The sequence below is a fragment of the Cibotium barometz genome, chromosome 62 (genome assembly GCF_041138505.1).
Source record: "Cibotium barometz isolate CiBa-2024 chromosome 62, ASM4113850v1, whole genome shotgun sequence".
Taxonomy (NCBI): Eukaryota; Viridiplantae; Streptophyta; class Polypodiopsida; order Cyatheales; family Cibotiaceae; genus Cibotium; species Cibotium barometz.
The window spans coordinates 32,640,496-32,712,584 of record NC_141107.1 but is presented as its reverse complement, the minus strand read 5'-3'; the positions used below and the strand labels follow the sequence as shown (position 1 = coordinate 32,712,584).

The following is a 72,089-nucleotide window of genomic DNA, read 5'->3' as shown; positions in this document are numbered from 1 at the left end:
AGTGGTGAGACATCATGTGGCACATACTTGGGATGTGAAGGAGGGAGAAGTCGATGATGTTTGTCACACACCACCTTCTTTAGTGTAGAGGGTCTTTCCAAAATAAGTGATAGTACACAAATCGGAAATGCATAAAGTCTAGAGGTTGCCAAACCTATTTTAAAATTGAGATGATTGAGAGGTAGAGTAAGACAAGTTTAAAGTTTAAAGTAATAAAGTGCAAGTATATACCTAAGCACTTTGAGAACCTGAGATAGTCATGCATTGTCCAAAGCAAACTCCTTTCACCTCCATATCACAACTATTCATTGGCCTTGATACATCATGTACTTTGATACCATGCCTATTTATTGGCCTTGAGATATCATTCACTTTGATACCTTGCCATAGTGTCTCAAGCTCCTCAATCAAAGGCTCGAGGCACACATCCATATTTGCCACCTTATACTTGCCTGGTACAAGGAGAGCAAGCATGATATGACCTTTCTTGATTGCCACTCATGGAGGAAGGTTGTAATTCACTAATACAATAGGCCAAGTAGACCATGATGTGGACTTGAAGCCAAATGGGTTAACACCATCCATGCCCAAGCCAAGACATAAGTGATGGGGCTCATCTCTAAACTCTATCCATTGATGCTCCACATGTTACGTCCACGCCGATGAATTAGCTACGATCCTCATAATGCCATCGGTTGAGCGATGAGTTGCATGCCATGTCATGAGTTCTGAAACCCCCTTACATTTAAACATGTGTTGGATGCGAGGAATGATAGAAAATTTTCTCAACACCTTTCGGAGAATTTTGTCTCCTTGTAAATCATCTCTCTCCACATTGTAGACATTGTGTTTCATCTTTATTAACCCCTCTACATAGCATGAAATCATTGGTACATGCATGTATTTTTGTATAATCCATACCTAGCATAGAGAGCAATTCATGAGACCCATCTCATAAGTTTGGCAATAGATTTTTAGGGGGGAGAATCTTCTTGAGAAGCCTACAACATGACATAAGAAATCATATATCAAAATATCTACAAGGAGAGTATATAAAACAAGAGACATTTTCTATTTAAGAGAATATATTGATTGGATCTTACATAAGAAGGCTTGTGTCACTCCATCCATAATTTGTTTTCAAGTTTAATAGCTCCACGTTTGCTCAGATTGTAGAGTACAAACATCCCTCATATACAAAGAGATGCTTGTCTCTCTATGCAAGGTTTGATCCTCTTTTGACATTGGAGCTTGATCTCTACCATCTATAACCTCCCATTCAAATAAATCATTCACCATGTCTTCCATGATGAGATCCTCTTCCTCCTCATGTGGCAATGGTCGAGGCACCTCATTCATTGGCTCTATGCAATGATTCTCAACCATGCTTTCCCTATGAAGACTTGCCTCCTTTCGCAATCTACCCAATGTCATGGAATGGTGTGGCATATTGTGTAACACTCTCCTATGGTTCTCCTCCATGTCATCATCTGCACTTGGTCATACCAATGCCTCATAAAGCCCATATGTATGGATATAATCAATTGTTATACAACATTTTCGTATATATTAGCTCTTGCTTCGATCACATATATATCATATCTTTTCTCTCAACCATGCTTTGGAACCCACATCCATCCCTTGATCACTATCAGAAATCAGCAAAAGCAGACCACAAGTGAATATATATTTGCATAAAAATACATATGCTATCTAGAACTGCCAAGTGGAAAGTGGCCTAGGGTAGCACTGAAATTTCGCTGCTCATCAAGGAAATAATGTTGCGCCCAGTGGCAAAATATCGTTGCTCAGCTAAAGAATTAGCACCAAAATTTTACTACTTTTTAGCAATAGCAGCAGGTGACCTACAAACTCGTACTCCCATCTAAATCGTTGTCGTTGCACGATTCTTTTTACCTACCCCCTTTGTTGCACATGGCCAAGATGATAGTGGATTGATGGCAATAGCTCTTCCTCCCACCCAAGTGCTTTCCATCCCTTCCACCTCTCCCTCCATCAAAGCTCAACCTCTTTCAACATATGTGCTATTCTCTCCCTCTCCTATGCTCTTAAGCTTTCATGGAAAGCTTCATCCCTTTCTCCTTTACTCTCAAGCTTTCATGGAAAGCTTCATCCATGCTTTGAGATGAGCTTTTCTCTTTCTTCCCCTCTCTTTCCTTTATCTTTCTCCTCTCTATTTTTCCTTGCCCTAACCCTAGCTTCTACATAGATGTGCCAATATAGAGCTTTAATGTAGAGCTCTCCATCAAAATCTCTATTAGGCTTTCTATTTAGAAGCAAGGCTTAGGGTTTTATAAACCACAAGCTTTCTATTAAGTTTGTATTAGGGTTAGGGCTAAAGAGACTCACCTTGTTTTTCTCCTCTTCCCCTTCTTCTCTTTCACTTCTCCTCTTGCTTTCTCATATGTTAAAATGTAGTATAGTTTCTAACTTTTGTTTTATTTTGTTAGTATTTTGTAGGCTTATTCAAGTCAACAACCCACAACCCTAGCTTCTTGAGGTAAGAGCTCATTCCTTTCTATTATGCTTTTAGGGTTTTTTTGGGGTTAACTCTAAGAATGCATAGAGCTCTCAATGCATGCATAGAACATGTGTACAGCTCTCAATCCTCTCAATGCATGCATATAACATGCATAGAGCTCTCAATGCTCTCAATATACTAATCACTTTGTTTAATTTTATATTTTATAATCACTTTATTTAATCTTATATTTAATCTACTAATCACTTTGTTTAATCTTATGCTTTGTACGTCTTGCACTAATACTCTCCTCTTCGGCTTCATAAAAAAGAGGTAAGCCCTCTTTTTCTTTTAATCGTTTATGCTTTTCTCTATGTTTAATGCACCCTTGGGTGTGGGGTTTAGGTTTAGTTTAGGCTTGTATAAATCTCTATATATAGGTTTGCAAGCTTATGCATAAGCTTTCAAGCTTTATGCATAGGCTCTACGTGCACAAAGCCTATGCATAGAGATCACATGAAGCTTTATGTATAGGCTCTACGCATGAAGATTTATGCATAGGCTTGCATAAAGCTTATGCATAGGCTTACAAGCATTATGCATAGGCTCTATGCATAAAGCCTATGCATAGAGCTTGCATGAAGCTTTATGCATAGAGCTTGCAGTAAGCTTTATGTATAGGTGTCATGTAAGCTTTATTAAATGTGCTACTAAAATAACTTTGCTTAATTTTACATTTTACAAGCCTTGCACTAATCCTCTCCTTTGGCTTCACAAAAAAGAGGTAAGCCCTCTTTTTCTTGTAATCCTCGATGCAAGATGTACATTTATTGCACCCTTGCAAGCTTTATGCTTAGGCTCTATGCCTAGCCTCTATGCATAGCATGTATGTATAAGCTTATGCATAAGAGCCAATGTATAAGCTCTATGCGTAGACTCTATGCATAGCATGTATACGAGTTTTATGCATAAGCTTTATACATAAAGCCTTTATGTATACCTATTTATGAATGTTTTATGTTGCTCAGCAATTTACTCTTATGCATGTATTTGGCTTGGGTTATATGTATAGGCAATGTCAATTGACCCATCATCTCACAGGACCTAGATGTCGTGAACTTGTTCAATATCATTAACTAATGGACTCAGTTTTCCAAACACATGTATGTTTTGACATCCCTTTTTACATACACAAATTCTATCCTTTTATGCAATTTGTAAGTCAATTTGTTTAATATTATATGCAAGCCAACATACCTTCAAGCCAATTGACTCCATATGGATAGTTGTCTCCATGGGGACAGTCCACTCCATTGATAGGCACAGGTCAGAGTGGTGCAGGCCCATTACGCTATGATTGTGTGATGAGCCTACACCGCCAATGTCGACTAGACCCACCCCCACTCTCTCACATCCATCTTCACACACGACGTCATAAGGAGTTTGGGGAGTCTAGTAGACGTAGTAGCCGGGGGAGGGGGGTTCATCATTCTCTCATTTTGAGCCACACTCTAGGAGAACCATAAAGAATTGGTAAAGATGTCGGGTATATTTTCCTACCTTCTGGCCTCAACAACAAGCTAGCTCTAAGATGAAGCCTACGTAACTATGCTTCAACCTAGACGATACATACCAAAAAATTCAGTGTGCCAGGAAAAAGGCCATGCATAAGAAATCTTTACAACTAGATGCAAAGAGAAAGTGGCCAAATCAAAGACCAAAGTAGTTGAAAAGCCGCAAAAGTAATCAATATAGGTTTTGTCGTGGCCTAGGAGTTCGATCGATCAAGCACAGGTAAGAAATTTGATGGAATTCCTGTTAACAATTAGACTCATGATATGCCACTTCTAGGAAGAAGAACAATTATAGTGTTGCAAGGAATCAGAGAAAGGCAAAACCTACAAAGGGCTATAGATCTTGCCAAAGCCTTGTCATTCTCAGTGCATTAACATCACCATCCAAGAGAAGAAGAACAATTATAGTGTTGCAAGGAATCAGAGAAAGGCAAAACCTACAAAGGGCTATAGCTCTTGCCACAGCCTTGTCATTCTCAATCCATTAACATGACCATCCAAGAGAAGAAGAGCATGATTTTGCTCATTCTAAGGCACCTATTTTCTCTTGAGGTGTCCGTTTGTGTCAATTGAAAGGTTAAAGATGGATTCAGAGCTAACTGGTGCCCTTGGATCTCGGATCTTAGCGGCCCCTAGTTCTAATCCCTTATATTTTCTTCTTGTGTGCCTATTGGTGGTGTTATAGAGGCCATCAACTAGAAACCTCACAACATCCTTGAGAGAGTGGCACGAAAAGAAGCTTATAGTTTTCTTGATGGAATTTCAGGATATAATCAGGTCATGATTATATCTTGAGGACCAACATAAGATATCCTTTTGCTACTCAACAGTGGGGCATTTTTACTTACAGAGTTATGCCTTATTGCCTTACCAATTCTCCAACAACATTCCAAACACTAATGAGTACAACATTTAAAGAACTTCTTAGAAAATGTTTAGAAGTGTTAAATTCCTCTCGGAAAGAATGCTTAGACTATCTGCAAAAAATATTTGAGTTGTGCAGGTTGTATCACATCTTTCTAAACCCAAAGGAGTGTCAGTTCATGGTGCGCCACATAGAGTAGTTCTTGGACACATTATTTCCAATAATGGTATATCCACTAATGAGAGTAAAATCAAGGTTATCATAGAGCTTCCATGACCCCTTCAAATTTTGGATATTATCAAGGATTTATCTTGATGTGCGCATACCTCACCCGAAAACTATACAATTTCTTGTTATCTATAAATGGACTGAAGAATGTGAAGAGGCATTCCAAAAGTTGAAGATGGCATTGTCTTCAGCTCCAATACTTAGACCACCAAGATGGGAAGTGGTTTTTCATGTACACATTGATGTGTGTGCTTTTGCCATTGGCTGTATCTGTATCTTAGCCCAACACGAGGAAAAACATATGGATTTTCTTGTGTGCTATGAAAGTAGACAACTCAACAATGTAGAGAAAAAATACACAACAACAAAATGAGAAGGATTAGCCATGGTATATGCAGTGAAGAAGTTTAGACATTATCTTTAGCCAATAATTTCATGTATTTTGTTGACCATCAAGCACTTTATCTTTGGTGAACAAGCCTCGTGCTACTGGGATAATCACTTGACGGTTGCTAATTCTTATGGAATTTAATTTTATAATGATAGTTAGAAAAGTCTCCCAGCATGTTCTAGTTGATCATTTATCCGGAGTTCCAAATGGAGAACTTCCCATAGGAGTGGAGGATGATTTGCTTGATGCATGCCTATTTCACTTAAGCATGATACTAGACTAGAGCCATGAAATAGCTCATTTCTTGTCCACCATTGGCTTACGAATGGATGAAGACATCACTCCTCTTGACCGAGCTCGTAAGAGTTGATCAAGGTAGCATCTCCATATACACTTATAGCTGACAATTTGTATCGACAAGGCAAAGATGACATCTTGAGGCTATGTATTCATGAGGACCATTACATTGAAATTCTAGAAGAAGCCCATGCAGACATTTGTGGTGGAGGACACTTTGCTGCAAAAATCACCTTTACATAAAATTTTGCAAGCTAGGATGTGGTGGCCTACCCTTTTCAGTGATGAATTTGCTAAGAGATGTGATGTATGTCAAAGATTTTTGGTGACTCAGAACTAAGATCGCATGCCCTTAACCTTTATCATGTCCTTATAGCCATTCACCAAGTAGGGCATTGATTTTGTAGGACCTATAAGTCTAGCAGCTCGTTATATGCAAGCTCGCTACATCATTGTAGCGATTTGCTAGTACACCAAATCAGTAGAATCTAGGGCTACTTTGCAAGCTGATGCTAGGTAAACTGCTAAGATATTGTACATAAATGTTATCACATGATTTGGCCACCCTCTAGAAATTATAAGTGATAGAGGAACCCATTTCATAAATGAGGTAGTGACATTCTTGTTGGACGAGTTCATGGCGATCCATAGGAAATCATTACCTTATTATCCATAGGCAAATGGGTAAGTTGAAAGCACCAATAAGGTCCTTTGTTCAATCATGACCAAGGCTGTAGACGCATCACGCTCAGGCTGGGAACTTAAACTTTTTGTGACTCTTTGGGCTTATTGAATGGCTTACAAGATAGCTACTGGCACAACACCTTTTCGCTTAGTATATGTTCTTGATGCTATAACTCCAACAATTGAATTGCTAATCCCCACCTTGCAGGTAGTAAAGGATGCAAATCTTATAGGTCATGGCCTTTCAAAGAAATTATTGGTTGAATTGGAGAAGCACGACTATATGTGGTGATTGGAATGTGGATAGAGAAATGCTGATGAAAATGTTGGTTTAATGCCAATATTAAAAAATATAAGTTCCACGTGGATGACTTGTTGTTGATGTATAACATCAAGAAGGGAAATAAGAAACTTAAGCTTCAAGGCTTAGGACCTTACAAAATACTTGAATTCTCCAAAAGTGGTTGGAAACGTTAGATGGAATTCCTATGGAGACCTTCGTCCAACAACAAACTCCATCAACATTTTGAACCATTGAGGAACAACTGAAAAGCATACATGCCACCCACACCAAGTGTTGCAAGTTAACATGGCATGAGTTGTGAGAATCAAAGATGAGGAAGAGTGGGAAGTAAAGCTTGCTAGGGCATGGTTACACATGACCATGAGACACACATCCCAGCCACATCCCTCACAAAATTAGAACTACTAGATTGTGGTGCAAGTCACAATCTTATGTCCTATGAAGCTTGGACATCTCTAGGCAAACCCAAACTGACACCTACGATGACTGCTCAAGTGCATATTGATGTGGGCAATTGCTTATTAGTAGATTATGTTAGCATGTGGAAAATGTTATTTTCAATCGTCAACATATTTACTAAAAGGAAATTCTTTGTTACACCTCCTTCAGCACTATCCAAGGAAGTGCTGTTAGGGAAAATTTGAATGGGACATCACCGATGTACCATCGACTAGGATACAAGGATAGCAACTTTGAAGATTTCTAATCAAAAAAATCCACGTCCTTCTTATGGAAGATGAAATAGTCAACTTGCTTGATGAAAACTCCCTCCTTAAATTACCTTGTTCCACACCTCTTATAACGCATAATAAGGGGAAATAGGTCCTAACCGAGTCAACGCCTGTACTTGTTTCTCTTACCACAGAGGTTAATTCCAATAAATGGCCCAACATTCAAAAACCCAACCCACAAAAATGGAGACAACCAATCAAACAACCACAAGCCCAAGCCTCTCAATGATGGCTATGTAAACAAATTTGGAAGCCCAAAAATGTCCCCTAGCTGTAAACATCTGGATAACTAAATCTCTAACACATGGCCATTGTTGTCTGTTGCAACCTCAGCCAACTCACAAAAAAAAACACAACGTCCATGCAAGAATCATGACAATAATAACCATAAAAATAGATGTATGCTACCTATACATACAATCCAAACATAGAGGAAATTGTGACCAAATCTGCATCCCAAAGAACCTCTTAAGAGCCCAAGGATACTACCAAGGCAATCACCATGTTTGTAGTCCATTGTCCTAGCCTTTGGGAACCAAATCCATACCACTCACTGACACAAAGGTGTCCATGACCTTTGTCTACCTGGATCAACACAGCCAATCTATCGACAAATCAATAAGTGTAGCCAAAGTCATACAAAGCTATCTCTACAACCTACACCTATATAAAACATCAAAGGACCCTTTTTAGTAAGAATTTTATTACAACTTGTTAAACTTATGCTTGCATTTCAAAATCCCTCAAATAAAAAACATGATTTTAGTTCCATTCAACTAGTCACACACTAATTACTAAACTTTTGCAAATGGCTGCAAGTTCCACATGCCCCCGAGGGAGGAACCCTCAAGAGGAATATTTAGATCTTCACAAGAAGACCATCTTGGTGACAAGCCGACTGACAGACCTAATGGGCTATCGACTACTCTTCGACAAAATAGTACAAGATTACATTATGTACTATTTTTTCGATTGGTCTCCGACAAAATAGTACAAGATGGAATTATGTATAATTTGGAATATGTCTCTCCAAAGTGCTTCTTTTGGTGCTCAAAGAACCCTTTGTGCAAACCAAATTGAAGGAGCTAGGTCTATGGAGCATGGCACATATTTTGGGAATTGATTTCCATGGTGAGCTTATTGTGCAATTTCTTCATCATGTGCCTCATGCCACTGGGGTCTCCATTGGTCAATGGGTGAAATCACACTTACCATATCTGCCTCACCAAAGCATTAATCTCTTACACATTTCAGCTCCCAGTGGTAGATCTGTTGAAATATACAAGTGAATGGGTGTGTGCAAGAACAAGCCCTTAGAGCAAGAGGTTGTAAAAGAGAATCTATAAATGAGTGAGAAAAGCAGTGAAAAGGTGAGGTATCTACTGGGAGAGAATAATGGGTAGCATGAGAAGATTTAGGATGTGTGGAGATATTCTGAGAAAAGTGAAGAGGTGGAGAGAATCAAGCAAAAGAGGTGGAGTGAATCAAGGAGAGATCAGTGGGATTAGATGCTTGGCATCTTGTGGATGTAAACTCTATAAATTGAGGTATTGGCCTAATGAGTATTAGTTGGTTTTTGAGCATCCATGCCTACATTAAGCTATCAGTTAATTGCTCACTAATCTCAACTTAATTATCATCTAATCTCTTTGTTAATGATGTTGATTGTTGCATTTGATCCACCATAGCTCATCACTTTGCTTGCATTTTAACATGGTATCAAAGCCTAGCTTAGGATCCATCGAATTATAAGCTTATTATCTTGCTAGTCACCTTATAAATTAAGATTAGGAGATAATTAATTTTTTAGTCAATTTTCAACCATTCTCTACACCCCCAGCTAGTGGAGGATCTCCCTCTCGCTCCAGCCTTAACAATAGGCTTCAAGCTTCTAGCCCCACCTAGCCAAGCTACCCACGCACCGGCCCATCAACTCAAATCGTCAAACCACCGCCAGCTGCTCCAGATTTTTACGAATTTGCAAGTGCCTCCTTTCTAAAGAAAATCTCAGATCTACACTTACACAGAAGCAATTGGTCTAATTCCTCTTGACCCCAAGGGTTTTCAAGGGTGCTCTACATGCTGGTGATGTCAAATTTGTGAAATTCCTCAAAGAGAAGTGGCATCAAGCTCTGCATCAAATTTGCAAAGTGACTTTGGTAAAATAAAGATTAAGCATTCAATGTTTGGTCAAATCTTTTGTTTCTTAGCTTGATCCTCTACTAGACTAACTACTATTGATGGCTTTGAAAGCAGTTAAGCTCATTTGAACTCTAATGCCCCAAATCTGGCCTCTCGCATACTCTATTTTTTGTACACAAAACAAGGGATTATTTTACTAATCAGTGATTAATCAACACTAATCACTATATTTTGGTACAATTTGTTGGAATTAGGGTTGCAGGAAAGCACACAAAGCTTGGAGAAGAAGAAGCGAGAATGCACACAACACAAAGTGTATTAGATTGTGTCAATGTACAAAAGATAAGTTAGCCCTAGAAGGATGGGCGTATATACAAGCCGGGGGGAAAAACCTCCTAAAGAGGGAAAAAGTGCCCCAGCGGTCCTAAAAGTGTGTTCACACACATCACTGCCTATATATATATGGCAACACAATTGAGGGTTCAAATTTACCATGGGTATCTGATACAGATCCCTATAACTTTATATTACGATTCGGAGATGGTTTGATACTCCAACCATTCAGTACAAGATCAACTACACTTGGCTTTATGTAATTTTTTGGTGAATTTATGCTGATAAATCTGTTGTAATCATCATCTTGCATTTGTCCCTTGGTTAATGCCTGCAAATCACACTCAAATTCAAGTTATTCATAGCCAATGTTGCATTTGGGAATGTGCATAAGAATGAATGCTATATGCATTATGTATTGGGCACACATGGGTGATTACATCATTGTAAAAATGGGATCAGACACTACCCTTGTCTCTAGAATAAGGCAAGAGGTAACACCTCCCACATAGATTTGGGTTTGCATTGCATAATTAAAAAAATGACACAAGATAAACATCAAAAGCACAAAAGATCTGTCAATACATTGAAATATGTTGCTCACATGGAGCAAGAGCTAAAGGTCAAGCTCGTGGTCCCAGCCATGAAGGAAGAAGAACATCTCTTTTTAAGAGGAGGATCAACACCGAGAAGAAGAGCTAGACGAAGCGTTGAAGGAAGACATGGAGTGTGCTTGTCGCCCTCTTCAGAGGGCCAAAGAGAAGCTGCCACAACAAGAAGACTGAAAGAAGAGCTAGAAGAAGCATTGAAGGAAGACATGGACGCGTGAAGAGAAGCTGCCACAACAAGAAGACTGAAGACAAGAGAAGATGTGAGGCTCCAAGAAGTGAGGAGATATGTGAAAATCTGTAAGGAAGAGAGCGAGAAACCCCACAACCCAATGTAACCTACCCCAACAGAGTAAAACCACCTCTGAGCCACCGATGATGTAGGCCATGTGGCAGATGTATGTGTGAGCACTTTAGTCAAGGTCACACGCACTTGTAGTAAGCCTTGGACACATAGAGAGAGAGTGTGTCAAGGACTATGAGTTTAGGGACTTGAGGCACTAGTCGCCGGGCTACCAAGTAAGAGGGAAACTTGGTATAGGGTCCAGGTGTGCTAGGATTATTCACTTGAGGGGAGGTGTTGAAATATACAAGTGAATGGGTGTGTGCGGGAACAAGCCCTTAGCAAGAGGCTGTAAAGGAGAATCTGTAAATGAGTGAGAAGCAGTGAAAAAGTGAGAGGTATCTACTAGGAGAGAATAAAGGGTAGCATGAGAAGATTTAGGATGTGTGGAGATATTCTGGGAAAAGTGAAGAGGTGGAGAGAATCAAGCAAAAGAGGTGGAGTGAATCAAGGAGAGATTAGTGGGATTAGATGCTTGGCATCCTGTGGATGTAAACTCTATAAATTGAGGCATTGGCCTAATGAGTATTAGCTGGTTTTTAAGTATCCATGCCTACATTAAGCTATCAGTTAATTACTCACTAATCTCATCTTAATCATCATCTAATCTCTTTGTTAATGATGTTGATTTTTGCATTTGATCCACCATAGCTCATCACTTTGCTTGCATTTTAACAAGATCCACTACCTAACCCTCGAGCTTATGGATTTGATAACATCTATCCCATACTTGATGGTGTGGTTACTCTCAAAAATAATGGAGTATTATTTGATGCCATTGCTGATGACATACTTCGCATATCAATTGGAGAGCCATCTCCCTCCTCATCCAGGTATAAGGATTTGAAAGGCAAAATAGGATCCCTAAAAAGCTCTTCTAGGTCATTTTAAATGGAAAAGTTGATGATTGGTCACAAATCATTACTGTGAGGTTTCATACAAGTGTGTTTTGATTCTAAGAAGTGACCGAAGTCAAAACCCTAACTTTGTGTCACATATGCACATCATCTCCTACATCAATATCTACCTTTTGAGCCATAGGAGTCCCATTATCCCTCTTCTTCTTTTTCTTAGACCCCATTCTTTTTTTAGCTTTGGAGAGAGTGCCAAAAGCTACCCAAATGTGATTTGTGCCGTTTTTTCCCTAAGATCTATTAAGAGGTCATAACTAAGAGATCCATGTCCAAGAGGAAAGTCAGATTGTCCAATTTTTCTCCTAGCCGACTTCTTCTTCTTCTTATTTTTCTCCTCTTCTTCAGATTTGTCTTCTTGTTCTTCTTCTTCTTGGCTCCTAGTTTTACGACCCCCTTTTTGCCATTAATGGCATCAATGTTTCCTCTTCTTCTTCTGAGAATGTTTCCTCTAAAAGTGCTAAACTTTTATCCTCTTTTTTCCTCAATTTTGGACACTCAGTGCGATAGTGCCCCTTCTCTTGACATTCATAGCATGTGACACTACTTCTATCCCTAGGTTTATCCTTAACTCGTGGAACCCTAGGTGGCCTTGCGTTTACTAAGTGTAGCTTCAAATTAGCAAATTCAGCCATAAGTTGTGCAATGTTATGATCCAAGGATGGAGCTCGTACTACCTGAGATGTTAAGGCTATCTCTACTCGTGTGGTGGGGTCGGCACACTTGGAGAAGATTGGAATGTGGACTCAATATGAAGAGTGGCCTCCTTCTTCAAAGCAATACGAAGAGCCTCTTTAAAATTAGTGGGATCTTTGCTAAGAACTTTTCCATGCAAGCGGGGATCTAAACTTGCTCGCTCATCTTAAAGTGCTCCATTACTAAAGAACTCTTTGAATCTCCCATAGAAGGTGAAAAAGAATAAGCAACATGTAAAGCAGCTTGTTGATATTTGATGAACAAGGCTTCATACCTCACTGAAAAGGTAGAAATTGACTCTCTTTTCTTTTGGAAAATCTGATCCAATTGCAGTAGTAAAGCATTTGGTGACTCCACTATCCCAAATCTCTCCTTCATTACTTTGGTCAACCTTTCCCAATCATTCTTGGACTCCACTGGCAAAGCCTCATGCCAAGTTAAGGCCACACCCTCCACGAAATCTGGAAGTATTTCTGCCCTCTTCATAGACCAACCCGTCACTCAAGTGGTATGCTCGGTTATACTCTCGGAGATAACTCCCCGATCTTCTCTTTCCGATCCTTGGAACACCGGAATGTTGAACATCTTGCACCAAAAGATGAGTATCAACAACCAGGGAAATTTACTTATTTCAAAATAACTTTTCTTTAATCATGCAGGACCTTGAGGTTAAAATAGAATAATTCTATGCAAAACCTGCCTGCCGTCTCTACCAAAAGATGTGACACAAAGTTGGGGTTTTGACTTCGGTCACTTCTTAGAATCAAGACACTTGTATGAAACCTCACAGCCTCCTCACCTCCCTCTCTCTCCCTAGGTTAAGATAAAGATAAACACATCAAAGGTGAGATCATAATTCATGGAAGGAAAGATGAAAGGCTCAAGAGAAGCAAGAATTTTTGTCAGTCTTGCAGCTCCAAACAAGAGGGCAATTCTTTATGTGAACTGAGGCTCTGATCTCGTCACCCATGCCTATGTGGTGTTAAACACCATAACCTTGGTTTTCCCAAGGTTTACTATCAGATCTCTATCTGCACGGAATACATGTAATGCATCCAAATGTCTTTGTAATCCCTTCGAAGAGTCTATCCGCATATAACAAGATGGGTATCAACACCCCTGCTAGGCATGCCCCTGGGCCTCCCAATCTGTCTACATAATCGAAGACCACATCAATATACAATCCAAAGAGGGTGGGTGATAGCGGGAATCCCTACATCACTCTTATCGTGCTAGTCACCAAATCGGATAGTCCGCTTGGAGCTCGGACTTTTCTTGTCTCACAGACTCATACAAAGCATATATCCCCCACTACATATCCTCAGGTACCTCAATGTCATGCAATGTGTGCATAATCTTGGCACGTGGTATGATATCTAAGGCTCTACAAAAGTCCACAAAGCAGCAATATATCCTTCTCTTTTATGCCCTTTCCTCTTCAATAAGTGCCCGAAGTGTCAGTATGTGATCCAAGGTAGTAAATCCTCTCCTGAAGCCAGCCTGTTTCTATGCTTGATGACCATTCCTCTTTGCCCAGTGACTCAGCTCTGACTCCAATATAGAGCCATATAGTGTGGCCAAGTAATGACCAATCATGATCGTCCTATAGTTGCCCAGTACCATGGGGTCCCCACTCTTAAAGAGTGGTACAATGATATGCTCTGTCCAGCTTGCCGGGAAACCCTCACAAATGGCACGATTAAACATGTACGATCAGCAGAGCCAAAGTATCGTGCACATATGAGAAGTGCTCTCCAACTAGCCCATCATAATCCTATGCCTTTCCATTTTGTAACCTATCTATCACATCTAGCACCATCCGCATAGTAAAAAAGGTGCTGCTAGTAGCTGGTCTAGCTCCCAATGGAGGGGGGTGGTCTCACCCCAAGCCATTTTTGCCTTACATGATTCCAAAGTGTTTTGCATTTCTGTGATGTCTTTTTCATAGCTAGCCATACATGTCTTCAAGGTGCGTTCATATGATGCAACCGTTGTGCCAATATCCCGGAGCATGTCATCCTTCCATTTCTGCATCTCTTTTTTCATTTTCGTGTGCATCAGGAATCGGGCTAATTCCATCTCAACCCATACTTGGGCTTGCATTTCTCCCTTCAATTAGGCATATATCTCTTCCTTTAGCGTTTCGTATATCACTTTCTTTTGGGCATGCATCTACTCAGTCCATTCCATTTCAAGCTCCTATCGCATGGTGTTAATCTATGTCCTTATGTGCAGCTGTATCTCCTCATAAAGGGCCTTATCTCGTCGGGCCATCTTCGCAAGCCTTCATGAGAGCCAGGGGACATGATCCCTTCCCTTAGTCTTCTGCAATTTGGTGCCTTTGTGGGGGTGTGAAAGGTTGTCTCACCATCGTGTTCTCCCTCCAAGGATTGAGACATGTTTTCCCGTAGTTTCTGCCTTGGGGGCCTAAGCACAAATCATAGTAGAGAGGCGCACACATAATAGATCAGGCAGAGTAGAGAGGCACGCACAAAATAGAACAGGCAGAGCAGAGAGGTGTGCATAGACTAAAGCAGAGAGGCAGGCAGAGACGCGCAGGTGGGTGCGCACAAAGCAACGAGGTAGGCTACATCATAGGTGCACACAAAGCAAAGAGGCAGGCAGAGGCCTGTATGTCATCTCAATAGGCTTACATCTCAGCAGGTCATCTCAGCAATGCACAGGTCATCATGGGTGCACACATAACCAATGGTCAGTAGCGCGCAGGTTAGCAGGCGCACATCTCAGTAGCTCAGAGAGAGAGAAATGAAAATGAAATGAAATGTTATATTAACGTCTTCAAAAGGCCAAAGTGACCTATGAGACCAAAGTTACAACCATGTGACATCTAATACACTGTCTGGAAAAGAAAAGAAAGAACTAAGTATCTAGCCCCACAATACATCAGTAGGGGGGGCATCCCCGGAAGCAGCAACTAGGGAGAGTGGGAAGCTAATGCTACTAGTCAAAATGGGGTACATGTGTACATGAGTACATGGATACATGAATACATGAATATGGGGGAGTACAAAAGTGACAGTGAGTACAACAGTATATGGCTGGAGTCGTAATCATCCTAGGAGCTCTAGCATGGGTCTCTGTCAGATGTCCGGGATATCTGCCATAGTGAGATGCCTAGTTGGGCGAGCCCAATGCCTCGCAATGATGCTATGAATCCTCCGGTGTAGGTACCGTCTCCGATGTGAGGATCCGCGAACCCTCGGGCATCTAGATCTGCCCAACTGGATAGCTCTCCCCACGGGGTGCTCGCTGCTGGGCTGTCAGCTGTGTGTCCTCCCGGGTAGTCCCTCTAAAGAAGTCAGTAATCTGTCTCTGTGTGGACTCCCTACCAGTCGGGCGTCTGCTGATGATGGACTCTCTAAGCCTGCGGATCTCCAGGAGATAAAAACTTAAGCATCGCTGATCACAATAGTCCATGACTCTAGCCAGTGGTCCAAATCCCTCTCTGAAAAGGCAATGGTAGCACCCTCGAATCTCATAATATGCTGTGTAGTGACAGATGTAGTGCTCACTCCGTCTCTGGCTCTATCCAACAAATCTGACAAATCCTGTCCCCTGGAGGTATGCCTCTAAATCTGCGTCTCTATCTCTAACTGATGTGAGGAGGTGCGGATCTGCCCAATGGCGCACCTCAATCCATGAGATAGATGGGTATCCATGTAGCTCGGTCTAAGTATAAAGCCATCCTCAGTGGTGCGGAGAAGATGGTTTCTATAGAAAGCCATCTTCGTCCCCAACTCCTGTGAGGGCTCTAGCCATGTCCTCCTAGTGTCCAACTGAATGAGGTCCTGTCTGATGACTCTACTAATCTCAGAATGTGTCAAGGTGAGAGAGGGTGCCTCCAGAGAGTACTGGAAGGGTGGAAGTCTATCTAAGCTGAACCTGTGGAGCTCAAACCAGGATGCTATCTGCGCATACCAACATGAAGTGTCTCCCTCCATGGCTAGCTGATGGGAGGACTCTAAAGTAATTCGTGCATACCGGTGTCGGGGAAGCTCCCAGGTGCTATGAATGAAGGACACTGATCTGGCAAGAGCCTCTACTACGATCGGAGGTGCTCCCATCTCGGCTCGGATAATCTCATGGGGTACCGAGGCCTTAGCCCGAATCATCCTGGAGATCATGGACACAAGTGGTCTCTCCATCGATCTCCATCCATCGTATGTGCATCCTGATCGATTGTGACAATCTAGGCTAGGTCCCCAGATCTGTACTCCATATAGCATAGCCGATGTGACCAGCATGCCAAAAAGCCACATCTTAGTGCATGGCTCCTGAAACTGTACCTGTGAGCACATCCTCTCTAGACCTCCTAGTGCTGCATATCCTCTAGTCAATCTGGCCTCTGCTGCCCCCCTCATGGAAAATGTGGGCCCAGTGAACACCACTCCACAGAGAGAGAGAGAGAGAGAGAGAGAGAGAGAGAGAGAGAGATTGCTGGAACTTTTTGAGTACTTTGGATTGCATATTAAATTTAATTTTATATACATCAATATTGGAGGTTGTGGTTTATTTTTACTACTCAATTAAAATTTTAGATATAACATAAAAATTTAATATCAAGGAAAAGAAGGCAATTGGATGTATGGATGTAAGTGGGTCTACAAAGTGAAGCATAACTCAAATGGTTCTGTTGTTGTAAGAACAAGGTGAGAGTGGTTTTGCCAAGGGATATGCACAGAAAGATGGCATTTACCATGAGGAAACATTTAACCTAGTTACTCTATATGTAGAAACCGTGAGACCAGTAATTGCTATGGCTTTACATGATTAGATAAATGTAAAGAATTCATTTTTACTCACTTTATGTGAGAAAGATTGATAGGGGGATTGTGCTAGTGGTCATCTATGTTAATGACTTGATTTTCCAAGTGATAGTGATGATGATGACGTTCATGAGGTGAAGATGCTTCTTAAGAAGAGGTTTGAAATAAAGTATTTGGGTGAGCTCTCGGTGAGCTACAATACTCCGAAGAATGTAGTTACTCCTAACGTTTTGGTGGAACTTGTTGAACCATCATCTCTTCCACATGAACCCAAGAATATTCTCTAATTTAGAGAACAGAAGAACAGGCATACTGTGTACCGAGAGGTAGTTATTAATGGAAGGATAGAGAGGATGAAGCGTCCACATGGGAATGCTTGAGTACACATTTACCAAGAACTATATAGAGTTTATTTTCGAGGACAAAAAACTCTTCTTTAGGGGGAGGTAATGTCATGTAGCATGTAGCGTGTTCGAGCAAGCACATTGAAGAGTGAGCAGTGATTAGGTCCGAGTTTTAGGGATGAGACACCCAGGTAGGAGTACTGCGAGCATACGGGCTAGTGCGGGTAGGCACGCCCCACTACATATAGCTCGGCAGGATGGGATACTCCTATATCTGGGAGGTGAACATGAGCCTTGCCTTATCCATCTTTGCATAGTCGAAGTGTGTCCCACGCTTGTTCGGAGTGACATGGGCATATCACATTGGACATAGTGGTACACGGTGAGAAGGATCAAAGAAGAAGAGAGCCTCATACCTCATATCATGGCCTCACCAAGGTCAAGGAAGTAAACTCATTGGCCCAAGTGAAGAGAACCTAAGCTAATATTCATTTCCAAAGACCTTACTCCTAAGCAAGAAGGAGAATAGGTAGCCTCAAATAATTTCAATGCCTGCAAAGAGAACCCAAGCTAATATTCATTGCCAAAGACCTTACTCCTGAGCAAGAAGGAGAATTGGTAGCCTTTCTCAAATAATTTCAATATATTTTCCTAGCATGAAGGAAATTTCTTAAATCATTTCAATATGTTTTCCTAGCATGAAGGGAAATCCTCAAATCATTATAGCCATAATTGGTAGTGATGTGTGTGAACACACTAGGACTAGTCGGGGTACTTTTTCCCTAGTGCTAGTATACACTCATCTTGGGGTATACTTATTATCTTTGTACATCACACATTCATTATCTATCTATCATCTCATCGTGTGCTCCCTTGAGCTTCTCCACTCTATGTGTGTGTGTGTGTATGTGTGTGTGTGTGTGTGTTCCTACAACCCTGTTTTCTAGCATTTGATATTAGAGCATATGCTCCTGGTCCCTATTTTACTGATGCCTACCCTTCACCCCAAGTCGCCTATCTTCTTAGATCGAATCAAGGAGGCCTTCTAAGAGAAGAAAGAGGATTGTGAAGTGTGCAATACTTTGTACTACAATTTTGCGTCGTTAAATTTTTATTCTAGGTGCGTTTTGAGGACCATTCGTGTGGTTTTCAATTTTTTGCAGACATCTTTGCGGACCAAATTTTGCACTATTCTTCATCAATTGTCAAATCTACTACAGAAGGGTGTGTAGATACATAAGAAAACATCATCAGACACTCACTACACCAGATCTTATCTACAAGCTACACTTCATCGATCTTTGCATCTTATGAGTAAAATTTCTATGCACTTTACTCTACATTTCTTTCATACACCTTGCATACCTCCATTGTTAGTGGCCTTGTTAGCAGCCACCTTGATTTCATCAAAGGATCACTTAGCACTTGTAGGCTGCAAGATTCCTTGCTTGGGTATTATCAAAAATGGCAAATAGTATTTCGGATGTTATCCACGCTAAGGATAAGCTTGATAAGACCAACTACCTGTTATGGTCCTATATGATATGACTTGTATTGGTAGCCAAAGGGCTATGCACATAAAGATTAGAATGTACATCAAATGAGAATCAAAACTACTTTTTTTAATGGAGATTTGCATGAGGAGGTCTATGTATCTCAACCTCATGGTTTTGTTCAGAATGGTTAGAAATTAAAAGTATGTAGATTACAAAAAGATTTGTATGGTCTTAAAAGCAGGCTCCTAGAGCATGGTATGAGAAGATACATGCATACTTGGTTGCACAAGGTTTTTGCAATAGTCCTACTGATAGTATCCTCTATGTTAAGAGAATTAAAGATGAATTTTTGGTCATCGTGCTATACGTTGATGAGATGCTACTCACAGGCCCTGATGTGATGATCCTATTTCAGCTTTCATAGTAGTTGATTCACAAAGGTCTTTTGAAATGTCAGATCTTGGCCGTTGCACTATTATTTGGGCATTGAGTTTTGGTAGCGTAATGATAGCATTATTATGTTGTAGACGTATACTTAGAGGCATTGTTAAAGAGGTTCAATCTTGGAGATTGAAAACCTATTGCTACACCTATGGAACTTGGTTTGTGACTTAGTCTTAAAGATACAGGTGCCACTTTTGATGATGGCTTGAATCAAGAAGCTCTTTGAGGCCTTATCTTCTTATGTAACACTAGACTTGACATTTAGTATGGGGTCTCAGTATTAAGTAGATTTATGTATAGCCCAAGCACAAAGCATTGGCAGTCTATCAAACGAGTGTTCAGTTATCTAAAGGGCACCAAGCATTGGCAGTCTATCAAACGAGTGTTCAGTTACCTAAAGGGCACCAAGCACTTTGGGTTGTTTTATCCCAAGGGAGTAAATCACATTTGCATACATTTACAGATTTAGACTAGGTAGATGTTACGACACATGAATGTCCATGGGTGGTTTTTACTTTTGCCTTGGTGATTCATGTATATCATGTCTCAGCAGAAGAAACCCATTGTGGCACTTCTAGGCTGTGAAGTTGAGTACAGGGCAGCGTTTACGGCTATAAGTGAGTGTATTTGGTTAAGATGCCTTATTGCTGATTTGGGTATTAGTGGGTCCTTAGCCACTACCATCTTTCCAGATAGTCAGAGCACTATGGAAGTTTTGCTAGGAATCCAGTTTTTCATGCTCGCATAAAGCACATTGAGGTGCATTATCATTATGTCAGGGAGAGATACTCCGCAGGGGAAACACATGACAACATGGCAGATTTATTCATGAAAGATCTCTTACAAGAAAAGTTGAAAGCTTTTCACAAAGCTTTGAACTTACTTTCCTTTGGGGATTAGTCTTGGCTCCCTCCCACAGTCAAAGAGCCTAACACATCTCTATACTTTTAGTGCTAGTTCACCCCTTGTTCACATCATCAGTCTTAGGGGGGATTTGTAGCCATATGTCTGTGAACACACAAAGACCAATCGGAGGACTTTTTCCCTCTATAGGAGGTTTTTTTCCCCGTGCTAGTATACACCCATCTTGGGGTATACTTATCATCTTTGTACATCACATCTATCATCTCATTGTATGCTCCCTTGAGCTTCTCCATTGTGTGTGTGTGTGTGTGTGTGTGTGCACGTGCATTCTTGCAATCCTGTTTCCAACAATCATGTCAATATGTTTTCCTTGGCATGAAGAAAATTCCCCAAAAGTGGTGAAACACACCATCCCTCTCATTAAAGGCACTAAACCATCAAAATAAAGCATATCACATAAATTCCAAGAACATATAAATGGTCAAAGAATAGCTAGAAAAGCTCATCAATGTGGAATCCGTGTATGAAATTGAGCACAATGATTGGTTATCACTAATAGTGATCGTTCCCAAGAAGAGTAGAAAGCTTAGTGTATGTTGACCTTAAAAAAGACCATGTTACCACAATTCATGACCACTATCTCCTGCCATACACTGACCACATGTTGGAAAGAGTCACTGAAGCACATGCTTATAGCTTCTTAGATGGTTTCATAAGCTACAACCAAGTGATAATCAATCTAGCAAACCAATTTAAGATAGCATTGGTGGCTATGGAGTATTGGTGGGGGGATGCCTATTATCACATCATGCCATTTGGCTAATGTTGTGCCACCTTCTAGGTTTAGGGTATCCTGGTGGTAACCATCCCATGTGGGGAAGCTCAAGTGTTCCTATTCTTTTCCATTAACAAATAACTACACAATAAGTGTCTACAATCCATCCCCTCCCAAGGATTATACTCTCTTTCATTATACCTGTGGGGGTCATAAAACTTACAAGATACACATTTAGTTCCAATGTAAAATTCAACTTAAAAACAATCAATGGTCACATGAATGAATTGGGAATTTCTTATCAATGGTAATGGTTATAGATGATTCGAGGGTTGGGTAACCTAATGAGGTCCATGTATCTCAAGATAACACGTTGTGGTGGCTAGCCCCAATGTCAAACCAAGCCACATAGCTAGGTGGTCTTTCTAAGGGAACTGGGTTCAATTTCAAATACGTCAAGCATGGTGAACATGAATGTGATTTTGACACCATCCAATTGTGCAAAACTTGTCCCAAGCTTATGTGAAAGAGTGTCCATGGTCATTAAACGTGAATCCAATCCTCAAAGTTGGCAAGCTCTAGGAGGGTCTAATAGCCTCTTCTTCACCATTCAACATCTTGTTATAAGATCTACAGATATCATTTGACATGATGTGAGCTTCTACATTGCACATGCTCTACAAATATCAACTAGATCAGTCCAAATGGTTGTGTCAGACTCATTAGTGAGAATGCCTGACCCATGGGATAAGTCTTTTGTGTTTTTAAGTTTATTTTCAAAGATTAGTTACCTTTGGGTATGTAAATGTGATTGGTTTCTCCCAATTATGAACTAGCCTTGCATCTCTCATGTAAGGCCTTCTGAGGATCATGGTGTATAACCCTCTTCTCTAAATATCCACAATCACCAAGAATGTGTGGTGGAAGCTTAGCCCGAAGGTCTTAACCTTTGTATCTTGAGGGAGATCCAAAGGTTTAGTTGTGTTCCCATTCAACAAGCTTGACCACAAGGCTTATGCCTATGATGAGCGGTGGGCTTCCACACTCCTCCCATCAATCCTTGGTGATTATGCTGACACTAGCACCATCATCCAAGATTGTAAAGATAGTCATTTCTTTATAAACGACATGTAACATGGCATTCATTTCATCACTTTTGAAATAGTGTCCTAACTTGTTCATGGGCACTTTTGGATGTCCTTTTATCTTGGGTATGGAAGGAGGGTGCTCATCCTCTTCTCTTCAATTGTAGATTTGTGGGCTCTTAGGTTCCCATTCATCCGGTCAGATAATTCTCTCCAAAGTTGAGAATTTTGTTGTAAAAGAGAACTTATCGCGAGACTTTTGAGGACAAGAAGGTTGTGAGGCTTACTATGTCCCTCATGCGATATTCACACTCACTTGGTTTGTATTCACTCCTCAGAGGTGGGCTTGGACTAGCCAATGTGTAAAGAATATGCACTAATCCTTCCCTAGGATGCGGTGCCTATGATGTTATCAAAATGAAGGTATCATCAATAACCTCTAAGAAAATATTATCGTGACTATGATGGGGACTTAAAGCTTTTGAGGACAAGAAGGCTGTGAGGCTTGCTATGTCCCTCAAGTGATATTCACACTCACTTGGTTTGTATTCATTCAGAGGTGGGCTTGGACTTGCCAACATGTAAAGGCTATGCATTGATCCTTCCCTAGGACAGATGCCTCTAATCACCAATTACCTCTAAGAAAATATTTTGGTGACTATGATAACCCATGGAAAGCCAAATTTCTCCTCCCACTACGTGCTCCTTCAATGTATCTAGGATCTGATTGGATTGTTTCCAGAGGCAGAGGCTCTGGAACTAGCTGTTTTTGTAGCCTCTTAAGAATGGTCATGGATTCGATTAAGGCCTTTTGGTATGCTCTGAGATTCCCTTACCGATTCTATAATTGGCTCTAGAATAGATTCTAAGATATGCTCAGGTAGGAGATTAGTGGTCTGTACTTGACCACTTACTCAAGTACTGGTGGCTAGTTCAGCTCTTGCACCCTCAAAACAAACTCTTGGGCTTGTCTCATTCTCTCTTTCTCCAACATATGCTAGGGTACTCTTTGAATTTTGAAAGGTTTTTGTACTCGCGATGGGCTTCTTCTCTTAGGGAAGAGTTAGTTTAAGTTGGTCTACGCCTATAGAGATGGTCATGAAGCCTCTTGAGATTAATCATAAATCAATCGTGAGCGATAAGTCGTCTAGTCTTTCACGGGGCCTACATCTCATATGGAGATTACTTGGCTCTAGAAATATAGTCCCACATTGTCTCTCTCCCTCATCTTGCTTGAGGTTATAGACATGTGCAATGGGGATCCATCTGGCTTCGCTAGGTGAGAATCCCATAATGAATGTGTGTCTAAAGACCTTGTTAGCTGGCCTTTTTAAGTGGGTTTAGAGATCTTAATCACTGGCCTACTCTAACTTTAAGGCAAGTCCAAAAGAGGTCCAAAAAGAATAGATCTTGGTGGGATCATCGATCCTTTGTAAATTTGATTGACCTTCTTTAGGTAGTGAATGGGATCTCCAGTTCCATCAAAATTGATCATCATCCTTGAGGTGTGGATGGGCCTTATTTTCCCAACTTCAATCCTCTAGGTGATCCATTTGTGGTAACACTCTTTCCCAAACTCCATCCTTTCCTTTACATATTCACGTGTCAATGAAGTGTAAGGGAGTGGTTGCTACACAAAACCCTCTATTTCAGGGTTGGGAATTCTTTCCCCACATGGGCTATGCAGTTTTCAATGACACTTATTCTATGCCGCCGGCTTGGCTTTGAGACTATTATATGTTGGCTTGACTAAAAACACATTATGTGAATGACCATGTGGATTGCTTGGGTCTGAGGTAGTCCTGAAGATTAGCTCTTTACCCTTCCCTATGTCCCCTGTTCCTCGTCTCAATGGAGAAGTATTGGGTTATGTGGGGGTGAAGAAGCTTCTATAATGAGCTCCTTGAGAAGATGGGACCCTTGCTTGCACTAATTTTCTTGATGTTAGGTGTCTTGAGGAAAACAAAAGAGATATGTCCCAATTTTTTTTACCAAATGCTGACAACATTATCGTGTTTGACATGGTTTAACCACTTCCACAAGGAGAAAACATTCAGGTTCATGGTCCTACTTGATCTTTCACTAGAGCTTCGCCTAGAAATAGGGCTTGGAGAACTAGCCCTATTTTCATGAAGTTTATGTCGATGTTTTACAAAGCCAATTGGTGAATCTAGCAGTTGGAGAACTAGTGGCTCCTGTTTCTAGGTGCTCCACTCTTCCTATGCTTATGTCTGCATTGGTTGGCCCATTTCTTCCCAAAGCTCCTCGCTTAAGGTGGATTTGAAGGAGGTTAGCTTTCTTAATAGGGATAGCACTTTGTTGAGTGCTGGTTGTTCGTTTGGGACTAGTGGGTTTAAAAGGAAGCGTGGTTTGATACTTTACAATCAATTGCATTATTGTTTCCAACAATTAGTCCAGATCGGGTTCACATCAAGGCCTCTCTAGTGCTCTTGAAGCAAGTCTGATTTTAGATGCGTATGTTTTGTTCAAGCTACAAAAAACATATCTTTTTTTAGTTTGATTTTTTGTTTTTTGAAGCTACAAAAAACATATATATTTTAGTTCATGTTCTTTTTTTGGTTTTTTGAAACTTTTTTTTTTAATAGGCTCACGTCTCTTGGTTCATGCCTCTAGACTCACGTATGCAAGCTTACGTATATAGGCTCACGTATACAAGCTTACATATACAGGCTTACGTATATAGGCTCATGTATGCAAGCTCACGTATACAGGCTCACGTATATAGGCTCAGGTATGCAAGCTCATGTATGTAAGATCATGTATGCAAGCTCACGTATATAGGCTCATGTATGCAAGCTCACGTATACAGGCTCATGTATGCAAGTTCATGTCCACAAACTCACGTCTACAACTCACTTTGGCTCACATCTCTCATGTGTCCAGACTTATGGCTCACATCTCCACGATCACGACCACGTCTCTAGGCTCATGTGTGTGTTAACTCACGTGTTTACCATGTATCTTTTCGCGGGACTGTGGGCTCACATCTCCCAACCCAAGAGCTAGTTTGGCCTCGTTTTTTGGGATTTTTTAAGGTTTTTTGAACTTGATGAGGGTTAATTAAGAGTCCTAGTCCTAAGTAATGGCAATTATACAAGTAATTAACTATTTTTTATTTGTTGTTGGTTGATTTTGCATGCTTACATGAAAAATATATGAAATACACGAACAAGAATTAACTATCCTACTCTTATCCATACCTAATGGAGCTTAATGCTTTTGTTTTCAGAGTGGATTCCACTCCTAATCATAATTGCTAAGCTATTCCTTAGCTTAATACAATAAGATCAAAGCCTTATGGGCTTCAAAATTATGCAAATCATCAAGAAACCATGGTATTTTCCCAACCAATAAATAAATAACAGAATACCCTATAAACTTCAAAGTGAAATAAAAAACAACAAATTAAACACATCCAAAGATCGAAAACTATATGTTTTTTAGAGCGTGACCTCCTAATTAACACCGACCAACGTTGGGTGATCCCAATAACTTCAAATGGATGGAAGAAAATAGCTAAGCCCTACATTAGTCTCACATTAGTTCCCGTCATCGTCGATGGTGCCAAATATGTTCAAGTGAAGAGCTTACCTTAGCCTTGATAAAATTATGTGTCAGCTGTAATTATAACTTCTTCATGTGGGTGTGCTAGCTCATTCATTACATCCTCACTATGTTGTCACACTAGAATGCTCCTTTGCCAATGGTGTGAAGGAAGAGCTCCCTATGTCTTGATGGAGGCAAAAAGAAATAGCCTTCATGATGGTGAGAAGAAGAAGCAAATATAAGAGGGAAACCTACAATAAAACCTATTCAAGCAAGCATCCATCTAACATGCAATAATCTAATAATATTCTTCTCACGATGGTGAGAAGAAGAAAAAGTAAATATAAGAGGGAAACCTACAATCAAACCTATTCAAGCAAGCATCCATCTAACATGCAATAATCCAATAGAGCACAAGCAAGCAAGGATAGAGAAGAATAAGAGCTCTCATTTTAAGTGAATGAATGCATATGGCTTAGTGTAAAAAATGACTTATATATAAGTGTGCCTAGTTTTTACACTAGGTCGACCAAACTTAAAAAAGGTCAGACCACTATTGTTAGTCTTAAGTAGGTGTGTACACAAAGTTCTTAGAATTTCCCTGTTTAACACTAAGCTCAAGGTAAGGCAGCACCATCTTACAAAAGATAAGTGCCTGTTCGAGCGGGTAATTTGGCAAAACACCTTATGGTACGTCGGGCAAAACACCTTATGGTACGTCGGGTAATTTGGCAAAACACCTTATGGTACGTCGGGCAAGTAAAACCATGTTAAGCTATAGAGTGGTTCTTCAACTGATAACATCAACCTTTCCACCACTGACCACTGCCCCCTTGGCCAACTTCTTCAACTGATCATAAGGACACAATTGACATTAGGAAGGAGAGTATGTTAATCACTTTTGGTTAACATGGCTCTTCATTGTTAACGTTCGCACACTTTTGTAATGAGCATCTTTACTTATATTGTAATTCCTATCGTTTGTTGACTTTGTAAAGTGCTCTTTGTAAGAACTCTTAAGATGCTCCCAAGTCTTGTACTTCAAGGTTATAACTTGAGGAAACAAGCTAAAAAGGCCAAACACTTACAAAATCCTTGTAATCGGTCATGGGCACCTTAGGTCACTTACACACGAGGAGTGACCTAGTGAGAAAATGCTTATAAAGTGTAAAAGCCAATTCCCATGTTTGTAACACATAATATTGAGTTTATTGTTCTCTATTCTCTCTCTTGTAACTCTAATCTAGCTTGGGCATGCATTGCACTCATTTTCTTGTGATTCCCCTCCTTCTTCTCACTTCCCTCTTTCTTGAGTGGTTAGGTATTCTCCTTCTTCTCCTCTTGAGCGGTTAATAAGCTCACACAAGGATTGCCACTTCACGCTTCAATGAGGAGTTACACCACCCATTAGAGGAAGATCTACATTGGATGAGTTTGGGAGAAGGGCGATATCAAGCAACTCTCCACACATGAGAGTAGTTAGCAACATATGGGAAGTGCATAATAACGTGGTTTGGGAGAAGTGTGATATCAAGCAACTCTCCACACATGAGAGTAGTTAGCAACATATGGGAAGTGCATAATAGCGTGGTTTGGGAGAAGTGCGATATCAAGCAACTCTCCACACATGAGAGTACTTAGAAACATATGGGAAGTGCATAATAACTTTTTTTTCCCAAGAATATCAAGGGTGCAATGTGAGAAGCAAGCACGCCAGAGGCAAGCTCACAGAGGTTGCAAAGGATACCTTCAAGACCAATACTATTATAAGGGCTACTAGATGCTTATGAGTAGAAATTGCTAACGTAACGTAGAGTATGACTCTAGCTCCTACATAGGCACTATGCCTAATGTGATGTTTTTTTTCTTGATTTCCTCTTTGCATTAAAAAAAGAAGAAGACAAAAGAATGATTTCTAATGTATGTAGCCATAGTAGCTCTATAGCTTTTCATTAATAGATCAATCTGATTGATTGGTTTCACATCTTGTTTTGGGTCTACCTTTCACTATGCTTTTGTGGAGATTGACATTCTTGATATTAATTTGGCATTACTAAGTGAGTACATTCCATCTTCATAAGCAAGCAAAGTAATATTCTTAATATTAATTTGGCATTACTAAGTGAGTACATTCCATCTTGATAACTAAGAAAGCAAAGTAATATTCTTAATCTTAATTTGGCATTACTAAGTGAGTACATTCCATCTTGATAACTAAGAAAGCAAAGTAACACTTTTGATGTACCTTAATAATTGCCACATATAAGTATATTTTCGTCTCTTGAACATTCAAATAGCATACTTTGACTACTAACAAGTGAGTACCACCTAGTAGTTTAGCCTTAAAGAAAAACCTTATCCTTTGGAGAGTAAAGGAAAGGCCCTTTTTAGCAAGGTCAAGAATGTTTAAGTTTTAAAAAATATGAAACTATTATGAGAAGGCTATTTTACCCCCCCCCACCCCCAAAAAAAACCACACACACTAACGCCAACCACATACGTACAAACTGCTCCACACAAAAAAGCAAGCATGGACAACACACACATACACACACGTACACCAATCATGCATGTATAGATCGCTCCACACATACAATCAAACCATCCAAGAATGTGTCCCTTTAAGCATTCGTATTGATAACACACACATATGTAAACCAACCATGCATGTACAAACTTCTCCACACATGCATGCTGACCCATCCAAACATAAGTTCCCCAAAGCATTTGCATCAGCAACACACACAAATGGTGGTCCACATCAGCTTGGCATAAAACCTTTAGGGTCAAACGTGAAATCCTTACGGATGAAGAGTCCTCTTCACACCCACTTAGGTGGTCAAGAAGTAGGTGTGAACGGACCTGACTAGCAAGGGCCATCAACCCGTGAGTGATGATGCTGATGGAGCTGAACTTGCGATGATGATGGAGGGCCATCAACCCGTGATGATGGAGCTGAACTTGCGATGGCTTTACCGCCGTGAGCAGACAAAGAGGCCTGGTTAAACGCATCCCCTCCCCCTCCCGATTATGCGTCTTGCAAGCCCACACGGCCGGCTCCTTTGTTTCGCTGTCAGAGCAGCACTGGTTTAGCAGGGAAGCCTTGGAAGTTGCTGTCATGAAAAGCAGATGAAAGGAAAAAACCCTAATCTCTGGCCGGTCACCAGTCTGTCCATGTCCTTTCAGGGGAAAAACCTGCGCCAAATGGAGAAAAGGTTGGCCATGGGAGCTTCATTTTGATGCAAGAAAGTGCAATTTTCCCTCGGAAACAGGACTTAGTTTTCGTGGCATTTTCCCATCGAATCATTCTGTGAAAGAAGGTATGTTCATTTCCATCGTTGCGTTTGTTTTTTCTGGATGCCATTGTAGTCATTTTGTTTCTTGCGAGCTAGTGTATTCTCTTTATCGCAAAGGCCTTGATGTCTTCATTTGCATCAATAGAGAAAAGGATTCATTGTGTTTCCTGTCCTTTTTTTGAAAGGCTCAAATTTGTCATGCAGATGTTTTGTGAAAACTAGCAAACAATAAGGGAGAACTTTGTTTCTCTGTGAAGGATCACTGTCACTGTTTCTAGCATTGGCAGACCTTGTGCATCACGTTTCTTCGTGGCTTGGAAGGCATGATTTCATTCAGAAGGAGTTTGTCGCCTTCTATCCATGATCAATCTTTGCAGAATGGGACAGCTTGTCCTGGCACTAATCATTTGCCAATTACAGTTGCACCTGGCTCTAACCCAGGCTTTCCAGCTACAACAGCAACAATTGCTGTTGCAGATGTGTCTTCTACTAATGACAAGAACCGCTGGCCTCTGTGCTGGTTAAAATTGTTCCACCGACGGGAGACCTATGACAAATCGAAGCTGAAGGGGAATGCATGGAAGAAACCCTTTCTACCGGTTGTGTTATTCTTCTTTTTGGGATTCCTGATCGGTCTGATGCCTTTTTCTTCACCGAGATCAGTGGGTTACAAATCGGAGGCAGCGCAACAAGATTTTTCCCTTGAAGTTAAGGGCTTTCCGACTCATTTGCAGCGTGAATTGAACAACTTTGGAGATAAAGAAAGACAGGTAGAAGCAGATGCAGTGGTGGCCAATAGTTCTGATAACCTACAGTTAGCCTCTGCACTGCTTGCACAAGTTGCTAGTGGCCGCTATATTTCAAATCCTGCTTTTGGGAAGCTTCTAATAGTTGTTACTCCGACTTACAACAGGCCATTTCAGGCCCTTTACCTGACCAGGCTTTCCCACACACTGAAACTTGTTCCACCTCCCCTCTTGTGGCTTGTGGTGGAGATGCCACATCAGTCAGTAGAAACTGCCACCATTCTTAGAAAGACTGGAGTGATGTATCGGCATCTTGTATGCAACGAAAATATGACAGATGTAAAAGATCATGGAATTCATCAAAGAAATGTCGCACTTGCTCACATTGAGCAGCATCAACTTGATGGCATGGTATATTTTGCTGGTGGTGGCAATGTCTACACCTTGGAACTGTTTGAACAAATGAGAACGATCAAGTAAGTTTTCCTTGCCCTTGTACTTTGAGACCTAATTATATCAGAGAAGGGGTTTTAATGGATTAATGTAAACTGTATGGTTTGCTAAAAACTTTGTCAGGCTGGTTTACCATCCTAGGTTTGACCTAGGTAGTTTGTACATTGTGGACTCGGTTCTGCTTGTAATTGCATTCTTTGGGGCATGCGTGAATAAGTGTTTAATTGCTGCCTAAAAAACTGAAAGCTTGATCAATCCTAAATGCCTATGCTAGAGTACTGGACATTTGCACACGTGATTTAGAAGCATGCTCTCTTCTACAAAATGGGTTGAACTTGAAACACTATATGGTAGATCCACTAAATTCTATAGCTTTTGACTGGCTGGTTACGCCTTCAGGCTCGACTTTTCTTTTGGAAAGAGAGCCCAATGTCTAGTGAGGTTTTCAGGCAATTCATGTTCTATCACTATTGGACACTGTATGCACTAATCCAATGTGATTTGCCCTGGATTGGACAACAGAACCTATAGTTGATCGTCATATACTTTGTCATTCTCACATACCATCTGTGTACTTGGTGTACTAGCTTGGATTTGGATTTGGACTTGGACTTGGATATTGGATCTGGCACTAGCCCAGTGAGAGATTCTTGTGGGTCATCCCCGTGATGTGCTCGACATTAGAGATCTCGTGCCTCGACACCGACTTCGACTTGGGATTCTACATCGACATATTTGTTTGCTTTTGTATTCATTGTTGTATTGATCCTGGCCAGCTTGCTCGTGGATTGTTCCTGAATAAATTCTTGAAAGGGGGTGGGGCCTGTTCCCCGCTCAGTGTGGTATATTATGCAAAGTTCCCTGAACCCCTTTCTCTCCCTCTCCCTATCTTCTCTCTCTATATTTATATCTCTTGGATACATGGTAGAATTTGTCATGGCACGCTCCGTTGGGCTTACACATTACCTCACAGAGAAATTTGTTTAAGAAGCTTATGGCTGCCCCTAAAGGCAAATAGGTAACATGTGCAAACAATTCTTCTTCTCCAATTCATGGTGTTGATGAGGTGATCCTCACAACAGCAAATGGTGCAGACTTATGTCTTCCAAATGTATTGTATGTGCTTGGGACAACGAAGAACTTGTTGTCTGTCTCCTCTTTTGCTAAAAGAAGATATGCAATGAACTTTGAGGACGACATGTGCACAGTCAAAGACCGTGAAGGTGGCTATGCATTAGTCACTTTTGGCACATTGTACCATGGGTTATATCAACTTCAACACCATTTTGCTAAGGAAAATATGGCATCGTGCATTGATGCTTTATGTCCTCTTCTGCCATAAAAGCTTTGAAAGCAATGGACATGTATTCCCCCCCTCAATTTGTAAGGAGGGTCTACACTTTGCAACCTATTTGATTTTCAGCCTGTGCCACGAAATGCTGAAAACAAGCACATAAATCAGATTTTTCTTTCAAGGGATACACCCAAGCAAATCTGGAGCAGTCATCGATAAAAGTTACAAAGTATACATGCTTTCCAGTAGATAGTGTCTGCATAGAACTACACACATCATTGTGCATAAGCTATACTTCCAGACAGCCCTTGTTGATCCATCTTTTGGGAATGCACTTATGTGCATCCTACCCAATATGCACCCTTCACATACATGTTTTGGTGGTAGTTCTACATGAGGCATGTCCTGCACCATTTGATGCCTTTGCAATAGCATTAATTCACATGCCCAAACCTGGCATGCCACAATTATGCCTCTAGCATGGCAGGTGTAAGAGTGGTAACCACATGAGCAAAGAACTGGTCATTGATGGAAATGGCTAGATGCATGGTTAAAGGGAAAAGCTTGTCTCACAAATTCTGGATGGAGAAAATCATGTGTGCTACACATGTGTTGCACCTTCTGTACAGATATGTCTACGTGGCATCCAAGTGCGGGATGCACGTGACATCCCCTTCTGCTTAACTTGACGGAAGCCGCATAGCCTCCAAATAATCCGTCAATAACGCCGGATAGTCTTCAAAAAACTGTTTGTCAAGCCATACCGTTTCGTGGGTCCCTCGGTCCTGAAACTTCATGAGGAACTGTCTCTGTCTTCGGCGTGAGCCATGCTTAAAACGGTGCAGAAGGATCTGTTCTGGAACCATAACTTCTGCTTCATCAATATCTGGTTCTACCTCGTCTTTAACTTCTGAAGGGATCGGACCTGCATATGGCTTTAACCAACTGACGTGAAATACATCGTGCATAGTTCAACTTGGAGGTAGCTTTAACTGCATAGATACCTCATTAATCTTCTTTTGGATGGGAAAGGTCCGAAGCTCCTGACAGACAACTTTGGGCATCGCTTGCCCACCTGCTTCAACCTTTGCTTCATAATCCGAAGATAAACCCAATCCCCTTCCGAAAACTTCATATCCTTTCTATCTTTATTGGCTTGTCGAGTGTAGGCCTCTTGCGCTTTAGCCAATCTGTCTTTTACTGACTCTAAAATCTCCTGGTAAGACTCTGTCTCTGTTCGCTTCAGGTACTAAAGACGAGGTCGTGGTCAACAATGACTGGAAAGATCTTCCAAATGCTGCCTCATATGGAGTCCTACCAATAGCTGAAGAAAAAGAATCATTCAAAACAGCTTGAACTAAAGGTAAATAAGATTCCCACTTACCTTGCTGATCATGGACATAACACTTCAGCACATCAAAGGCCAACTGGTTGTATATCTCTGTCTGGTCGTCCGTCTGTGTGGGTGAAATGCACTGGAAAAATTCAATTTAGTACCAAAGTTATCAAACAATGCCCTCCAAAAATGACTGGTAAACTTGGCATCGCGGTTTGACACTATGGTCCTAGGAATCCCGCCAATTGGGTACCAATGCCGAATGAACAACTGGGCAACATCCTCGGCGGTCACATTGGCCCTGCAAGGAATAAGCATAGTAAATTTGCTAAATCTATCAACAATAGTTAAGCACTGTGTATTATGCTTACTCGGACTAGGAGGCAGATTCGTGACAAAGTCCATTGAAATATCTTGGAAAGGACCCTCAGGAATTGGTAAGGGCTGTAACAACCCTATCTTCTTTCCACGAGGAGCTTTCACCTTTTGACAAATATCACAGCGTTGTACATATGTAAACCCATCTCGTCTCAGCTTTGGCCAATAATATTGCCGTTTCAATTTGTCCAAAGTCGAATTCATGCCCCTATGACCACTTGTAATGGCGTCATGGACATCATGGAGAAGAACTGCCGTGAATGACTTCATGACACACAGTCGGCCTTTGTAGAAAAGCCAACCATCGCGTATCAGAAAGTGGCATGGTCCTGTGGCATCCAATGCCTGTTTCCACTGTGTACCGAATTCCTCGGAATCCGCGTACGTGTGTTTCATGTCATCTACTCCTGTACCAACGAGATCGAGTCTAGTGGTTTGAATCAAAGTCACTTGTTCCTTTCTGCTCAAAGCATCGGCCACTAGATTAGCCTTTCCTAGAAGGTACTCAATCATACCACCAAATTGCTGGAATTTCTGTCTCGAGCGGTGTTGTCAATCACTCCACTGTGCACTTGGCATTGTCTGAATCCAGCATAATGCCTGATGGTCAGTGCGAACCTCAAAGTCACGGCCATAAAAAAAATGTTTCCAATGTTTCAAGGCCTGTATAACTTCTAGGAGTTCACGATCATAGATTTAGTAATTTTTTTCTGCAGGTAGTAACTTACGAGACATGTAAGCTACTGGATGACCTTTCTGTTGTAAGTTGTAACACACCGCCAATTGCGATGTTACTCGCATCGGTGATCACCTGAAACGGCTCGTCTCACGAGGCAAGTGCTAAACAAGGCACTTCTTATAAAGCCACCTTGAGATAAAATTCCGACTTCTTTTCATTGACGTAGAGCTCATTGCTTTCCAGCAACTTAAGGACTTTCTTCACATCAATGTCATGCTGCTCAACCGTCTAGAAATACTGGTATTTTCAGCTACGCTTAAATGTAGCTGGGGCGTTCGTCAAGCTAAATGGCATGACCACAAATTCATAGTGGGCCCGTTCCGTACGGAAGGCTGTCTTGGGGATGTCCCCCCCCCATCATGCGGTTAAATGTAGTTGGGGCGTTCGTCAAGCCAAATGGCATGACCACAAATTCATAGTGGGCTCGTTCCGTACGGAGGACTGTCTTGGGGATGTCCCCCTCCACAATCCTCACCTGGTGGTACCCACTCTTTAAATCAAGTTTCGAGAACACCTTTGCTCCATTGAGGCTCTCGAGAATATAATCAATTCGAGGCATCGGGAATTTGCTCTTGATAGTCAGCTTGTTGAGTGCACGATAATCGACACACAAACGGGAAGACCCATCTTTCGTCTTGACAAATAAGATCGGTGCTGCAAATGGCGACACGCTGGGACAGATGAAGCCAGATTGCAACAATTCTTGGAGTTGGCGGTCCAACTACGATTCCATTGCCCTTGGAAAGGCGATACGGAAACTTGCTCGGGGGTTCCGAGCATGGGAGGAGGTCAATCTTGTGGTCCTCCGGTCTGGACGGGGGGAGCTGGGGAGGGAGACTGTCCCGAAGAAAAATCTTCTAGAACTTTTCATGGAGAGCCGAGTACTTCTCGGAAGCACTGGCTACCGTCTGGGCTGTCTGGATGTATATCATCGCACACTGTGCGCCTTTCCTGACTGCTCGCTTACCCTGCAAGTGGCTTATGAGCGGAAAGTTCGAAATTCCTGGCTCACACTTAATGGTCACTAGGGCGTTTGACACATTCCGATTGATCTGGAACGTGTGCTTGTCCCACTTGACATCTGGAAGAAACTTGTGAAACCACTGAATACCCAAAATTATGTCTGCTCCTACAAGAGGGGCAACCATAAAATCACGCACAAATTCTATGCCCTGAATAACTAACTTAGCACCTAGAGCTTCATACTTGACGCTCGTTGTCATACCTGTGCTAAAACCCTCAACCTGTTTGTCCACCGAAGTCAGGTCGAAACGGGCACGTCTAGCAGCCTATTCCGTGACCACATCCTTCATGCTGCCGCGGTCAAACAAGACGACTCTCTGGCTACCTATGTAGCCAAAGGGCTTGAGCAATTCGTTGCGCTCATACTCCTGGTCATGGGCGCCCTTCTGCTCATCTTCGAGTTCCCGGCTAATAATTGCTCCAACTGAAGCACCGGGATTTGAAGAACTAGGGGCAGCCACTGGGGTTTGTGTGGGAGCTGAGCTCACCACGGAAGGTGTGGAGGTAGCGGTGGCGGGCTTTGGAGGCTTCTTAGGACAATCCCGAGAAGTATGTTCTTTTGTATGACAAAAGAAACATCTACCCTCCTTGTACTGAGAAAGCTCCTCAGCGCTCAACTTGCCACCTGTCTTACCTGCCTCCGCTTTCTAGTCTGGAGTAAGCTTAGACGCATTGTTCGAGTTCTTGGAGCCAGAGGCTCCCGGGCTTTGTCCTAGGGAAGACCCCGTCTGGTTTTGGCTTTTGCCTCCCGAGGCGGTAGCCTTGGGAGAAGCCCGTTGGGAAGTCTTGGGCTTGCCACCATTATGCTTCATTTCTGCACTCTGCGCAAGCGAGAGTGCGTCTTCGAAGGTGGCTGGCCTAAACATACGCACCTCCCACTGGATTTGCGTGTCAAGGCCATACAAAAACTGCCCTTTCTTGTCCGTATCAGATAAGCCTAACTGCAGACATAAAGTCGAAATTCTATTGGCAAACTGAAGGACTAGTTGCGCGTTCTCGTCCCACACATAAGCTGCTATACCTAATCTGGTGTGGGCATGAGCCCACTGAGTCCACCAAGGAATGGCCTCACCTTCCAAGTACCAATTGGCTAAGATCACTCTATCAGTATCTGTCTTTCTAACTGCGGCAAAGTAAGCTTCAAACTGATGCAACCATGAATAGAGAGTTGTGGGATCAAGTTTACCATTATACTTACTGAAGTTCATTTTCTCGGTTAAATGATTCGAAGGCGCCGCCGGTGTCAATCTGACATCCAAAGCTGCTAGGTAACGCTCGTGTTCCACGCGTTGCATGGCTTCGTCTTCACGTTGTCGGATCTCCAATGCACGCATCTGCAACTCAAGCAAAGAGCTCGGCTGCGGTCGTGACCCTGCGAGAGGGTCCTTGTGTCGAGGATCGGGAATCTGGGATACGGAAGGAGAGGGAGAAGGAGATGGAAAACGTGACGCTGGAGAATGGGTACGTTCTTCCAGAGCCTCAATCTGCGCCTTCTGCTCTTCCAACTTGGTTGTCTGGTCTGCGATTGCTCGCATCATCTGCTGGAACATATTTGTAACACTCAAGCCTGGTGCCCTAGCTAGGCTGCCTAGTGCACTCTGGTCCCAAGGTTCTTGGTCTCTCTCGTCGTCGAAGCTCGCCATAGCAGGAAAACGCACTTCCTTTCCGGAGCGCAATCTGACCATCCACCATGTGTGTGGGAGACGTCCGGAGGCTGAAAATCAATCGTCCTTCAAGGGAGAGGAGTCACTCCGAAAGGGGTAGTCCACTGGCGTGTGAAAACCAACCACACGAGCGAGAAAAGATTCTGGATTCTTTACTGAATCTTTGCACTTGAAGTAGGCTCTGATACCACTGTAACATGCGGAAGCTTCGGAGAAGATCGGTAACTTCAATGCTCAGAAATCAGCACTCTTTTCGCGACGGAATTAACGCACAAAACTGAATGAAGATGTGCAGAGAATAGAGAGAGAGAGAGGGAGAGAGGAGAGGACATAGTATTGGGTCCCAAATACTCTCTGTGGGGCCCCCACCACGGATGGTGTATTTGCTTTATTAGAATGATGTAAATCTGAAAGGAAAATACAGAAATCTTGACCTTTCTTGGCTGAGAAATCCCTGCCCTTGACCTTCAGTCCTTCACCCCTTTGCGTTAGCAAGCCCTTGGCTGTCTTGGCCCCTTGGATTGCTTGAGCACTTGGTGAAATATGAGAGATAACACAACTGAATTATGGCTCACCTATTTATACTCCTTCCCAACAGCAGTCGGCCAGCATCATATCCAGGCGGCCAGCAATAAATTGTCCCACGACTGAATATTCAGCATTTAATGCTGAAAAATTCACATAAAAAACTGCGCTTCTTTCCCTAGATGGCTGGGCATCATGCGCCTGAATCACAAGGGCTGGGTACTGATTTTGCAAGTACACTGGGGCTGGGCAGCCTGTATGGGCTGCCCCATACCTGCCCTACAGCCATATAAATGCTTCATGTACTGTCGGCTACCCCTGGCATGCCCCTGGGGCTGTCCTACAGCCCCTCCATGGTTGGTGGGTTCAGCCAGGGCCTTCCTGGCCCTCATGGAGGTGGTTTCACACTATCCCCATGCCCACACTAAGACTTGGGTTAGCCCTATGGGCTGGCCCCTATTCCTAAAAGCAAACCCTAACTATCTACACAATGATATGGCATTCGGTACCATACCAGATACATAGAATCACTAACATTGTTCCAGAGGGAGACTCACAGCGCGGACTAGCACTGTTTCATGTGCAGGACAGTACACACCTGACCTTGGACTCCTGTGCAGGACAATGCACGCCTAACCTCGGACGACTGAGATGGATATCGAGCTGACTCGTCCCGGACTGGGCTCACATGGGACCAGTTTACCATCCCAGGTCCTGCACCTTATGAACAGATATGTCTACGTGGCATCCAAGTGCGGGATGCATCCCCCCCTCCTCCTATACTGGAGCACTGCCCACCTCTTCCTCGCGTTGGCCCGAGCCGTAGTGGCCAGCGAGGTTCTCCTTGTCACTATGTGATATATGACCTCCTGTTGGGCCTTTCATTGTTCCTTCATTAGTCATGTACAATGGCTGATCCATAATTTTCTGTGGCCAAGAGGAGACGGCAAGCCTGTGCGGGCCAAGACAGCCTTTGCCTCAGACCCTACTGTTTAGAGCAAAGTCCTGGGCAAGCTGATAGTCCATAGTCTCTAGCTTGGGGCAGAGCTGTGGAAGGTCTTCCTCTTGAACCGTATTTCATCTCGGTTTGTGTTTTGGGGTGGACCGTGGACGCTTGATGTGCGATGGATCTTCTCCACGGCTCTCTTGAGAGAGTTTAGCACCTCCTTTGACTTGGCATGGCCTCTACTCAGCTTTGATCGAGCGCCGCCGCCCCCCCCCCCCCCCCCCCCCCTCGGCCGCATGCGGCCATTGAGGAGGACCAAGAGTGCCAACCCTTGCTTGGAACCCTCTCTTTCGTGACGGCTATCTAATTGACTCTTGGGGTAGACTTTGCTTTGGCCCAACCCAAACCTTGGGGGCTTGGAGGTGCTTCCGATGTCTTCCTGAGCAGACCTAGTAGGAACACCTCTAGCATTTTCATGGTGCCTCCATCATGCACCTCGATATCGACTCCAATGGCTCCTCTCTCCAGTCAGCCCCTTGGAAGACACCTGGATGGCTACTTTCTCTAGGACAGGGGTCCCTCTCTTGATACCCAGATTAGTGGGGGCCCTCCCTTTGATCACCATGGAAGTCGGTCCCCATGGCAGCCTTATCCAAACATGATAGTTCTTCGATGGTACTACGTCCACTCCTCTCCAGAGGATCAACGTTGTAGGTTGACAAGGACGAAAGTGGCACATTGATCCTCCCTCTCTTGAGGGCATGGGTGTTGCATCTTGGTGCTTATAGTTTTGGGAGAACAGACCCTTGGTACATATTTATTGGAATCCTAGCGATTGGAGGTGGCATGACCCCATTGCTTCTTGAGATGGCCTTCCCATCACCTTTTTTGAGTACTCGGCCTGTCTGGGACGACGGATTCTTCTGCAAGCAGATCGAGAGCATAAGCTTCGCCTCCCCTCATTGTGTCACATGCACTTTGCACTGTAGTGCATGGTGACAAGATGGCTCATCATCAGTGCATCATTGTACATCAGTAGGACCCTTTAGGATATGAAAATGTTGTATGCCGTGGCCCCATTGTAATCCTCAGTCCAGGATATGTCAGGTACGAGCTACGTAGGTCATTCCTCATCTCTCAGTCAAGTCCCTTAACCCACTTGAAGAGAATCATTCATGCATGTAGAGTCAATAGAAACCTTAGGGTTTGCATCAGATCACGGTTTGCATTTGTATAGCATTCATCCCCATGTGCATGTAAACCATTGCAGAAGGCTTAGAACTTTATTCAACATTTTTACTATATTTATTAGCATTATTTTAACATTTTTATCATATTATTTCAGCATTTATCTCATGAGCAAGTCATGTAGCATTTAATGCTACAGTTGGCCAGCTCTGTAGCCAACCGACCAGCACCATAAGCTCATATAAATAGCATTTTTTGCATCTCATCATTCCATCTCAGCATTCAAGCATAATTGATTCAGCATTCAGTCCCTTGGATCATCATCGCTTGGAGCATAGAAGCATACATCAACATAAAACTCATCATCAACAATCAGCCCAAGGAAGAAACGCTTCAGCCCTTGCGTTTCTCAGCCTACAGAAGATTTCAGCATACGCATTCATCATCGTTTGCTCCATCCTACTGGGTGAAGGTAAACACAGCATATTCATGCATTTATCTTGCATATTCACAGCCTAGAACAATCCCAAAACAGCCCATCTCTCAACCATAGTTTGCAGCCTTCCTACAGCCCCTTGGAAGAGTGCATTGGCCTTGAGATTGGACATCATTGGTGCTTCTACAGCCGTGTAAAGTTCAACCCGACTCTTGGTCTTCCGAAGGTCTTGTGTTTGGCTTATCTACAGTCCCAAGTGAATCATTCTCTTCAAAGTAATAAAGCAAATACTCCTAGTAATAGGAGGGGACCCTTCAGTGGGTAATTTGGAACCCAATAAGGTGCACAGATCTCTCTCTCTCTCTCTCTCATCTCTTAAATTGTGAAGTGATAAAGTGGATTGCTAAAGACTCGCGAAACTCAGGATAAAGAAGGTGGTGTGAGACTTTGTGTGACATGATTCTACATCTACGCATAATTCTGCTGCATGTTACATTGGTATCAGATTCAGCTTGTCCACACATACCGCATCCTAGCGTGAGAGCATCCTTGGATGGTTATACTTCGCTCCGACGCACCACCACCGACTTCAGTAAAATGTCTATAGAGGAGAGTACACGTCAACACACGTCAACAGGAAGACGTCTCCCTTGAAGGAGACCATGCTCTTCCACCAACAACAGATACCATAGCTCTACTCCGAGCACAAAACCAACTTCTCATGGAGTGTCTCCAACTCTTGGAGGTAACCGCAACAAAACCCACTCCACTAGCTACCCCTGACTTCAAGTTCCTCTTCTTTCAGATGGAATAACAAAGACGAGAGGATGAGGCCAGACGGCGGGAAGAAAAAGCAGAAGCAAAAGCAAGAAAACAACAAGAAAAAGCAGACAGACGAGACTATGAGGAAGCCCAACGCAGGCTTGAAGAAGACCGGCGTCAGGTTGAACTCGTAGCTCGAGAGCACCAACAAGAGCTAGATCGAGGGCGAATGTTACTCGAACACAAGCGGAAAAAGGAGGCCATGCATCTGCAATTTCAGCACACCCTCTCTTCAGTTTCCCCATCCATAGGTGCCACCAACCAGACTCCCGCGACATCAACGGCCGTTATGCGAACTCAACCAAATTTTAGTAAGTATGATCATTTAGCTGTCAATCAATTTATTCATCGGTTTAATGCATATTTTCCTTTGGTAAAGCTAATAGATCCTCGAGATAAAGTCCACGTAGCGGCTCCCCACCTTACGAGTGAGGCAGTCACTTGGTGGCAGCATTGGTCTAGTTTACATACAGGCCAGACCACAAGTGTCACAACTTTTCGCTAGGATACCTTTGTCTATGTCCTAACGACCAGATTTCTCTCTTCCTAGTATTTAAACAACCTGGTAGATGAGTTCTATGGACTCAAACAGAAGAGGTCACCCATGCTTTAGTTTTCCGGAAAGGTTATCACTTTAGCACAACAGCTAGGGTTAGAAGCCATGCATCTGCAATTTCAGCACACCCTCTCTTCAGTTTTCCCACCCATAGGTGCCACCAACGAGACTCTCGCGACATCAACGACCGTCATCCAAACTCAAACAAATTTTAGTAAATATGATGGTAAGTGTGATCATTTGGCTGTCAATCAATTTATTCATCAGTTTAATGCATATTTTCCTTTGGCAAAGCTAAGAGATCCTCAAGATAAAGTCCACGTAGTGGCTCCCCACCTTACGAGTGAGGCAGTCACTTGGTGGCAGCATTGGTCTAGTTTACACACAGACCAGACCACATGTGTCACAACTTTTCACTGGGATACCTTGTCCATGACCTAACGACCAGATTTCCCTCCCCAGTATTTGACCAACTTGGAAGATGAGTTCTATGGACTCAAATAGAACGGGTCACCCGTGCTTCAATTTTCCGGAAAGGTTATCACTTTAGCATAGCAGCATGGGTTATTTGAGCAGGCCAAGATGGATCAATTCATTTGTGGATTGGGTCCTAACATTTGGTTCACAGTTCATAACTTTGAACCCAACACTGCTGAATCTAGGACTAATGATGAGGTTATCAATGTCTAGGCTGTGCACGTGACATGCCCTCCTGCTAAACTTGATGACAGGTTGGAAACTTGTCATCCTTCCTCCCTCTACTGACTTTGACCTTGATTGCTTGAACACCTTGCCACTTCTCAGATTCTACTCCATGTCTGGTTGAAGAACTGTGCATCTATTCCACTTTGTCCCCATGCGTGCAATTCCTTTCCCTTAACACAGCTATGGTCTCCTGCCGAGAATCGTCATGCCTATTGCTTTGCCTTGGGAACTGATCCGAGAGTTAACTGGTGTCCTCCTTTGAGCACACTCCCAGAGAATGCTTTCTTCTGGCTTCAGAAAGACCACCTCATAATGCTACCTTTTGCTATGGATTTTGTGTGCCTTCCTGGGCCTTGAGCTAAGGACCTTGGCCCACTAGGCCCTTGCCCGTGCACACACTAATAATGTCCGGTCTAGGCCTAATTGCCTCGGACTAAATTAATGTATATGTCTAACATTCGACAGCGTGTGGAATGGCTGAAAGCGGCGGACAATGTTAGACATATACATTAATTTAGTCCGAGGCAATTAGGCCTAGACCGGACATTATTAGTGTGTGCACGGGCAAGGGCCTAGTGGGCCAAGGTCCGTAGCTCGGGGGTTAGCCAAGGAGTGCGGGAATGGGAGCTAAGGACCTTGGCCCACTAGGCCCTTGCCCGTGCACACACTAATAATGTCCGGTCTAGGCCTGATTGCCTCGGACTAAATTAATGTATATGTCTAACATTCGACAGCGTGTGGAATGGCTGAAAGAGCTTAGAGGGCTGAGCCTAAATGCTTTGATACTAATGTTGCATGTGCAGAATCCTTGACGTGGGTTAAGGGACTGATCTTGACACTTAAGGCTGGGAGATTGACCTACATAGCTTGTGCCTAACATGTCCCGGATTGGGGCTCACAATGGGGTCATGGCATATAATAAATGTTCCTAAAACAGGTATTACTTTTTGTATAAGTGTAGCATTGCTGATGATGCAGTGTATCACACTGCACCTCAGTGCATGGTGCATGTAATAGTTGGCATTTAGCCTAGATAATTCTTTCAAGTAAGAAGTATGCAATTCTAGACCACCACTTTGGCAACTTTTGTTTGTGATTGAGCAAATCTTTGTTTCGTAGCTGTAGAAAAACAGACTATTATGACTTGCTCAGTTTTTTTTTTTGTTTTTTCTTTCTGGAGTTCTTTTTGGTGCAACATCAAGTTTTAACAAGATGGCATGTTCACTCGTTGACAGGCGTTTTGGGACTTGGCCAGTGGCTATGCTAACTCATAGCAAATCCAAAGCCATACTGGAAGGTCCTGTCTGTGATGGGCAAAAGGTCATTGGTTGGTACACAAATGAAAAGAGCAAGAGGTTAAGGAGATTTCATGTTGACATATCTGGTTTTGCATTTAATAGTACAATTCTTTGGGATCCACAACGGTGGCGCAGGCCAACTGTAGAGCCGATTCGGCAGCTAGACAACATCAAAGAGGGATTTCAGGTTTATCACAATTATGCTTGTAATGCAATTTACTGTCTTAAGCATTGAAAAAGCTTTATATTTGTACTGACAAGCGAGTCGATTCTAAATCTGGACTAGTATGAAGCTTCTAGAAGCATACGTTGCAAACTGGGGTGCCTGATTTGGTCACTTTCAGATTTTAAGCTAGATATGTTGCAATGTGCTGAATGCTTCCTCGTTCTGTACTGAATAAGGCAAAGCTGAAGTTCTAAAAGGAACATATGTGATGCAGTGAAAGGCACATATCAATCGTATATTGCAGTAAGATGATGCTGCCATATGTCGTTCCTTATGATTATGGGAAGGTGTGTTTGGGTGCCTATGAATGTATCACACTTAAGCTAAGCTTTGGAAACATTTCAACTTCTCAGCTGATAGTGATTTATCATTCATTTTCTGAGTCCTGCTAAAAGGTTGGAGTTTAGGTTCCTTTTATTTCTGCAAAAGACTCTTTTAAGTGAGAAATTCACCTTTCTCAACCAAAAGAAGTTTCGCTAGCAATGATGGCCAAGTTTTCCTGTCAGGACTCTTGACAAGTGTATGATCCATCACTCATTTTTCATATCTTGGAAGTTGATTACCCCTCAAGGAGTTAGGGGCATGGGTATGGGCTAGGCTCAATGATGTCCAAAGGATAGGGTTCAGTCACAGGGGATGTGAAAACCGATTGTATCATTATATATCAGACTCCAACATTTTTTCATCGTCACTTGAAGATCCATGTTTGGGTGGTAGACCTGATCCAAGGACTCCTAGGATATGCCTTCACATGTGCCCATTAGAGACAATTTTCACAGTAGCGCCAAGGCCATCTGCTGGAGCAAGGACAGACGATGCAATGTGGGTGATGGTTACCAAATGTCTCAAACCTAAAACTGATGGTCTACCTTCCATCGGGAAGGGACAGGTTGTAAGACTACTAGCGCTGTGAAAGTGCTAACATCGAGAGATGTGCAGAAGAAGAATTGCAAAGACAATCAGACAATAATCCTAGCCTAATCTCTTTGTATTTATATACAATAATATAATGTACCAACTAATTGTCTGAAGTACAAAGAATGATCAATTCTTTTGTGCTCAGCCCAAGCAGAAGCAAATAAACATGAGAGAGAGAAAGATTGCAAGCAAGAATAAGAGCTTTATTAGCTTGAGGTTACAGAGTACAAGAGCCAGCAAATAGGGCAAGAGAGCAACTCTTATATACTTGTGCATGAACCAGGTCGGCTGTAGAAATAGGCCGACAGGACCTCCATGACAGCATAATAAGATGCAATATTTTAACACCCCCTCTGCATCTTGAAGTGTGCAAAAAAGTTAGAAGAAAACTGATGACGAAGGTGCGACCATGGATACCTCAGCATGGCCAGTTTTGAGTACACCTCGGAAAATGCACATGTCAGCTTGTTGTCTTCAAAAAACATAATGCCACTGTAAAGAGCAAAAGAAAATCTGCTTGGCTCCAAACTCAAAGTAGAACTGTGAACACATCACATCTAATAACCTCGAACAAATGAACGTGGAACACATCCTGTCCATAGTCTCTGTTGACCAATAGTTCTGGAACTCATCCGAACCATGAAGGAAACTTGTTGATCCTGGAACTCATCCGGACCATCAAGTGAACTTGCCTGTCTTTATACTTGGAACTCCGACATACGGGTCCCATGCTCTAGATTTAATATAAGAGAGCTTTTGAAAGCCCCCTCTCCCGCCCACAAGCCGTTTCTGGAAGACAGCACGCAGGGGGATGCCCTTAGGATCAGAGCAGGACACCAATCATGTTCTCTCCAGTCTGTAAGGCCTTGGGAGAGCTGGGGTTATCACTAGACGAGTCTGTGCCAGTGTCCTATGACTTGTCTTTGCCCTTCTTTGAAGACTTGCCCTTGTTCTTGGCTTTGCCTTTGTCCTTTGACTGACAATCCTTTGACAGGTGGCCTTTCTTCCCACACTTGTAACACCGACTCTGAATTTTCTTCTGCACTATTGCAAGTGCCTGATCAGGTCCAATAGGCGATGAAACTTTCAATTTTCCCTGTGAAACTAGGATGGATTCCTCTTCCAAGAGGAGAGTACACAGATCATCAAACTCGAGGTAACGTGTTGTGATCTGAACCCGCAAAGCTCGGGAAACCATGTCAGAAGCAGCACAATCCAATGTTTGCACGACGGGGGAGACCTCGGGTGAGATGGCTCGTACAAGTGCAAAGTGAGCTTTTGAGTCTTGATTCTCCCAAGCTGAAAGTTCTGCGAGAAAGGCATCCTCCTGGTCCTGAGTCCACTTCCTAGAGCTGGTAGGGCATTCGGGCTTTCGTTCGTGGCCCTGAACAATCTCCCAGAGTCCCTTGTGTGTGAACCAGACCTTCATCTGTAGCTTCTAATGATCAAAGTTTGAACCACTGAGCTTGTCCTCCTTGTTCGTGCAGGGGGGGACCCATGTCTGCCTCAAAGAAGCTATGTCTCAAACGACCTCTGTAGCTAGCAATCCACGTGCTCTCTCAAGCACCTTTCCACAAGATCCAACTAGGGACTAGTAGCCCCCTCTGAAGATGCAGGCTGGACAGCAGCAAAAGAAACCCAAAACACTCCACCGGGAACCTCCTATCGGAAGGGGGAGGGGATCTTGGAGGGAGAAGAGCTGATGTGCCACTTATCTGATGCACTTATTGAATTTGCAGCTAGAACTCCTCCACTTGCCTCTGTAGAAGAAAACACAGCCTGGGGGGTGGCCGACAGCAGTAGGAGGGCTTGCAGGTCAAAAAACGCAGCTAAGGAAGAAAACGCAGCCACTGTTTGAAGGATCTACAGCGTGGAGAATCTAGGGAAGCAGAAAACGGAGAGAAGCAGATTGTGCAACAGCCAGAGCCTAAGCGTATGATACCATGAAAGAATGTGCACAAGCGGAAGCAAATAAGCATGAGAGAGAGAAAGATTGCAAGCAAGAACAAGAGCTTTATTAGCTTGAGGTTACAGAGTACAAGAGCCAGCAAATAGGGTAGTGTAAGATGATTTAATGAATAAAAGAGAGCAACTCTTATATACTTGTGCATGAACCAGGTCGGCTGTAGAAACAAGCCGACATGACCTCCACGACAGCATAATAAGATGTAATATTTTAGCATAGATGAGTAAAAGGGGTACCACGCAAGGAACTGTTGTTTCTTCTACCATCAAGTAGGCCATGGTAAGAAGGATTGCACCAAGTGGCAGGCTGAGAAAGCCACTAAAGCATCATCTTCTATAGTGATTGCTGTTGAAGCTACACTATCCCTCCACCTTCAAACACGAATGCTATACATCTATTACCCTATGGTCTCTATGATCCAAGTACAGTCTTTTTCCCTGATCTGACTATGGGACTTACGGGTTCGGTCAGATGAGCTCAGTTAGTGAAGGCTTTTGACTACGTTAGGGAAAAGTTATCCTAGTGCAATCGCCCGTGCTTTCCGAGCAAAGGAAGTTTTTTCCGGGTTCGGTTTTGGAAAAACCGATGGATTAGTCTCTTGTCCGGATATCCGTGGGTGAGGCCCCGAGTGTGGGACCCTGCCCCACGCAAGAAGTGCTACTTCTGCTACTAGCACCCCTGAAATTGTTGCGCAGTGGGAACGGGGATGTTACAGTTGGTATCAGAGCGAATTGACTAATGAGGATCAACCAAAAAGCCAAAAATGTCAAAAATTTATAAAGTGGTATTTGATGATAAGCAGGAGGGCGATGCTGAAGGGTAGACGAAAGCTCTCATCCGTGCTTATGGCACAACAAAGGGACAACGGTTCATTGTCCTATTTGATGGGAGCCCTAAGGACACCATCCCTCCGCAAGTGGTTGCGAAGATGAGCTGTACATTAGTGTCTCATGATTTAGGTTTGGATGGGTTCACACCTACTCTCCGCACACACATCACTCATGAAGCTCAACACTTTTGGTTTAGTGTTAAAAAGCCACATTCAAGCGAGATTTCATTGTTTCACCACTTCTAGGGTGTGACACGATTCTTAGCATCCAATGGTTCCGAGAGCATGCACCCATTCTCGATTGGCAGCCTGACACCGTGACAATTGTTGACCGTTTACCTGAGCCCGTCATAATTGGCGGGGATAGGAGCATCCAAGGAATCTCTCTCATTTCACATATCCAGGCCTAGAGAGCCCTCACAAAAGGAGCTGAGTGTGCTGATTTATATCTGTTCCCAGCACTCTGCTATTCAACCAGCAACACCCTTAGAAAAGTAGGCGGATCTCCTTCCAAAGTTCCAATGCATCATGTTGAGGGACGACCTCCCACCCATTGGTCTTGAGGATCATTGCATGGAGTTGGTCCCATAGACAGAGCCAACCAATAAGTTTTCCTATTGCCTTTCTAAGGCATTAGAGGGCTAACTGGAACAACAGTTATCTCAGTTACTCCGGGCTGGATCTATCTGCCCATTCATCTTCTCTGTTCGCTACAGTCGTCTTATTCCTGCAAAAGAAATATAAGACTGCACATTTATGTGTGGATTACAATGTACTCAATAAGCCGACAATCAAGAATAAGTTTCCCATGCCCATAATAAGTACATTCTACAACATCTAAATGGTGCTAAATGTTTTTCTAAAATAGACCTCAAGAGTGGCTATCACCAGGTCTGCAAGAACACCTTATAGGGTCCCAAATTACCCACCGAAGGGCCCCCTATCCCGTTAGCGGAATAGTATTTGCTTTATTACTTTGAAGAGACTGACGGTGGACTGACAATAAGCCAAACGCAAGATCTCTGAAGACCAAGAGTCGGGCTGAACTGTACATGGCTGTAGAAGCACCAATGATGTCCAATCTCGAGCCTATGCACTCTTCCCAATGGAATGAGGGAAGGCTGCAAATCCGAGGTTGAGATAGGGGCTGTTTGGGACTGTTTGGGACTGTTCTAGGCTATGTATGAATGCTGTAAATGAATATGAATGCTGAGTTTTACCTTCACCAATTGGCTGTAGCAAAATGATAAAGAGATGAATGCTGAAAAGTGGTTCAATGCAGAAAACACAAGGTTTACTGATGGCTGAATGCTGGAAACTGTTGTGTTTTGATGATGGATGCTGAAAGCACATGCGTTGATGCTCTTAGTGTCTGAAGGATGAAACGCTGAGGGCTGAAGTGCTCTAGATGCTGAATCTTCAATGGTTGATGCTCCTTAGGCTGAAGGCTCCAATGCTTGAGACTTGATTGCTGAATTATGATATGATATGAATGAATGAGCAAAGCATGCCTATTTATACTTATACTGAGGCTGGTCGGTTGGCACTAAATGCTGGCCGACTGAATATTAAATGCTACACGACTTGTAGATGATGGATAAATAGTGTTAAATGCTGGAAATTATGGAAAAAATGCCAAATAAATATTAATAAATATTCTAAGGCTACCAGATGCTATTTCAAGGCTTCTGCAATGAACTATATGCAATGGATGAATGATATGCAATATGCAGAGTGCTTTTTAATGCAAACCCTAAGGTTTCTACTGACTCTACATGCATGAATGCGTCTCTTCAAGTGGATTAAGGGACTTGGAATGGCCGACTGACTGACTGTCTAAGGGTGAGAATGACTTATCTTGGACTGAGGATTACAATGGGGTCACGATGTACGACAAATATCATCCTAAAAGGTGCTAATACTGTACAATGTTGCATTGATGATGATGAGGTAGCTTGTCACCATGCAGAGTGCATGTGATATTCCCTCCTGCTTAGCTTGGCGGTAGGTTCATGGCTTCCAAGTAGTCCGCCAACAACAGGGGGTACTCTTGAAAGAACTCCTCGTCTAGCCAAACGGCTTCGTGGGTACCTCGATCGCGGACCTTCGTATAGAACTGACGTATCCGTCGACCGGAACCATGCTTCCAACGATGAAGAAGGATCTGCTCAGGCTCAATGACTTTGGCTTTGTCTACAACGTCTGGCTATCGTTCATCTGAAACATCAAAAACTTCTGGTCCAATATATTGTTTTAGCCAAGAAACATGGAAAACATCATGCATCGTTCAACTGTTAGGCAATTTTAACTTCATGGAGACATCACTTAACTTTTTAACTATTGGGAAAGGTCCAAAACTATGGAATGAAAGCTTGGGACAACGTTTGCTCACTTGTTTCAATCTTTGTTTCATGATGCGTAGATAGACCCAATCCCCTTCCTTGAAGTGGACATCTGGTCTAGACTTATTTGCCTGTCTGCTATAAGCTTCCTGTGCTTTGGTCGAGCGGTCCTTGATTGACTCAATGATTTCGGAAAATGCTTCCATGGTTTTATTAGCCTCTAGAGATGGAGACACCAATCTCATCAAAAGCGAAGAAATGGCGACCAAAGGCTGCCTTATATGGAGTCCGTCGTCTGACACTGGATGAATGGGTATCGTTCAAGATAGCTTGGACCAATGGAAAATAATGTTCCCATTTGGACTGTTGGTCATGACAATATGACTTGAGAACATTAAAGGCCAATTGGTTATAAATTTCTATTTGGCCGTCTATCTGTGGATGGAATGCACTAGATAATTGTATCTTAGTTTCAAAGTTTTCAAATAATGTCCTCCAGAAATGCAAGGTAAACTTGGAATCTCTGTCTGAGGTGATGGTGCTAGACAAACCACAAATAGGGTACCAATGTTTGAGAAAAAGACGGGCTCGTCCTCAGCTGTGGCCGTATGCTTGCATGGGATGAGTATGCAGAACTTATTGAAGCGATCCACAATGGTGAAACACTGCGTGTTACGGGATTCGGTGGATGCTGGTAGAGGCCCTACAAAGTTCATTAGATATGTCGATGAAAGGTCCATCGGGAATAGGCAAAGGTTGAAGTAAACTAGCGTTCTTTGTATGTGAAACCTTAACTTTTTGACAAATCTTACATGCTTGAAAATGTGAATATACATCACGCCTCATTTTTGGCCAATAAAAGGACAGTTCTAATTTCTCAAGGGTACTGTTGGTACCTCTATGTCCTCCAACTAGGAGTCATGGGCATCGTGGAGAAGAGCTGATCGCTTTTCCTGAATGACACAGAGGCGGTTCTTGAAGAACAACCAACTATTCTGTACTGAATCATGGCTAGGCTCAGAAGTGAGGGCCAAATTATACTGAGTACCAAACTCAGGGGAGTCTACATATTAGTCTTTCATGCTATCTAAGTTCTTCCCCGTGATTTCGAGAATGGTAGACTCCTGGACTGCCTGGATGCTGGCTCTTTTGACTAAGAGCATCTGCGAGACTGGGTTATGCTTACCAAGGATGTACTCAATCATTCCTCCAAACTATTGGAAGAGTTGACTCCACCTGGCTTGCCGATCACTCCACTGGGCACTTGGCATGGTTTGAAGCCACTTAAGTGCTTGGTGGTCTGTTTTTACTGTGAAGACTTGTCCATAAAGATAAGGTTTCCAATGTTTGAGCGTTGTGATCACACCCAAAAGCTCTTTGTCATAAGCCAAATAATTCTTTTCGGGGACATCTTTCTACTATAGTATGCCACCGGTCTATAGTCCTACTGGAGAACTGCACCTATGGCTACATTGCTTGCATCGGTAATGACTTCAAAAGGTTCATCCCAAGATACTAACTTCAAAACAGGCGCTTCTGAGGCAACTTTCTGGAGTGCACGGAATGCATTAAGCGCCTTACCTGTGAGACTGAGACTTTTTGTTTACGAGTCTTCACCCCCTTGAGCAAGTCAGTAAGAGGTGTTGCAAGGTTGGAAAACTGGTGAACATGGGTGCTGCAGGCTTGACAAAGACCTACGAAAGAACGGATCTCTTGGGCGGTTTGAGAGATGTCCCAATCTAAGATCTCTTGAACCTTTGAGGAGACCAGTCTAATCCCATTGGAACTGTGATATAGCCCAAGTATTGAACTTCCTTAACGCCGAAGATAGACTTTTTGGCGTTTATGTAGAGCCCATTATCTCGCAAAAGTTGCAAGACTTTCTCCACATCTTTCTCATGCTGCTCTGCAGTGGCTGAGAATAAAAGTATGTCATCAAGAAAGATGAAGACACACTTACCAATGAGGACTGTGAAAATCCTGGACATCATTTTATTGAAGGTTGCTGGTGCATTTGTAAGCCCAAAAGGCATGACTACAAACTCGTAGTGACCACGCTCTGTCCGGAAAGCTGTTTTTGGAATGTCAGCTTCGAAAATGCAGACCTGATGGTAACCACTCTTGAGGTCGATCTTAGTGAAAAATTTTGCACCCTCTAAATGCTCCAAAATGTACTCAATCCTTGGCATAGGAAACTTATTCTTAATGGTGAGTGTATTCAATGCCCTGTAGTCTACACAAAGGCGTGTAGACTTGTCCTTATTTTGGACAAATAAGATGGGTGCAACAAATGGTGAGGAAGAAGCCCGAACAAATCTAGCTCGGAGGAGCTCAGATAACTATCTTTCTAGCTCGTCCTCTAAGGTCTTGGAAAGACGATAGGGAAACCTGCTAGGAGATTCTAATCTAGGACCAAATCAATATGATGGTCCTCAGGACGGGATGGAGGGAGACTTGGGCGGAAGATCGTCCCTAAGCATAATGTCCTAATGTTTGGACATGAGGTTTGCTAACTGTGGGACTAAAGATGAGATAGATGCTACCGATGAGGTAGAGGCTGTTTGATTGTGTTCCTTCCGCTCCCTTGCGGATAGCTCGTCGGGCCTAGAGGTGCGAAATCAATGGGATGCTAAGAATGCTTCTATCCCCACGAATCATGACGGGCTCAGGAAAACCTTTACAGATAGTAAAAGTGTCCTGCTCCCAATCGAGAATAGGCTCATATTGGCGAAACCATTGGATTCCTAAGATCATGGTCACACCCCAAAAGAGTTGAGACAATGAAATCTCGTTGGAATGAGGCCTTCTGAACTTCAAAGGCAAATTGCTGTGCCTTCTGAGATATGTGGGTGCGGAGACCAGGTGTGAACCCGTCCATATCCAAGGATATGGTACTAATGTGCAGCTCATCTTGTTAACCAACTGGGGAGAGATGGCTCCATGTACTCCATCGAATATCTACATGTTGACGCTCTAGATGACAGTGCCATGGAAACGACGTCGCAAAAAGAGTAGCACCACAGGCATCAAGGGGGGATTTCACCTTGATTTCCCCGTAATTTGTAGTTTCTATTTTATGTGTAGAGTCCCGGGTTCTTTGCCCAGGACGTCCCCTAAAAACTGAAAAATAATCATGTGTAATGTTTTCAGGCCGAAGTGTTTGTACCACCTTGCGTTATGAAAGGCTCCATATTTTTTCCAGTTAGTTTATCCCAAATAGGAGCCAGGGGGGTGACTAAGTGTTGGCTTTGCTGCCTCGGGCTTACCCTGATAGGAGAGACTACCATGGCACAGGAGGTGCAGGTTGTGAGCCTAGCTCTGAGGCAGGGTGGATGGGGTAGGTGGTAGTAACTTTTTTGCGTTTGGGTCTCACCGTCTCACCACCTTTGCTCCGAAGGGGGGATTGTTGGGATTTTGGAGCTCTCATGTGTGCGTGTGTAACCTCATCCATGTATGTGTGGTGAGCACCCCTTATATTTGGATAAGATAAGTGTATCCCATGTGTCATGTCCCCATATGTGAGTGATTTGTAAGGGTCAAAAACTAAGGTTCTAAACCTACAAAAGCATGTACTTGATTTGAAGTAATACATCACATCATTTTGAGTTGTGCAATATCATCTCTCTAGAGCATTGTTACACTCTCTCTCTCTCTCTCTCTCTCTCTCGTACCACCCTCCATATCTGTTCCTGCTAATCCCTAACCCTAAGGCCTGTGGCCTTCACCAGAGAGAAATTAGAGACATCTTCCTTAGGTGTAATTAGCACACAGCTGCTCAAAAAGTGAAATTCTGAGGCATCTTTGTAACTCCACTGCCTTGACAAAGAGGAAGCTCATAGCCCTCTAAGAGCAGCATATGCATAAAATTCAGCGAGGCGTGTCTTCACAACATGATACTTGCTCACATCACGTCAAGTTTCCATTCATTTTATCTTTTGCACAATACCTCTAGATGCTATAATGATGCTGGATTTTTTACAAATCCCAGTCTTATCAATACGAGTAGAGTTAGAAAGCATTACATACTGCTGATTGCTGTGGAAACTCAGGTTGTATGCTCAAGTGGGGACTACTGCAGGCTGCACTTTGCTGAGATCTGGCTTTAAAAGTGTGGAGTCTTTCCAAGATTAATAGCATTACATCTAGTAGCTCGCTGCTGTTTTTAAGAATATAAGTTCTCTTGAGCTTTTCAGGACTTGAGATAACCATGTAACATCGTCTCAAATTTTTAATTTGTTTCCTATTTCTCGCTTTCCCATTGCATGGACATTTTCTCCCCCCATTCTTGCTGTTCATGCTACCTAAAAGATTGCTTGCTCTTGTCGAAATTGTGATTTTTAAATCAGGTTGCTGTCTTGAAAGAAAGGCTGAGAGGTTTGACTAAACTCAGCCTCTTGGGTCAGTGTCTTTTTATGGAGGGTGTCTGCTCTCATGTGCCCATACACATTATTTGTTGAGGTTTTTTGACTCATGTGGTATGTCACATGGACAAAGACATTCAGGAACACTCCCAATCATCTTGTAGGCTTAAATTTACTTTGAATTCATCTTCCCGATCTAATGGTCTAGTCTGGGTCCTCTCCTTTTTGTGGAGCTTCAGAGATAAATTATCATACCTGTCTGATTGTACTGGTGTATTTTGTTGTTTACTGTATATCAGACCCTATGCACGGCCTAATGTTTTTGGCTATCTGGTAATATTATAGGGGTATTTTTTTTCAGCTGTCCTTACATTCAGCATTTAGTTTTCTGTTGACATCAGTCAAAATGCAAAGAAGACTTTTTTTTTTGGTGGTCAACTGCTATCTTTGAAGATGCCTGTGTCTTGAGATGAGGGGATCTTGAGTAAATGAATTCTGACATTAAACTATGTGCAGGAAACAACATTCATCGAACAGTTGGTCGAGGATGAGAGTCAGATGGAAGGACTTCCAAGTGGATGCTTGAAGGTCATGGTTTGGCATCTTCATCTTGGAGCACCAGAGTTGGTCTATCCTCCAGGGTGGGCACTGCAGAAAAATCTAAATGCCACAATTTTACCGCAATAATGCTTCCTATCTGACATGTCTTGTTCTATATGACGGCAGAGGATAGAGTTGGTGCTTTGTTGCCTTAACAGGTTTATGCTTATGAAAGGGGACTCTTATCTCTGGAACTGTCCCTCTGTGCCATTTCCAGCCAACATGCAAGTTGTCACTTGGTCATTCTTGCATGTTTTTCAACATCATGTAAAATGCCATCATCCTGTTTAGCAATTTTTTCTGAAGCCAGTGCTTTAAAAGCCTCATCAAGTGCACCAGGCAGGCTTTTGATGATACAAATAGCGTCTTAGGGAGCATCATTTGTAAATTTGGTCAGAGAGCCTTCGAAGAGATTCTAAGAGATTCTTTGAGAAACTCATGTGGCCTTAGCCAAGCATTTGAGGCTTTTCAAACGAGGGATCCTAGGTTGCAGTGAATGGCCACCAAAATCAGCAATTTTGTATGGCGTTCACAAAGTTCTTGAATTATGTTTTACCTGGCCATTTTAAAAGTTTAGACTGACAGATTTTATATGTTGACAATACTCCCATTTTTCTTTTTTCTTCTTAGTGTTCATGTTGTTTTCCAGATATAAATAGAAACGTGACATAAGAGCAGTTCTGAGGTAGGTAGAAGTCTTGTTTTCTGCACTGTGGAAAGCTTTTTTAATGAAGTCTAGACCACATCTTTGTTTTCATAATTGTGGTGTTATGTATGGCAAGGATAGAAGCAAGAAGATGCTGTTAAAGATCTAATTATTATAGTAAAGTGAAGTCATGCTTATCAAGTCAAATGGTGCACTAAATATCTTCTTTTGCTTTTACAAGAAGCAGAAGCATTTTTGAGAAAAACTCCATTCTGTGCGGGCAAGTTAATCAACCTAAAACTATTTGTGCTCTCACGTAGCCACTTGGCAATTTAAAAGCCCTTGGTTTACAGTGCTTCCTCATGTTTGAGCTTCCTTTTTTGCAGCAAGCTTGCTTTTTTGATTCACGAAGTGTACCTTTCCCCCTCATCGGCTTCAGTGGCGCTGCTTGATGACAAAAAGAAAAGGAAAAAAATGCCAAAAAGGTGAGAAAAAGTTGTCATGGAGGTGGGGGTGGAGAAGGTGCTTGAAGTCTAGGCGCTTGATGGCTTCTCAGTGGGTGCCCTGGTTCACAGGTTTCTTGATAATTGTGGAAGGAGGGCACACACATCCAACAGACAGAGATGTACATCAGCTGCCCAGGCCTCAGTACTGTCAGATTGGCTATGCCAAAGTAATCTGGAAAATCATAGGCATGGCATTCATGTAAAGAGAGGCTATGTTGATAAAAAGAAATTGAATGATGAATAGGCAGCAAGAAGAGTCATTAGCTTATGGGCGAGGTAGGAGATATTGAAAACAGATAAGATCACAAAAAATTCCTTGATGGGAATGGCTTGCTAGATCACGTGTCATTCGTCTCTCCACTCAAATTAAAGCATTGAAATGTTGAGTGGTTGACAATATGGAAAGGATATCGTCGAGGTTGAGTTGATTAAGATGTGGGATAACTTGTCATTTGCAAAATGTGATGAGTGTGCGGAGTGGGCAGTAACTCTGGTGGGGGCATCGAAGCCTGCATATCCTTCCGTCATGATGAGGGTGGGTATGACATACAAGGCATCCTGCGAGTATCATGCTTTTATGACTACATGAACATAGAGTTCGCTTGTTCCACCACAAATGCTGGAAATAGAAAAAGTTTTACCACATTATTATTACATGCTTACCTATTTTTAACTGCACTTGCCAAAGAGGTGATAGTCCAAGTGGTAAAGTGTTTGCCTAGGACCGCAAGGTCTTGGGTTCAAACCCTGCTTGGACCCCTCGGCGGCACCTCTCATCCGCGCTCTCCATAAGCTTCCCTTTCAGTGTCGATCGTGTTCTGGCTGCCTTTCCCAGGAGGACTCCAGTGTAGCCCCTCCGCTCTCTGCGGTCGAGTGTGCTCGTCGCCCTCTTCAGAGCGCCGCGTAGATGATCTTGTAGCTCACGACACTAGCGTGGCTGGGACGTTGAGCGAGTTGTAATGTTAACTATTAGTAGGATCTCTCTCCCGGAAAAATAAAAAAATAAAAAAAAATTAACTGCACTTCCTTGCTTTGCCTACATGTGCTTTCTGCCATTACATGGTATACTCCCGCTCTCAGATTGCTGCCATTACATGGTATCTTACTCCCACTATCAGATTGCTTCCATTACATGTGCTTTGCCTACATGTGTTTTCTGCCATTACATGGTATACTCCCACTCTCAGATTGCTGCCACTTCCTTGCTTTTGCTTTGCCTACATGTGCTTTCTGCCATTACATGGTATACTCCCGCTCTCAGATTGCTGCCATTACATGGTATCTTACTCCCACTATCAGATTGCTTCCATTACATGGTATCACGCCCGCTATCAGATTGCTGCCACATTCATCTCCATTAACCCTAAGATTGTTACTATGGATGTAGAGCCAATGTCACCTGATTGCTGAGGATGCATTATGCTGATCGACTTGTGATATGGCTTTAATCTGAATTCATTGACTGCTTGGGGCAAGTTTATGCCATCTAGTGAAGTCAGGCTGAATGTGCATGCCTTAATACTCTGCCCTTATGCTCCAGTGATTTGATAAGGATGCATTATGCTGATCGACTTGTGAATATGGCTTTAATATGAATTTGTTGACTGCTTTGGGAAAGCCATGCCATCTACTGAAGTCAGGCTAAATGTGCATGCCCCAATACTTGAGTTATTTGATAAGGGCCTGTTCACACCCGAGCTTCAATTTTCTTGCTTGCAGACTTGAGTTGAACACTAACACTCAGTCACCTTCCTGAGAGAGTTTGTACTCCTTTGGATTATTTATGGGAAGATCTGACTCTTCTGTCTCTCTTCCTTTAACCTTTAAAACTGCTTGTACTGCCTGATCCGAGATGAGCTTTTCCATAGCTGCAATTCTCATGCTTGGAACTGGTACAATTGTCTTTAATCCATACACAAGATTAAACCGAGTCTAACCTATGATGACCTTATAGGCTATTTGAAAAGCCTCAAACGTGATGAGTGTAATTTATGATCCCAATCAGTCGTGTTTTCATTGATGATCTTCTTCAGTGACGAGAGTCAAGCGATCAGGTGCTCTTGCGGATACTGAAGAAGATCATCAAAGAACATTGGGATCAGAAATTAAACTCTCAACATTTGGGAATTTTGGAACAACCTATAAGGTCAGCACATGTCAAACTCCATTTAAGCTTGTGTATGGATTAGAAGCAATGGCACACTGGTCTGTACCAGCGTTTACGAAAAACCTGGGTTTAGTGTAATGTGAATTGTTAAAATTGAGATTTAACCTGAAAAAATATAAGTAAAAGGTTTTGATGAATTGTAATTTTTAGAGGTATATAATTATTTGACTTTTATTTAAAATTTTGAACATTTAAAAAATGTTAAATATGCAAGCTTCAAAGAGTTTTAAATTGTTAATATAATTCTTACAATTTTTGAATCGATATTAAATATATTTTTTATATTAATTAATAATTAGTAAATTAGTAATAGGTATTGATAATTAGTAATTATTAACTTATTAATTAGTTAATAGTAAATTAATAAAGTCTTTGTTAATAGTGAATTAGTTAATGACAAATGTGTTCACTTACATTACTATTAGTTAATAGTATGCCTTTGAAATTTGTAACTTGTCCCAATGCCTTCAGGCTTCATTGCTTCAACGACGTCATTCTCTCCTTGGGCTTGCATGTGCGCACTGCATCCCAGCTCCCTTTTTGGCTTATGCGGCGTGCTCTAGAAGCACCTGTGGCCCTGTGTGTGTAACGTGTTGCAGCCTTTAGGCTTTCACCCGTTTGCAAGGTTGCAAAGGCTGTGATTCGCGAAGTTGCCAACGTTTGTGGAATCCCAGAATCACTCGAATGCAAGGCTGCAAAGTTGCCAACGTGTGTGTTGTGTAACGTGTTGCAGCCCCTCAGCCTTTACACCACGATCAATTGAAGCTTGCGTTTCACGTCAGCAAGAGGCTCAGACAAGTGGTGAGTACTTCTCTCAGTAATAACAGTGACCTTAATCACTGTGAAATATTATCCATCCGTGCTCAAGATCAACTCTGCGTTCAAACTGATCATCCAAAGGGAGCAATAGCTGTGTTTAAGAACAATGTTGTTAAATGTAATCGTCCAGGAAGCAGCCTTGAGCGGTGTTTAAGATCAACCTTGTGTAATCTAATCGTCCCGAGAGTAGCCTTATTAGTTACTATGTCTAAGTTTAACCGTGATGTGTTTATTGTCCCTAGGTCCTGATAGCCAGACAGTGTCATTTTGATCTCACAACCCCTGATAGAGAGCGGCAAGATGCGGTGCGGATAACCACCACCCCAAGAGTAGATCTACACTGGCCATTTTCCAGGTGATTTACGAATGACTAGCTCTCTACTGCCAAAAGTTGCAATTTTTTCTTGTATTTGATGTGCCAATGTGATTTTCGTGTCCTTAGTTAACTCTGTGTCTATCAGGGATTGCATTGACATTGAACATTACTACAACAGTCGTGGGAGTAATGGAGACGGCAGGGACCCCCAAAGGTGGGGGCAGGGGATTTTTCGGCACCAGAAGCTTCTTCCATTGGGGGCACAGGGGGCCAAAAACCCTTACTGCAGGACTAGGAGTCATTGCTGCCATGGCAGGAATCTGAGCTTGGGGGGGGGGAGGGGGGGGGGGGGGGGGGGGGGCAAGAAACCTACTCCGTCGCCTCGCCCCTCGCCTACCAGTCCACCCTTCAACTCGCCTACCAGTCCATGGATAAACACGGCAAACCTGGGTTTGCTAAATCATTTTAGTTGATAATGTGTGCATTGTGTACATGCCTTTTGCAGTTTGTGGATTCTGATGGATGTATTTGATGTGCAAGACTTTGATGTTGTTATGGTTTGAATGGAATTTTTTATGATACTTACAGGTAAGAGGGAAGGTTTGATGATACTTAGCAGCTGAATATTGGAATATTTTTGGAACTTGAATATTGGTGAGGAATCATGCATGGTAAACAGAAAACACCCCTTAATGCTGGGTTCACAAAAACCCCTAAGCTTTCATTCAAACGTAAAAAAAAAGTGTCAGTAGTGTTGATATTGATGAAGTGGAAGAAGAGATTAATGAAAATGTGAGTGCAGAAGAGGAAACTAAAATTCAAAAAGCCAGGAGAAGTTGGATAGAAGCATGGGGGGTTGTTTTGAGTGGGCTTATTTTGATAGACAAAGTGGAAGAGTGTTTTGCACTATTTGTCAAAAGCAAAAAAATAGCAAGAGTGAATATGGGACTACTGGTTCAATCAATGTACAATTGAGTGCCATTAAACAACATGCTGATTCTAAAACACATAAGTTTGCTGCATATGCTCAAGGACATGCTGAAAAAGCCTTGGAAGAAGGTATGAAAAAACAAATGAGAAATGCTGAAGACAGTGTTGCACTACGCTTGCACAAAAAAGAAAGCCTCAATACCAAGCACATTGGCCAACCAATTTATAGTGTTCATCAAAGATGGGTGCCTATGCATGTTCTTCAACAACAAGGATACTATGATGGTAATTCCATCATAGTATTACCAAAATCGAACAATGTGAAGAAAACCTCACCACAACTTCAACCCCAACAACTTCATCTAAAGTTCGATAAACAAATCACTCAACAATTCTCGTGCATTCAACACCAACACAAGAGATTGTGTGTTCAACTAAACAATCAGCAGTCTTTCCTATTACCTTGACAACATCTAAGCAACAAATTCCAGAATCAATACCTACATCTACAATGGAGACTTATGAGCACATCAAGGATAAAATAACAATGCTCTTGTCACCCCCCTCTAGATGTGAGAAATAAGTGCATAAGAAGCGCTTGCTCGCAAGTCATGACGTAGGTGACCAATTAAAAAAAACTATCAACATCAAAACCTGCAACTTCATGAGGTCAAAACCTGCAAATTCATGGAATTCCATCTCACAGAATTACAATTCAGGAAGTTCCATCTCACGGCTTAAGAACCTGCACTTTCACGATTTAAGCCTTATCCCGGATTAAGCCATATCACGCAATAGCCATTAGATATTTGTTAAGCTTATTGCTTACTATTCTTTTGGCTGAATTAATGTAGCTGTTGCTTTCATGAGTACATATCCATACTCATGCCCCCTGGAGAACATTTGCACCAAAGCCTCACCATTGACAACTTCCAGGTACATCTCTGGATGGGGGGGCCATGGTGGGTGAAAGCCTGGTCAATGGTACAACCCATTGCCTATAATTTTCCTTTAAATTACAAACCTCTCTAAATGACACTACCATCAACACAAATCAATGATCTTCAATCCTTCGTAAAGATATCTATATTAGCCTCGCAAGTCGACGTAATTCTTTCAATCCTCACCAACAAGTGGCTAATTCAACATAGAGCAGTTCAATAAGAGTCTATATGACTCAATTTTTGTACTTCATATGTAAATCTCCTTCATAAGAGCACTTAAATATACATAAAAACATAAAAAGCACATGAGTAGAAGATGACACGAACAGGTCCTACTCAACAACATTTGACAAGAATCCTACCACACAAAGGGACATCATTGAAAGCCAGTTACTTCAAATGATGAATGTCGCTTCCTTTAATGAATTAAATGAGGAACTAGGAATCACCATCTCGTTCTGATGATTAAGTCTGCGTTCCTTCAGAATCCTTCCCTCTCTTCTCTCCCATTATATTAACATCTCTTAGTGTCCCCCACTAACAAAAATCACATGTAACCTTGCCGATGATTGCCAAAAACAAATTTAGCAAAAAAAAAGGAGCTCACACAAATATGAAATTGCAATCATTCGCAAAAATCCCACCCCCCATGTGTTAGTGATAGATGTGTGTGAGTTAGATCATGTGGACATGATCTCGAGGGCAGAGATGGTAGCGAGCACATCGAGCATTATGAGCATCATAAAGCTACCTATCTTTATTCCTAGTGACATAGGGATACATTAGATGACCATAGTGATGCATTCCATGATCTTGATGGGCATTTGACTAGTCATGATCATTCGGCTAGTCATACATCCCTAGTTACACATGGGATTGACACTTCACATGTCGGGCACATCATAGACCCCATGAGGAGCATAGACCCGAGGTTCTAGTATTAGATGTGTTGAGCTACTCCTCTAGATTTGTTACATGTGGAGAGATTTTCGATATGACCACTACTCCTAGTTTTCATAGCATTCCTAGTAGCATTCGGGTGGATTGAGTTGTTGTATAATTGAGCAATCAGGGATATAATTGAGCAGTCAGGGACATAATTGAGCAGTCAGGGATAGTGCATGAGAGTAGTGATGAGTTCGTAGAGGTGAGACATCGTAGGAGTATGCATATCGATCATATTTTTAGCATATCCTATGACATTGACCTCGAGAGCTTTACATTTGATTTAGGTATTTTCTTAGATCTAGTGTTATTGGAGATTGATCTATCATGGGATTTAGGTCATATAGGGACACCAGTGATAGAGTTTGTCTATACCTTTGGGGATGACCTTAGTGGCCTTGGAGATTCCATTGATAGTGAGTTGACTGATACCACTTATATCTCTTGTGTAGACACTTTGTCAGTGCTTAGTGATGATATGATGATCCAGCTTTTATTTTGGAGGGGCACACACATATAGAGTGTCTTGCACATGGAGATATTGTACATGGGTCGGATACTCTTACATACATTGATATCATGGAGGATCATGCCTTCGACTTTTTGAGTGGTGCTACATGTGACGATGTCATGAGTTCACGTTTGACTCTACATGAGGTTGACCTTGAGCTATGTTCATTTGGCTCCTATGGATGTCAACACAATCCTGTTTTCAGACATTTTCCTTTGGATGCATTCTTTGCCATTTAAGGAGCATAATTTTCGGATATGTGGCTTGACATTTAGATGCATCTATGACATATTCCAGTCTTGGCCTCTGGCTAGGAGTTTCGAGGTTCTTTGGGCGGATACCTTTTATGCCAGATTCATAATGTGGTCGAGGATGGGCTTATGAGTTTTCCTTTTGACCCTGGGGATACTATCTCTTTGGAATCGAGCTTTCCTTTTGATCCAGGAGCTACTACCATTCTAGCTTTGACGGTTCACGTGTATACCATACATATCCCTTTGATCCTGGAGGATACTCGACTAGCTTCATCATCGACAGTGGTTCCTTATCCTCTCCACCTGCACTAGATTATCATGGGACCATTGCCTTGGATGTTGCATGCCTTAGATTTCCTTTTGTTCTAGGAGGTTGCATGGATAGCCTCATCATCAAAATGGGAGCCCTCTATCCTTTCCATTTAACCCAGGGGATCATATGATTCATGTATGGGTCTTCTGCTACATTCAGTCATGGATGTGATTTTTGACTTTTGTACATAACTACTTGTATATGTCTTTTCTTTGGGCGCACGACCACCCTTCGATTTCGAGGATGAAATCATTATAGGAGGGGATGGTTTGTAATGAAGTAGGTTTGGGTGCACATGCACATGGGAAATGGGGCCTTGGCACTTGGGCTTAGGGACATTTTTATGTGTACTTTTAGGGGCCTTGGGCTATATGAGACATAGGGCTCATGGACATTGTACCCTTTTTTATCATATTCACTCTATAGACATTCATGTCTTCTTGGTGCTCTTGCCTAAGCTTTCATGGTGAACTTCTCCCATATGAGATGTGAGGATGTTGACCCACACCCACATTGTCACTCTATGCTTTGAGTGGCCAACCCTAGTCTCTTACAAGATCTCATGCACTTCAAACATTGTTGTCCATGCTTCTAAAATGGTAGGTTCCTTTTCTGAGGTGCATGAAAGATTGAAGAGATTTACTTAAGATGGTTGCAAACGTAGTAGTATTAGAGGGATTATTAGATGAAGCCATGACAAAGGAGTTTACAAGGTCCCTATTGCAATTTGAAGATATAAGGAGAGAGTAGTGTGGTATGTGTCTAGAAGAAGAGTATTGGAATATGGCAATCTTTATTGTTTTTATAATATTCAAAGGAATATAAAATACTTTTTTGAGCACTACAATTGTTACTTTAAGCATAAGAATAACTACTTTAAGCACAATTGTTATTATGTTAATGTCTTCGTCAAAAACACTCTTTCTCTCTTTCAGTCTCTCTCTCTCTCTCTCTCTCTCTCTCTCTCTCTCTCTCTCTCTCTCTCTCTCGTGTTTGTTGAGATCTCACACCAATTGCTCCATCTCTCTTGTGTTGTTGAGATCTCACACTAATTGCTCCATCGTGTTGCTGAGATCTCACACCAATTGCTCCATCTCTTGTGTTGTTGAGATCTCACACCAATTGCTCTTAAAACGTAATGCCATGGAAGAAGCAAAAAACAAAGCCATTGACATAATATGAGTAAACACCAATAGTATCTAAAACCAATATATTTCGGGCATTACTACATGAGGGATGCCGCACGTGCTAGTGGAAGAAGGAAGATGGTATGGGGTAGGGAGCTCTACCAAATGGTGCAGGTGTGAGTGGAAAACGTGGCCTCACAAGATCAGGCCGTGAAATAATCAATATGCTTCTTTCTATGCATAGAATTTAATTCTATTAAACATTACTCTTTTATAAAAAAATAATCAATATGCATCTTTCTATGCATAGAATTTAATTCTATTGAAAATCAATCTTTTATAATAAAAAAATAATCAATGTGCATCTTTCTATGCATAGAATTTAATTCTATAAAAAATTACTCTTTTATAATAATAAAAAATAATCAATATGAATCTTTCTATGCATAGAATTAAATTCTATTAAAAATCACTCTTTTATAATAAAAAATAATCAATATGCATCTTTCTATGCATAGAATTTCATTCTATTAAAAATCACTCTTTTATATGCCCACCATGAGGGAACTGCAAAAGAACCTACAGGGGATGTATGTGGCATGACATGTCGATATTGGGGCTCCATTGGAACACCAGGTGGCCATGATGTGATGAGGCACTAGACTGTGTTGGGCTCATGGGACTGGGCCCCCTGACCAACCTAAAGAAGCTACTGGAAGGATAGAAGAGGGGTAGGCAATGTTAATGGAAACACAAGAGCTAATCAAGACAATAAAAAAGGACCGACAAAAGAAGACATAGAAAACGATGAGAGGAATACTTGTAGATGTCACAACAGAATCACGACAACTGGAAGAGGCAGTGGCAATTGAAATCCGAACATACCAAGAGGCCCTACAGGAAAAGCTACTTAGCCCCACTGTGCAGCAGGAACAACAACAACGGCTCACCCCTCCAGCAAGCCCCGCATAACTCATCTTCAAAGACCTCTCTCTCTCAAGGATTCACGCCTAACAGATACACCAATAGAGGCAGCTGAGGAACAAGCACAGAAGGACCAAGCTATTTGGAGGGACAAGTAGTCGAAGAAGTACCAATCACAACATAAGAACTGGAGGCCCCCCAGAGTCTAGTAAGAGACAACGCTCGCCAGATCCTTCAAGTCCAAGCAAAAGGCGAAGGTTGGATGATAAGGAGCAATTGCAGCTTGAATCCTTCAAAGACATGGATTCTCAAAGCTTCATCCAGGAAACCATTGAAGGCTTAGAGGCACTCCTTCATGAGATCAACTTATAGAAATGGATGCCGAGACTAGTATAAACTGGGAACAGGAGCAAAAAGTGTGGCGTTGCCACCTATTGATAATGCACATGTTACATGACAGGAATGCCAACCTATGGAAGCGGCTGGAAGATGCTAATGCACAAGTACAAAGCATAAAAGCAACTTTGCGACAGTAGAAGAAACTCATAAGGAAGTGATCATTAAGAGCTTAAAGGCTACAGAACAACAGGAAAGCAGATACAATGCCTTAGAAGGTAATAATATCGTGTTAAGTCAGACAATTGTATAGAAGATCAACAAAAATGCTGACTTAAACACAAGGCTGGAGCAGGCAAAAGAACAACTTCAAAGAGAGATCGCCCACACACAGAGCCTCACATGAAAATGCACCTCAATGTGCTTTGTGCAAGCATGAAAAACTGGGTTTCTCGCAACTGCCAATACGTTCTGACTGTCAGTGTAGATAGAGGTGGAAGACTCCTGTCCAACACCCAAGTCAGCCCCATAAGCAGTCTAAGCCACACACACTCAACCGTAGCTGCTGTGAATGCTGCTCTGTACTCAGCTTCACAACTAGAAGTGGCCACAGTAGGTTACTTCTTGCTCAGCCAAGATATGCATGAGCTACCGAGCATAAAACAAAGACCACTTGTGGACACTCTTGTGTCATAGCAATCAGCCCAATCTGAGTCCAAAAAAGCATGTAAATTTGGCGGCAACGATCCCCCCTTGGGATAAAACAGCCCAAGATGTATGGTGCCACTCAAGTAGCGAAAGATAGATGCATTTAACTGCCTTCCAAATGTTGAGACCTTGGGCTATGCATAAACCTGCTCACCTGTGAGACTGCAAACTGAATGTCCGGCCTCGTAATACATACATAAATGAGGCAACCAACAGCTGTCTGATAGAGTGTGACATCAAAGTGATCTCCAGCATCATGAAGACTCAACTTTAAACCTATCTCCATTGGAGTAGCAATAGGCTTGCAGTCTTCAAGGCCAAATCTCCACAACAATGTCTCAATATACTTTGTCTGACACAAAGCAATACCTCCATCACACTGCTTAAATTGTATCCCCAAATAATGATGCAAATGCCCCAAATCTGATATCTCAAAAGAGGCATTCAAACCAGCCTTAAAATCAGCAATATGACTCTCATTTGGTCCTGTGAGCAGCATGTCATCGACATGGAGAGCAATGATTAGATGTACATCATCCACACGTTTAATATACAAAGTGCTTTCTGTTGGACTATTCTGAAAACCATGTGCAGTCAAATATGCATGTATCTTTTCATACCAAGCTCGTGGAGCTTGCTTTAAACCATATAAAGCCTTTTTCAACCTGCACACTTTGTTTTCCTACCCTCTTTGAACAAAACCACGAGGTTGCGATACATACACCTCCTCATGCAAATCTCCATTCAAGAACGTAGTCTTTGAACGAAACCACGAGGCTGCGATACATACACCTCCTCATGCAAATTGCCATTCAAGAACGCAGTCTTTATATCCAACTGATGTACATTCCAACCAATATGAGCTGCCAATGCACAAATGCTACGAATGGTAGTCATACGACAAGTGGGAGCAAAGGTCTCATCAAAATCAATGCCCTTTTCTTGAGCATAACCCTTTGCAACAACTCTAGTCTTATAGCGATCAACACTGCCATCTGGCTTTCGTTTCAACTTAAAAACCCACTTACATCCAATGACCTTTTTACCAATAGGCAAATCACACAAAGACCGTGTACCATTCTTCATTATAGCATCATATTCACTTTGCATTGCAGCCAACCAATTTTTTGATTTTTGTGCCTCATCAAATGAAAGAGGTTCTTCCTAGACACAGCCAAAGCATAACAATCTGATGCATAAGAGGCATGCCGAAAACCTGAATGAGTACGACTAGAATAGGTGTATCAATTTTACTATCACGCAAGGTTTGCACCAGCCATTTAGGCATACCTCTAGCCTGCTCATTTTCAGCCCTATCCTCATAAATTACATCTTGTAAATCTGTATCAGAAATAGGCTAATCTATGATGTCGTTTGAAATCTTCATAGGCTGAATATTTGCCTCATTAGGACTTACATTTGAATTCCCACCTGTAAACAGAGGCAACAACGTATCAAATACATCCCGTGAGCTCACACTTGTCTCTTTGATACATGATACCAAAGGCTGCATAGCATCTTCCACAAAAACATCTCTTATCATCCAATTTTCTACGTTGTTGCACAGGCACTAAAGCATAGGCCAAGCAACCAAAGACACGCAAGTGACCAATAGAAGGCTTCCTGCCATGCCAAGCTTTGTATAGAGTAACAGACTGCAAGGCCTTAGTGGGACACTTGTTGAGCACATATGCAGCACACATGATAGCCTCAAGCCAAAACGCATGTGGCAAAGCTTGGCTCTTGACCATACATCGTGCCATCTCTATAAGTGACCTGTTTTTCCTCTCAGCAACACCATTTTTTGCTGAGGGATATACGGCACTGTACATTGGTTTTTGATCCCATGACTAGCCAGAAATGCATCAAACTCTTTAAACATGTACTCCCCCCCTCGATCAAAACGGAGGGTGCCCACAGTACATTTGGATATTTTTCAGCCATAAGCAAAAATTGTTTGAAGCACAAAAACACTTCGGACTTTGCCTTGAGTGGATATACCCATGCATGCCTTGAGTAATCATCAACGAAAGTCAGGAAGTACAAGTGTTTACCAAATGACGGAGTTTGCATAGGCGTGCACATACATCACTATGTACAAGTTGCAATTTGCGAGTGGCCCGCACAGAACCATCCTTTGGAAACGTGGAACGCTGCATTTTGCCCAAAATATAGCCTTCACAAACATGTTTCAATGGTGCCTCAAGAGGGGACAATGAAGCAACCATATCAAATTTTTGCAAACGCAGCAAACTAGCAAAGTTCAGATGACCAAAACGAGCATGCCATAATTTTGCATCTGAAATTGTCTTTTCATCAAAAATTGCATTTCCTGAATCTTCCACACACTTGTCATAAGAATTGAGCCTATACAGCCCATGAAATAAGGTGCCAGATGCAATAATCTTATCACCAGAAGTCAAATCATGAACAATTCCACAAATTTGACTACAAGTCCAAGTCTAGCAAGCGCAGAGACAGACAATAGATTCTTCTTTATCCCTGGCACATACAAAGCATCTGAAAGTGTGAAAACGCTGCCATTTGTAGTAGTAAGCATAATTTTACTAACACCCTTCATTGGGTAAGAAGCATTATTGGCACATTTGATAGTATTCCCATTAGAGACAGCCTCAAGACAAGTGAACATATCACAATGTGAGGTAATGTGCTTTGTAGCACCACTATCAAAATACCATACATCGGAGTCAACAAAAACTACCAAACATGCATCATGTACAAATGGGTCATACTGGCAATACACGCTAAACGCCCATTCTGTATCCTGCACAACATTTGCAGAATCTGCATTTGTAAAAGCATCCGCTATTGTGGCTGCATTTGACTCTTTCTTCTTTGCCTCTTTAGTCTTTAGCTTAGGGCAATTCTTAATGACATGATCAATTGCCTTATAATAGTTGCACCTGGTCTTTTTCTTGCCTTTATCAAGAGCATTCTCAGACCTATTGTTGCTACCTGTGGAAGGAGAAGAAGTTGTAGACCTACTAATAGGAGAAGAAATAGTGGAAGGGGCTGCCTTACCACTTTTTCTCTGCTAGGCAGCAACAAATGCCTAATCAACTACATGCTGCCTAGCCCTATTTTACTTGGACTGCACTTCTTGCAAGAGATTGTTGACTAAAGTATCATACTTGACAACATCAGGTCTGTCCTCAGTATAACAAGTCTCCACGTGGAAGAAAAAGTCTGATATCACTCAGATAAAGCATCAAGAACAGTCTGCACAAGAGAATGATCAGGAATAATCTCACCTGCAGAAATCAACTGTTCCTTGAGATCTTTAATCTCAGCAAGAAAAACATTCACGTCATCATCTTCCTGCATAATCTTCGATTCTAGCTCTTTATGCAGGTAAGAGATTTTTGCCTCGTTACGACCTGCATACAAACCAGCTAGAATATCCCAAGCTTGTTTTGCTGTTTTAGCAGCAGCAACAATAGAGTTGCTAGAACCTGCAACATCCTCAACAGATCCTACATCCACAGAACCTGGACATACATCCATACCCTGCACAATGTTCTACACTCCTTTTGCAACCAAAACATGTTGCATCATGTATGCCCAAAGTGGATAGTTGCTGTCTCTATCCAATTTGTCATCAGCAGTGTCTCCATCTATCCAATTTATCATCAGCAGAGACAACATGCGAAATACATCATTGCTGTTATCAGCCATGGCCACTGAGACTGAAACTGATGCAAAAGCTACCTATAATGAAGCAAAGACTGAACAGAAAACAACTCGTGCTATGTAGCACAGTCCACAATAGAATACGTAGGCCTATTTTGTAGAAAACTGCACTGTCGAAATTTCTTAATCGGAGAACGTGTCGTCGGAGGGTGCTAGCGGCGTAGCCTTGGGAGTCGATGCCTGCTCTGATACCAATTGTTGGAATTAGGGTTGCAAAAAAGCACACAAACCTTCGAGAAGAAGAAGCAAGAATGCACACAACACATCGTGTATTAGATTGTGTCAATGTACAAAGATAAGTTAGCCCTAGAATAATGGGCGTATATACAAGCCGGGGGAAAAACCTCCTAAAGAGGGAAAAAGTGCCCCGGCGGTCCTAAGTGTGTTCACACACATCACTGCCTATATATATGGCAACAGCAAATCCTTGGGCCCCTCCTCACACTCTTACTTTGTTTTTATCTACAGTAACACTCTCATTACTTCCGTATGATATCAACTTAGCTGAAGATATAGGCTTAGGAGAATTAACCCTAATTAAATAAAATACTGAAATGGATGTTGACCCAACAATCACTATGGGCACTTTGAGGGGGGGCCTTATATTAACTAACCCTCAAGACATCTTCTTCTATCCCTTGTATCCTATAGTGCTAAACCTCCATGGTAGTTGGTGTTGCGTGTTACAAAATTATGACATCCTAGACAACAGCGTACTCGACCTATTTGTTCCAGATGGCATACCAAAGACGCCAGCCAACTATGAGGTGGTAGCAAATAATTATCAATGGGTAATTAGTCATGATGGCTAAAAGTATACAATACTCACCAACTATGAGGTGGTAGCAAATAATTATCAATGGATGGCTAGAAGTATACAATACTCACCAACATTTAAATCTTTGTGAGTCTACCTTATATCACCCTGTTGGAATCCTCAAACTCTATACTAATATCCACAAGGATTTAGAGGCTATGCTCACCAATGTAAGATATAATTTTGATGCCACTCACATAAATTACCCAGATATTGATAATGAAGAAGTTCCTGAAATTCAGAAATTTTTTAAAGCTCATAAGCCTAGCCACCCACCCCCTAGCACGGGTCAAGGAGAAGAAGAACGTCCATCTTCAGTTTCCAAAAACACTTACCTTGTCTATTCTAATATCGCCACCAGTAGGCTTCTCAATCCTTATCCTAGCACGCCGCCTACTACATCTTCCCAAGAAGCTGACGATATCTACTAGGGGGGAGTAGCCGAAGGACTCAGTGAGTCTCTCCCAACAAGAGCACTCACATACGGCCTCAGCGATATATACAGAAATATGGCCGTAAAAATTTTAAAAATTATGGGCAAATATGACGGAACAATAGACCCTGTTCAATTCATTCAATTGTTTCAACATAAATGTGAAGCCTTTGGAAATCTCAACTATCCCACCAAGGTACATGCATTGAACCTATGCTTAGAGAAAAAATCTAGTCGATGGTTCATCACATTGATGCCCGCGATCAAGACCAACTTCAAAACCTTGAAATCAACCTTTATACATAGCTTTCCAAACATGGTGATCAGTGGAGTGCAGTAAAAGAACTCTATTCAATCGAGCGTGACCCAAATGAAACCATTAGAGACTTTATCCTTCAGATAAAACTCTTGGACTCACGATGTGAGTCATGGGAAAAATTAAAAGATATTCAATTGAAGAGATGTTTCATGATGGGCTCAAAGAATAACAGCTTACACAACTTGATTGTTGTATCCAATCCAGAAACATTCGATCAATGTTGTATCCAATCCAGAAACATTCGATCAATGTTGTAACGAAGCAATACGTTTAGATGATAACATGCTGGAAGATAATCATGCTACGAGGTGTTCCTCATCTAAACCAAGTGAAGTAATGGCAAAAGAAAGATCTATCTCGGAATTGACATTTCCAGAATTCTATGTAGCCTTGCTTAAAACCTTTCCATCGACATCTCCAAGAGAGGATGAGATCCTTCAAAACCAAACATCCTTAATACCTCTATAAGTGAGGAACGAAATGCCTTGTGTTGAGTGCAATCACTACCATCCCAATCCTCATTGTGCATACAAGGCACATGTTCTTCTATACTGTATATATTGTTAAACCTTTGACCATGATACTAAAAAGTGTCCCACTTAATCCACAATTGACTCAAAACCTCCATCTCTCGTGCAACAAATAGAAACAGTCTAAAGGGTAGAAACTACTCAGGAAGTAGTTAATCGAACACTCCAATGTTTCTATTGTCATGGACCTCACAAGGTGGCAGACTGCATAGTTTGGAATACTTCCATGCCCATA

The 72,089-nt window shown here is 42.2% G+C and overlaps 1 protein-coding gene across 2 annotated transcripts; it reads left to right on the top strand.

Annotated features, from left to right (window-relative positions):
- Positions 1 to 28,797: 28,797 nt before the first annotated feature.
- On the top strand, positions 28,798 to 55,451 carry LOC147604379 (putative beta-1,4-xylosyltransferase IRX9H). Of its 2 annotated transcripts, XR_015265397.1 has the most exons (5): positions 28,798 to 29,271; positions 29,452 to 30,469; positions 43,294 to 43,543; positions 43,797 to 43,869; positions 54,515 to 54,562. XR_015265397.1 is itself a non-coding variant. In XM_086795140.1 (4 exons), exons 2-4 carry the CDS (start codon positions 29,571 to 29,573, stop codon positions 54,683 to 54,685), a joined length of 1,320 nt encoding a protein of 439 aa, XP_086651266.1. In that variant the 5' UTR covers positions 28,798 to 29,271; positions 29,452 to 29,570; the 3' UTR covers positions 54,686 to 55,451. The 2 variants fall into 2 exon arrangements, 1 of the variants encoding a protein (XP_086651266.1); XM_086795140.1 differs by lacking the exon at positions 43,797 to 43,869 and having other exon boundaries at positions 54,515 to 55,451.
- The last annotated feature ends 16,638 nt before the right edge of the window (positions 55,452 to 72,089 follow it).

Bases quoted from the DNA above. Each gene is read 5' to 3' on its own strand.
- LOC147604379 (XM_086795140.1), top strand. From the start codon at position 29,571: ATGATTTCATTCAGAAGGAGTTTGTCGCCTTCTATCCATGATCAATCT. The intron at 30,470-43,293 runs GTAAGTTTTCCT...ACTCGTTGACAG, and splicing joins GAACAAATGAGAACGATCAA to GCGTTTTGGGACTTGGCCAG. The intron at 43,544-54,514 runs GTTTATCACAAT...AACTATGTGCAG, and splicing joins ACATCAAAGAGGGATTTCAG to GAAACAACATTCATCGAACA.